Source organism: Zingiber officinale, chromosome 7A (genome assembly GCF_018446385.1).
Source record: "Zingiber officinale cultivar Zhangliang chromosome 7A, Zo_v1.1, whole genome shotgun sequence".
NCBI lineage: Eukaryota > Viridiplantae > Streptophyta > Magnoliopsida > Zingiberales > Zingiberaceae > Zingiber > Zingiber officinale.
The window spans coordinates 7089844-7161932 of record NC_055998.1 but is presented as its reverse complement, the minus strand read 5'-3'; the positions used below and the strand labels follow the sequence as shown (position 1 = coordinate 7161932).

Genomic DNA, 72089 nt, shown 5'->3' with positions numbered 1-72089 from the left:
GTTATGTGTCTGCTCTCACAAAGAACATCATTTCAGTTTCTTGTTTAGACAAAAAAGACTTTTCATTTATAATAAAGAACAAATGTTGTTCTTTTTATTTGAAAGATATGTTCTATTGTAGTGCACCTCTGATGAACGGACTCTACATTCTAGACTTAGAGAACCTCATCTATAACATATGTACCAAAAGGTTCAAGTCAAATGAAATGAACCGAACCTATCTATGGCATTGTCGCTTAGGTCATATAAATGAGAATCGCTTATCCCAGCTCCATAAAGATGGTTTGCTGGAGTCATGCTTACTGGGCAAGATGACCAAGACTCCCTTTAGTGGACACAGTGAAAGAGCAACTGACTTGTTAGGACTTATACATAGTGATGTATGTGGCCCTTTCAATATCACTGCCAGAGGTGGTTATAGGTACTTCATTATATTTATTGATGACTTCAGTAGATATGGTTATGTGTATCTGATGACACATAAGTCACAATCCTTTGAAAAGTTCAAAGAATTCAAGAATGAAGTACAAAACCAGCTAGGCAAGAGTATTAAGATACTTCGATCAGATCGAGGTGGTGAATACCTTAGCCATGAGTTTCGTGACTATCTAGCTGAGTGTGGGATTCTATCCCAACTCACTCCTCTTGGAACACCACAGTGGAATGATGTATCCAAAAGGAGGAATCGTACCCTATTAGATATGGTACGATCTATGATGAGTCACACAGATCTTCCTATATCTTTTTGGGGATATGCTCTAGACACAGCAGCCTTCACACTTAACCGTGTTCCATCCAAAGCTGTGATAAAGACACCATATAGGATATGGACTGGGAGAGATGCCCAGATATCTTTTATGAGGATTTGGGGTTGTGAGATTTACGTTCGACGTCAAGTCTCGGACAAACTGGGACCCCAAATCCGATAAGTGCTATTTTATAGGATATCCCAAGGAAACGAAGGGATATTACTTTTATATTCCCAGTCACCACAAAGTGTTTGTGGCTAAGACTGGGGTATTTCTAGAAAAACTAGTGGGAGTACGTTCGATCTTGAAGAAGTTTAAGATATGGACCATAGCACTGAAGCCTTAATGGAAGTTGAACTGGAACAGCAAAATGTTGTGGATGATGAGATTGTTACACAAGGAGTTGAGGAACAACAGCCAGTTCAAGTAGACCTATCTCTTCGCAGGTCTGACAGGGTACGTCATCAGCCTGAGAGATACTCATTTCTCTTGTCTGACCATAACGACGTTATGCTCATTGAGAATGAGCCTACCTCCTATCAGGAAGCTGTGATGAGATCAGATTCTGAGAAATGGCTAGAGGCCATGAGATCCGAGATAGAATCTATGTGCACCAACCAAGTATGGACTTTAGTTGATCCACCTGAAGGCGTCAAACCCATTGGGTGTAAGTGGGTCTTTAAGAGAATGACTGACATGGATGGACTTATGCATACTTATAAGGGTCGTTTGGTAGGTAAAGGTTTCAAACAAATTCATGGTATTGACTATGATAAAACTTTTTCTCTAGTAGCGATGTTTAAGTCCATTCGGATCATGCTTGCTATTACAGCATACCACGATTATGAGATCTGGCAGATGGATGTCAAAACTGTGTTTTTGAATGAAAACTTGCTCGAGGATGTGTACATGACACAACCTGAGGGTTTTGTAGATCCACTGCATACTGACAGAGTATGCAAGCTACATAAATCCATTTATGGACTAAAGCAAGCTTCTCGGAGCTGGAATCTTCGATTCGATGATGCGATCAAACAGTTTGGTTTCATCAAGAATGAAGATGAACCCTGTGTCTACAAGAAGATTGTTGGGAACACAGTTGTCTTCCTTGTATTGTATGTGGATGACATACTACTCATTGGAAATAACATCTCTTTGCTGCAGTATGTAAAGACTTGGCTGGGGAATTGTTTTTCAATGAAGGACTTAGGTGAAGCAGCCTGTATTCTAGGCATAAAGATCTATAGAGATAGATCTAAGAGATTGCTTGGCCTAAGTCAAAGTACATATATTGACACGACATTACTACGGTTTGCCATGCAAAATTCCAAGAAAGGATTTCTGCTGATGTCACATGGTGCGAGTCTTTCGAAGACTCGAAGTCCCTCTTCTAGAGAGGAGAGAGACCGCATGGATAAGATCCCTTATGCTTCAGCCATAGGATCTATCATGTACGCCATGCTATGTACTCGTCCTGATGTTTCGTATGCTTTGAGCATGACGAGCAGATACCAGTCAGATCCAAGTGAACGTCACTAGATAGCGGTCAAGAATATTCTTAAGTACTTGAGAAGGACTAAAGAATATTTCTTGATATTTGGAGGCGATGGCGAGTTAGCTATAAAGGGTTACAGTGATGCCAGCTTCCAAACTGATCAGGATGATTATAGATCGCAGTCTGGGTTCGTGTTTTGCTCGAATGGTGGTGTTGTGAGCGAGAAGAGTTCGAAGCAGGACACAGTTGCTGATTCTACAACAGAGGTCGAGTATATTGCTGCATCAGATGCAGTAAAGGAGGCGGTTTGGATCTGCAAGTTCATTATTGAGTTTGGGGTGGTTCGTAGCATAGCCGACCTTATAGAGCTCTATTGTGACAACAATGGAGCAATTGCGCAGGCTAAGGAATCTCGCTCACACCAGCGGACCAAACACATACTACGACACTTTCATCTCATTTGAGAGATCATCGATAGAGGAGATGTGAAAATTTGTAGAGTTCCCACAGAGGCTAACATTGTTGATCCCTTGATCAAGGCTTTGGCACAGAGAAAGCATGATGGTCACACTAGGTCATTGGGTGTTAGAGCCTACACTGATTAGCACTAGTGCTAGTAGGAGATTGTTAGTAAGAGCCCTAGAGCCGATCATGTGATGATTGTTGTATGGACTCGATGTATCATATTCCTATATATATTTATAAAGAAATTTCTTTATGATTATTATACTTACTTATATTGGTGCCAAATAACTGAGTATAATAGCATCCTTGAGTAGAAGGTTCTTATCTATATTAATCGATTGGTTGAATTGATAATGATATGATATAGAGAACACTACTCTTAATCATTCATAGTCAAGTATTAACATTAAGGGACAATGTTAATGCGATGAGACTAGCATGTAGGTCAACTCGATGACTTGATCTCACAAGTCATGGATATTAGATATCAAGTTGACACATAGGTATGCATTGAAGAATGTATACTGAATGACCCGCCATGAAAAAGTATCATGGATCGTTATATGAGTGTCATATATTTTCTCATGTGACTATTAATATGACTATCAGTCATTGGACCTGAAATCACCATGGTTCCCTACATAAGGAGTTGCATACTTTGGCTTCGTCAAACGTCACCCGTAAATGGGTAGACTATAAAGGCGACTACTGGGTATGTAACAAATTATGCGGAGTGATGTGAGTGATGTAGATGGGATCTATCCCTCCTATATGACGGGAGTGATATCATGATTCTTGATAGAGTGAGACCACTAAGTGTATGGTCATGCCCAAATAATTCAATATGAGATATTGAGCTCATTTGATTAGAGTGAGTCTACTTGGAGTTCAAGACATAGATTGATTAGAGGATGACATGGTCTGTGCCTCAATTGATCAATTTAGATGTCAAGGATAGAAGGACATTGTCACATATTGTGAGAGTCACAATTAGTAGTCACAATGGTGATGTTAGATCTCAACATTCTTGTAACTTGGGTAGTAATGATGTGTTGCTAGATACCGCTCATTGCTTATGTTTCTAAATGGGTTTAGGAGCATTGTCAACGTTACAAGAACCTATAGGGTCACACACAAAGGGCAGTTAGATGGAGATTAGGTTCATATGATGGACCAAGAGGATTAGGTTCATGTGATGAACCAAATTAGATTAAGAGTAATCCAAATTAGACTAATTGAGTTAGACTCAATTTGATTTGTGTCGAATGAGTCTAATTTAGACTATGATTCATTGAGTCAATTTAAACTAATGAATAAAGATTCATTAAATTAAATTGATTTGAATCAAAGGGTAGATTTGATCAACCATGGGAGATAAGAGGTCAAGTTTGACTTGACTTGAGAGGGAAGATGAAGGGTCAAGTTTGACTTGACCAAATGCCACCTCATTGTGACTTGGCATGGGTCGGCCAATGATGATGTTCCACATCATCAAAGCTACATCATTTTGTGTCACCTCATGAGGAAGACCAAGAGCCATGACTCTTGGTATTACATGGAGGTATAAAACCTCTATTAAGTGGCCGGCCATAGTAATGAAGAATAAGTGTGTGCTTATTCAAGGCTTCTTCTTCTTCCTCTCTTCCTCTCTCTCCTTCTCCTCCATTGCCGAGACCTCTCAAGAGTGCTAGCACACTCTAAGTGGTTCTCTCCACCTTTTGTCCGTGTGGATATGTGTAGAGGAGTGTACACTTGACACTCTACAAGATCCGACAACCATTTGGACGAGCGGGATAAGCGAAGGGCATCGCTACAAGGGTAATACTTCCTTTTCATGTAGATCTAAGGTAGATCTAGTGTAGACAAACATGTACATGAATATTTTTATTTATCTTCGCACGGATCCGTGGCTAGCTTTGAGTTTTCGTAACGCAAAAAGCGGTTTTTGCAGCTCGAAAGTTCTAACAAAAAGGGTGATGTAACCAGCTGGAGGAAGGTTGGGACAATCATGACCAGTCAGGATTATGATATGATGATTAGTAGGGATGTTGTAGGTGAGGCGCATCTAGTCTACTTCACCGCTATTAAAATCGGAGGCGGTGTACCAGAGCCTGTGGATGGCAACAAGGGGAGCAGAGACCATGGAAGAGAAAGAAAGTTGAATGAAGGGTGGAAGAAAACGAACTTACGATGAAGACAAAGAGCTGGGAGAATCACCGACAATAGCAAAAAAGAGAAGATGATTAAGAAAACAATAAAGCTGCATTAAAGGGTAAATCTTAAAAACCCTAGGGATGGCCGCTCACAGTCGTCCAATCAAGGAAATAGAGGAGAGAGGTTTAATCCATATCGTTGAATTTGAATTTCCAATAGTCACCTGTCACATCAGATATTCCTTATCATAGGCATGTAACATTTGGCAACAGGATAAAGGCTGTATTTGTTGGACCCCATGGTAGTTTTGATGTGATCAACTAAGTTGGTTAGGTCCTGCTGTGTTTGATCCCTGTGTCTGAGTGTGCAGGAGCTTAGGAGCACAGGAAGTCGAGCGGAAGACGCAGCTAGCGAGAAGGACGACACGGGAAGGGAGCCCGTCGTCCGAAGGACGAGAGAGCTGCGGAAGAGTACTCCGGTGGGCGTGAAGAGCGTGCACGACGTTCGAGGGACGTTAAGCCGGACGGAAGGCTGCTCGAGGAGAAGGCCGGGAATTGGGTTCGGGTGAGCCCTATTCCGGTTGGCCGCAATCACCCAAAAGAACGGAGCTTCGGAAGCCAAAGCGAAGAAGAAAAGGAGTCAAAAGAGGCTGGAAATTACTATAGCAGGAAGTTACTGTAGCAGAAGTTACTGTAACTTGAAGGCGCCTTAAACAAGCTTGAAGGCGCCCTTGAAGGCACCTTCAAGCCTGTTGAAGGCGCCTTCAACAGATCTGTTTTGATCGTTTGCGCTGCGGATAAAGTTTTATCCGCTGACCGAGCTGGAGGCGCCTTAAACCTTGTTGGAGGCGCCTTGGACCCTTGGGATAGACTTTCCAGGAGCTATAAAAAGACCCCTGGAGCTAGGAATTCAACAACAACTCAAGCATTCAATCTGCAGTGTTTTCTAGCAATAGTTCTGAGCTTTTGAAAGTGTAAAAGGCTTCTCCGCCTTCAGCAAAGGAGATTTTTTTTTACTGCGCTTTTTCTACTACCCTGGATTAACAACCTCCTTGGTTGTAACCAGGTTAATTCTCCTGTGTCTTTCTTTTACTGTTTTATTTAACTATTGCACTAATTTAGTTGAAAGTACGAGGAGGGGATATTTATTTTTTCAGGAGCAATTCACTCCCCCTCTTGCCGGTCTCCGCTGCACCAACATTATTTATGAGGAATGAGAGTCAATAAGCAACCTTATGCCAAAAAGACGTGCTTATTATATCAAACATTAATTAGCAAATGACGTGACTTGTTTCCTAGATGCTAGAGTGATGTCAACTCGAGTTGAGCAACGATACAAAGAATGAGTGTTCGGTTGGTAAACAAGGGATGCTTGAAGCACCAGCAACTAAGTATAACATCAGCTAGTGTCAGGCATCAGAACAAAGAGTGGATGCCCGATCAGGGTATAAATAACACAAGTGTCTAGTCAGTCGAACTTGCAACATTCTTTGACTAGACTTAAAGAGAAGACTTGTGATACAATGAATAAGGTGGGGCCCCCGAGTTGGATCAAAGTCTAGGAGGCCGGATGATATGACGGTCAAAGTCAAGGAAGGGTCAACACTCGGGGACAACATTATCAATTCCTTTGGCTGAGTGGTTATCCAATCAGACTCTTGGGTCGATCAAATCCTGAGTCCCTCTGTATTAGTGAAGCCTCGTGTTGAGTTAGTATCCTCCAGAGCCAAGTCTTCTTCATCACTCAGGGACAATGAGATCAACTATTTTGGCCAAGTAATCTAGTCGATCAAATTTATCGTCCGACTGAACAAACTAGACACTTGGTCCGACCAGAGTGGCTGAGTGAAGGACGGGTCCCTGACAACATTCCTCAAATCCAACCTGGTCGTTCTTGTGAGCGATAGCCGATCAGACTATGAAAGGGGCTCGGTTGATTTACCAGCTAAGTATACTAAGGGCCCCTCAACCCAACGAGTTTACATTCCTTTTTGGCACTTTGTGCCACGGATGAAAGAGAATATTCCATATACAAACTGTACTCCAGAAGCTTCTACTCTGCTAAACACAAAGATTGTGAGTCCATTTTGGGAAAGGTGTCAAAGCATCTTTATGGTTTGTCCATTTTGGGAAACGCTTTGAGATTCATGCATTGACAAACATTAACACTATAAAATGGGGTTTCCATCTACAAACACAGGTACACTTATATTACACAAATGCTATACATAAGCAACATTACGTATCCACTGTTCATCTACTATTTACAACTTTGATCGGTCACTGACTTGAGTGTCAGAGTACCTACGTCGGGGACCCCATTCCTGGCTTGGTTGCCGACATTCTTTTTGACATGCTGGATGGCTCGGAGTCATTTTTGCCAGCTTAGAATCTTCACACGGTCAACATTACAGCCACATATCCGGTGTAAGTATCCCGTTGTGGTTTTGATGTGATCAAACAAGTTAATTTAAGTCCTGTTGTGGTTTGATCCTTTGTGTCTAAGTGTACAGGAACTTAGGAGCACATGAAGTCGAGCGAAAGACGCAGCTAGCTAGAAAGACGACACAAAAGATAGTCGACAGGCTCGATGCGTCCGAGGGATGAGGCACTGCAGAAGAGTATACTGACGGATGAGAAGGAAGCGCGCGACGTTTCCAAGGGACGAAAAGTCAGAGCAAAAGGTTGCTCGAGAAGGCCAAAAAATAGGTTCGGGTGAGCCCTATTTTGGATGGCTTAAATCACCCAAGTAAACGGAGCCGAAGCGGAAGACCTGGACAAAAAGTCAACTTGATGTTGATTGGAGTCCGGGGCTTGGAGCTACTTTAGGCGCCCCGGATTGGTTTGGTCCAGCCGGGGCACCTTGGCGAAGCGCCCCAGTGTAAGGGCGATCAGGACGCCCTGAACCCTTCCAGGCGCCCTGACCAAAAAAATTATCCAGATCGAGCTGTTGCATTCCGTTGCACCGTGGATAAAGTTTTATCCACACTTAGGCGCCTAGAACCCTTCCATGCGCCCGTAACAAGGCTATAAATACATCCTTGATTTTAGTAGTCACAACAACACTTGTAACAACTTCTGTGCATACACTTCTAATTTTGTTCTTTACTTTTTATGCTTTTAACGTTGTAAGATGCTACTCCGCCTGTGGAAGAAGGAGATCTTAGTGAGCTTTATTTGTCTTTGATTAGCAATTATCTAATTGTAAACCAAGTAAATCTTTTTTGTCTTTGTCAATATTTTATTCATTTATTTTCTGTTCTTATACAAGTATTTGCCTAACTTAGTCCGAAGATTGAGAAAGGGTATTAGATTTATTTTTTTAGGGCTATTCACCCCTCATCTAGCCGGACGCTAGGGGACCAACAATAGGTATTAGAGCGAGGATGCTTCAGAAGGAGTAACTGCCGACTGAAGCAAAGAAATCAATGGCCAGACCAAGCCTTATCTTGCTAAAGTTTGAGGGGGAGTTTGTGCATTGAAAACGCCGAATGGAGGTATTCCTAAAACTGACTTTGAAATTCTTTTAATAATCAAGTAGGTTTGTAGTTCCTAAAGATCTGCAAGGTGTAGAGAAAGAAGAGTACCTCTAGACGAAGAAGGAGCAAAGCGATTTCATAGACAATAGTAGAGCGGAATATCACTTATTAAGTGTATTATTGTCTTATGAAGAAAATTGCATCGGAAGCTACACATTGACAAAAGATCTCTAAGAGAAGTTCCGAGAACTCCACGAAGGCACATCTGAAGCAAAGCTTGCACGACGGGACATTTTTTGAAGCAAGCTAACGAACATCCATCTAGAAAAAGGTGAGAAGGTAGCCTAACTACACGCAAAGATTAAGGAGCCGATCACCGGACTGGTCAACCTCGGTGAAACGGTAACCAATCAGGACTCAGTATGCTACACACTCAACGCTTTTCCCAGAACTCCAAAATGGACTTTGATCATAGATGCCTACTGTTGGTACCCCAAGATAGTTTTCATGTGATCAACCAAGTTAGATTAGGTCTTGTTGTGTTAACCCTGTGTTTAAGTGTGCAGAAACTTAGGAGCACAGGACGCCGAGCAAAAGACACGACTAGTAAGAAAGACCGCATAGGAGAGAGCCGATGGGCTCAGTGCGTCTGAGGGACGAGGTTCTACAGAAGAGTACGTGGACAGACGAGAAGAAGGCGCGCGACGTTTCTGAGGGACAAGAAGCCGGAGCGGAAGTTTGCTTGAGAAGGCCGGAAGTTGGGTTCAGGTGAGCCCTATTCCGGATGACATAAATCACCCAAATGAGCAGAACCGGAGTGGAAGACTCGGACTGATGCGAGCGGAACCAAAGTAGGAGACCGGAACCAAAAATCAGCAAAGGGCTGATTTTTGGCCCCGGGGCGCCCGGACCAAGTCGGGGTGCCCGAACCAGTTCGGGGCGCCCGGAACTATTCTGGGCACCCAGAACTTGATTTTTATCTAGTTCAACGTGACATTTGAACGTTGCGTTGGGGATAGATTTCTATCCCATTCCAGGCGCCCCGAGCAGGGCTATATAAGCAGCCCTGCTCCCAGAAACTAAGGAGAACAACTGAACAATTTGAAACAACACTTGTACACTTCCTAGTTCTTATTTAGTTTTGTTTTGTGAGTTTTGAATGTTGTAAGAGGCTTCTCTTCTTGAAGGAGAAATTAGTGCGCTTTAACTTCCTTGGATTAATAGCCTCCCTGGTTGTAACCAAGTAAAATCTCGGTATCTCTTTCTTTTTAGTTTCTTCTTTATTCTTACTTATGCAAGTGTTCTTTTAATCAAGCTGTAAATCTGAGAAAGGCATTTTTATTTGTTTAATTTGTCCATAGGGGTTATTCACCCCCTCTAGCCGGTCGCCAACGGTCCTAACAAGTGGTATCAAAGCGGGTTCGCTTTAGGAGGACTAACCATCGAACGAAGTACACGAGATAGTCGGATCAAGCATCCATCCACCAAAGTTTGAGGGGGAATTCGCGAGCTGGAAAAAGAAAATGGAGGTATTCTTTAAAATTGATTTTGAATTGCTTTTAATAATGAAATTCGATTTTGTAACACTTGAAAGTAAGGAAGAATACCAGTGGACGAAGAAGGAACAATCTACTTCTTGGCAAACGGCAAAGCAAAGTTCCATCTGCTGAGCATCCTACCGCCACAAGAAGTCAACCGGATTGGCGCCTACAACTTAGCAAAGGAGCTTTGGGAGAAGTTCCTTGAGCTACACAAAGGGACGTCCGAAGCTAACCTCACGAGACGGGATCTACTAAGGAACCAGCTGAGTAACATAAAATTGGAAGCAGAAGAAATTGTTGCACATCTTCACTCGAAAATGAAGGAACTAATCACTGGACTCACGAATCTCGGAGAAAAGGCAAGCAACCGAGATTTGTTAAGGTATGCGCTTAATGCATTTCCTAGAACTACCGAGTGGGTGTCATTAGTAGATGCTTACTATATATCTAAAGATTTAGAATCTGTTACCTTAGAAGAAATGTTTTCAATATTTGAAGTCCATGAAACGAGATGTGCAGATTCGAAGAAGGAGCCGAAGCACAATATTGTCCTCAAGGCAAAGATGGATGAACTAGATTCAGAATCCTCTCTTGACGACGAAGAAACAACGATGATGGTAAATCAATTTAAAAGGTTATTCAAATCTAAAAAATCTAACCATCTGCAGGGTAGAAAGAGAAGAAAAATTAGATACTACCACTGCAATGAAGAAGGGCACGTTAAAGACAACTGCCCTAAATTGAAGAATAAGGAAAAGGGAAAGAACAAGAAGCCCATCCAAATGAACAAGCACAAAAACCTGAAGGCGATGTGGGATGAAACATCGTTTGAATCAGAGATTGAGACTTTCTCTGGACTTGCGTTAATGGCAAGCCATCAAGAAGATGAACACGAAGCAAGCTCGTCCGAAATGAGTATCGAGAGCATCGATGAAAGGGGAGCTACATAGGAAGAAGCAACAGCTCAGGGGGAGCTATGGATAATGGAATTGACAAGGTAAGTAAGATACGATCTCTTCCTCTCGAAAAATTATTCAAGTTTGTTAAATTACTATCGAAATATTGTTGCATGTTGGAAAAAGAAAACAATGAATTGAAATTGATTTTAGAAAAATCTTGTTTAGTAAAAGATTTTGATAAATTAAAATTAGAAAATGATAAATTAAAAATATAAGTAGAGGACTTGACAAAACGAGCATGCTTAAATGTTAAAACCCAAAATTATAATAGAATAAGCTGACATTTTAGATTTCATAGGGGCCAAATCAGAAAACTATCTAAAAAATATGTTTCAAAAAAATTTCTGATTAACCCAGTTGGCAGGAGCCTATAGTGGGTTCCAAAAACTTGCATAAATTAAGTTTAAATTGAACTTAGGGCTTTCAGAGAGTAGATTAAATGTTTGATTTCCTTAAAAGGCTTTGTCTAGAAAGTGGTTGTTGCTCCAATAACCAAGAAGGCCTAGTGCCTCGCCACAGCCTGGAAGCTGTTAGGATCGATGATCGCGGCTAGAGAGGGGGGTGTGAATAGCCGACCCCAATTCTTCGCGTTTCTTTCTACAAACTAGAGTTAGCGCAGCGGAAATAAACAATAGAAACGTAAAGGAAAAAAGATAAACCTCAAACTCGATGGATGTAACGAGGTTCGGAGATGAAACTCCTACTCCTCGGCGTGTCCGTAAGGTGGACGAAGCCTATCAATCCGTCGGTGGATGATTCCCCGGAAACCCGGCTAATAATCACTTCTTCTGGGTGGAGAAACCTCGTCACAATGTCTTGCAACAGCAAGATAAACAGGAGTACGAGAATACAGCAAGAAACTAAGTACAATACAAAAATGTAATAACCCTAGCTTGCCTTCTTGTCGACTAGATGAAGCAGCAACTTCAAACGACGCCTACAACAGCAGGAACCCAGCCGATGAAGCTCACACGAAGCTTCAAGCAGGAGCGAGCTCAGCAAAGCTCAGATCACAGCAGTGAAGAGGAACAGCAGCTCAAGAAGAAAGAAGAAGAAGCAGTAAACAGTAGCTCCTCAACCCCTTTTATAACCTGCGAAGAAAACACAACAAAAACTAGTCGTTGCTACGCAACGGCTAGGATGTGGACCGATCAGGCTTCATCCTGATCGGTCCACAGAGCTCCTGATCGGTCATGGGGACCGATCAGGCTAAGCCCTCCTGGACTTAAGCTGTGGACCGATCAGGCATGCTCCTGATCGGTCCAGCTTCATCCTGATCGGTCCTGGGGACCGATCAGATCTTTCTCTGATCGGTCCAGGGACCGATCCCCTTCCTTTTCTCTGAGCTTCTTGCCTTCTGATCGTTGTTTCCTGATCGGTCTACAGACCAATCAGATAACACTCAGTAGGCTACTGTTTGGTTACTGATCGGTCACCAGACCGATCCAGATACCCAGTGTATCACTGGATCGATCCATTGATCGATCCAGAGCTTGGTTTTTGCCCAAACCAAGTCCCAAGCCTTCCAAACCAATATCCGGTCAACCTTGACCTATTGGTACATCATGCTTAGCCTCTGGTCACTCCCTTGACCTGCTAAGACTCCCCACCAAGTGTCCGGTCAATCCCTTTGACCCACTTGGACTTTTCTCTTCGTGTCAAGTATCCGGTCACTCCCTTGACCTACTTGACCTTCTCAACACCAGATGTCCGATCACCCTTGATCCATCTGAATTTTTCCTTGCCCGGCTTCACTCACCAGGACTTTCACCTAGCTTCACTCACTAGGGTTTTTCACCTGGCTTCACTCACCAGGATTTCCAATCTGCCCGGCTTCACTCACCAGGACTTTCCAACTGCCTGGCTTCACTCACCAGGACTTCCCAACTGCCTAGCTTCACTCACTAGGACTTTCCGACTGCCTGGTTTCACTCACCAGGACTTCCACCTAGCTTCACTCACTAGGATTTTCACATGGCTTCACTCACCAGGATTTCCCAACTGCCTGGCTTCACTCACCAGGACTTTTCCACATCCGGTCCAGAGAACGAGCTACCGAGCCCTCTCTGACCACAGTTCGGAGAACGAGCTACCGAGCCCTCTCCGACTACCATCCGGTCCAGAGAACGAGCTCCCGAGCCCTCTCTGACCACAGTCCTGAGAACGAGCTACCGAGCCCTCTCCGACTTCCCATGTGCCAATGTTTCATACTTGGACTTTTCCCGTGCCAAGCTCCCTGCTTGGACTTTTCCGAGTCAGGTCAACTCACCTCGGGTCAACCAGGTCAACCTTGACCACAGGTTGCACCCACAATCTCCCAAGCTTGTATCCTTGTCAAACATCAAGATACAACCATTGTCAAACATAACTCGTCAAACATCAAAACACAACTCGAGTCCAGTCAAATCGAGTCTAGTCAACCTTGTCAACCTTGACCTAAGGTTGCACCAACAATCTCCCCCTTTTTGATGTTTGACAAAACCCATTGAGAAAACCCATAATCAAACTCATAATCAAGTTAGGTTAACTCGATAACCTAACTTAGGTTTTCCAATGTTCTTCCCTGAACATTCTCTAGACATTCTCCATTCTCCTTTCTACTCTCCCCCTTTTTGACACACATCAAAAAGAGTGAATCAAGGTCAAGAGTTTCTTCCTAATGAAAGTCCCATACCTTTCATTGAAACTCTTAATTTCCCCCTTGACACTAGAGTCAATAATTAACTTAGTGATAATCCCATATCACTCATCCTCAAAAATTTCGACGAGTAAAAAACTCCCCCTAAAAGTCAACTCCTCCTTGACTAATAGGTAAAACTCCCCCTAAAGGTCAACTCCCCCTTGACCATTGCACCAACAATGTCTTGGAGAGTTTCAAACCTTTAGAAATCCAAAATACCAACTTCCCGAGCTGCAATTTCAGACAAACAGTCGAAATTCAGCAGGTTGGCACGCCCTGATCCGTCACCAGACCGATCAGGGATTCCTTGGATCGATTCCCAAATCGATCCTCGCTTTCTGGATCGTCACTGATCGGTCACCAGACCGATCAGGACTTCTCTGGATCGGTCCGGTGACCGATCCAGCCTCTGAAATCAGAGATTTCTGATTTTCTCCCCGGGAGAAATTCAGAAACTCACAGAAAATTACAGAAAATTCCAAAAATTGTAAAATTTTGAGGATACATTCCTCATACCATATACTATCATGGAAAAATAATTTTAGATGAAAATAACTTCCATTTTCAAATCTTGATACAAAGTTCAAAAACTTTTGAAATAGTTCAAAGTTTAACTCATCTTTGTATCATCTTGCTCAATGATGAATGCTATCACTAGAAAAGCTTCATCAAGGTTTTTCAAATCAATTTTGAAATGATTTTAAACCCTTTAATTTGGGACCACAATCTTTGGGCTATATGTACATGACTTGTACATAAGCTTTCCCTATGATCCCCAATTAGAATTAGGCTCATCTAGGTACAAGAACTATGCACCTTGATCCTAACTCACAATCCTAATATCTCACACACATCTAAGATGTATCAAACACATCTAAGTCAATTTTGATGTGAGATATGGGTTTAGGTTATCTTAGGCTAAGGTCTCATGCATTTTCTAAACATCAATTTGATCTCCATATCAAATTGTGTTTTTAACCTTAAATCAATTTTATTGATTATAAATGCAAGAAATGATGACATGGCATAAAATGATATCATACATAATAACATGTGTCAATGTCATGATGTCATGGCATAAAGTATGAAACTTAAATAAAGCATGACATATAACTAACCTAAGCATTATCATGACATTTCAAATGATCATAAAATAAATATGATGTCATGACATGGCATATGGCAAACAATATATGGCAAATAGCACATAAAGGTATAGAAAATACCTAATTCTAGCCTTAGTTGCCATTTTTGATAGTTTTGATCATTTCGCCATAGGTTCTATATTCCTAAGTGTGATAGACCTAAAATCACATTCCAAGGATGTTTAGATCACTATGTGCCAATTAAATTGACCTAAGAGAACTCCTCAAATGTGATTGGCACATCCTAATCACCTTAGGAATAATTTTCAATTTCATTTTCAAGGCTTGATTGCACCTTGAAAATTCCTAAAGTGCCACATTTTGCCATGATTAGGTTAACTACCTATTCAAGTAAGGTTGGCACACCCTAACTCATCTAGCGTGATGAAATCACGCTCCTAGGAACCCAATACTTATTGGAGCTCATTGGGTTCACTAAATATTCACTAGGGATGACTTCCCTAGCAACCCTCCTAATGACCCTCCTAGGCTTTAAAGCCTTGGTCATTTGGGACTCATCAAGATCCACTCTAGGGGTGACTCCCCTTGTGACCTTGGTGATGGTCTTTCTAGCCCTAGGTCTTGTTCCATAATCGAATGGAACATTGTGATAAGTGGGCTTGACCACTTGGGACTTAGGTTTGTGACCCAAACCTTTCTTGTCCTTGGACATTGGTTTTTGACCCTTAAACCCTAGAGATGACTTCTCCAATTTCTTAAGAGCTTTTTCCAAAGTATCAAGTCTTGACCTCAAGACTTGATTCTCCTTCTCTAATACCTCAATTTTTAATTTTTCATTTTTCTTGGAGGTATTCCTAGGCATGTGTCTAGTTGATTTGGGATTTCTACCTAGGTTCTCCTTAGCCTTAGATGAGTTAATCCTAGGGTTGACATTTCTAGTATTATCCTTATCTAAGCTAACATGTTTAGCACTTAAGCACACATATGATTTTCTATTGTTAACATGCTCATCATTATTTGCAATAGCAATAAAACTACTAGCATGTTTCTTATTTGAATTGCAATAATGTGCCTTAAAAGGTACCTTAGGGTTTGCCTTAGCTCCCCCTATCAATGTGCATCCCTTGTCCTTGTGAGGTTGCCTCCCCCTTGGACATTTACTCCGATAATGTCCCCTTCGCTTGCATTGGAAGCATACCACGTGCCCCTTGCCTTTGCGTGTCGGAACTCCGGCTCCCTTGACCTTTGGTGCCGGTGGAGTCTTCCTAACCCTCCTTGGACACTTACTCTTGTAGTGCCCAAATTCCCTACACTCAAAGCATATTATATGTAACTTATTTGAAATTACGATGCTTGAGTTACCTAGGGTTGAGGATGGATGAAGGCTCTCTTCCTCATCCCTTCCGGAGGTAGATGCTTCTTCTTGCTCCGATCTTGAAGAAGAGACCTCCTCCTCTTCTTCCTTAGACGTTGAGTGACTCTCAACTTCTAATTCGCTCTCTCCATGATGTGAGCTACTTGGCTCACTTGACTCCTCTTCATGGCTTGAAGTGGAGCTCTCCTCATGAAACTTGGCCAAGTTATTCCACAACTCCTTGGCGTTGTTGTAACCACCTATTCTACACAAAATATCATTAGGTAAAGAAAATTCAATGATTTTCGTTACCTCATCATTGATGGTTGATTGGTGGATTTGCTCCTTGGTCCACTCCTTCTCTAGGGTTTCTCCTTTCTTGTCCATCGGAGACTTGAAACCTAATTGAACACAACTCCAATTTTCAAGGTTAGTCATAAGAAAATACCTCATTCTTACCTTCCAATACACGAAGTCGCAGCACTCGTAGAATGGTGGAAACGTGATGTCTTCTCCGAGTCGATCCATTCTCTAGCTTGTGCTCCCCCGGGTGTTAATCCGACGAAGAGGAACCTGGCTCTGATACCACTTGTTAGGATCGATGATCGCGGCTAGAGAGGGGGGTGTGAATAGCCGACCCTAATTCTTCGCGTTTCTTTCTACAAACTAGGGTTAGCGCAGCGGAAATAAACAATAGAAACGTAAAGGAAAAAGACAAACCTCAAACTCCATGGATGTAACGAGGTTCGGAGATGAAACTCCTACTCCTCGACGTGTCTGTAAGGTGGACGAAGCCTATCAATCCGTCGGTGGATGAGTCCCCGGAAACCCGGCTAATATCACTCCTTCTGGGTGGAGAAACCTCGCCACAATGTCTTGCAACAGCAAGATAAACAGGAGTACGAGAATACAGCAAGAAACTAAGTACAATACAAAAATGTAATAACCCTAGCTTGCCTTCTTGTCGACTGGATGAAGCAGCAACTTCAAACGACGCCTACAACAGCAGGAACCCAGCCGATGAAGCTCACACGAAGCTTCAAGCAGGAGCGAGCTCAGCAAAGCTCAGATCACAGCAGTGAAGAGGAACAGCAGCTCAAGAAGAAAGAAGAAGGAGCAGTAAACAGTAGCTCCTCAACCCCTTTTATAACCTGCAAAGAAGACACAACAGAAACTAGCCGTTGCTACGCAACGGCTAGGATGTGGACCGATCAGGCTTCATCCTGATCGGTCCACAGAGCTCCTGATCGGTCATGGGGACCGATCAGGCTAAGCCCTCCTGGACTTAAGCTGTGGACCGATCAGGCATGCTCCTGATCGGTCCAGCTTCATCCTGATCGGTCCTGGGGACCGATCAGATCTTTCTCTGATCGGTCCAGGGACCGATCCCCTTCCTTTTCTCCGAGCTTCTTGCCTTCTGATCGTTGTTTCCTGATCGGTCTGCAGACCGATCAGATAACACTCAGTAGGTTACTGTTTGGTTACTGATCGGTCATCAGACCGATCCAGATACCCAGTGTATCACTGGATCGATCCACTGATCGATCCAGAGCTTGGTTTTTGCCCAAACCAAGTCCCAAGCCTTCCAAACCAATATCCGGTCAACCTTGACCTATTGGTACATCATGCTTAGCCTCCGGTCACTCCCTTGACCTGCTAAGACTCTCCACCAAGTGTCCGGTCAATCCCTTTGACCCACTTGGACTTTTCTCTTCGTGTCAAGTATCCGGTCACTCCCTTGACCTACTTGACCTTCTCAACACCAGATGTCCGATCACCCTTGATCCATCTAGATTTTTCCTTGCCCGGCTTCACTCACCTGGACTTCCACCTAGCTTCACTCACTAGGATTTTCACATGGCTTCACTCACCAGGATTTCCCAACTGCCTGGCTTCACTCACCAGGACTTTTCCACATCCGGTCCAGAGAACGAGCTACCGAGCCCTCTCTGACCACAGTTCGGAGAACGAGCTACCGAGCCCTCTCCGACTACCATCCGGTCCAGAGAACGAGCTCCCGAGCCCTCTCTGACCACAGTCCGGAGAACGAGCTACCGAGCCCTTTCCGACTTCCCATGTGCCAATGTTTCATACTTGGACTTTTCCCGTGCCAAGCTCCCTGCTTGGACTTTTCCGAGTCAGGTCAACTCACCTCGGGTCAACCAGGTCAACCTTGACCACAGGTTGCACCCACAATCTCCCAAGCTTGTATCCTTGTCAAACATCAAGATACAACCATTGTCAAACATAACTCGTCAAACATCAAAACACAACTCGAGTCCAGTCAACTCGAGTCTAGTCAACCAGGTCAACCTTGACCTAAGGTTGCACCAACAGAAGCCAATTAATGATATAAAATGTTTAATTGACTAATTGATAAAATATTTTATTAAATAATACTTTAAAAAGTTACTCAAACATTTTTTTTTAACTTAACTTAGAAATTTTAACAAAACTTAAAGTTTTTTAAATTTATCTATCTTACAAAGTTTTTTTAATATATAAAAACTTTGCTTTACCAAAATATTTTTTTAAAGTTTTTTTAACTACTCAGAGTTTTTGCTAAAAAAACATAACCCTTAGACTTTTGAGGTACCCCATTTTTTTATGTGATCAAAGGGAGAGAAGGAAAGATTAAGTCTAGGGGAGGTAGCTTAAATTCTTTTACTTTTTGCACTTAATTATAAAATTTATTATTTTTACTTTATGTTGGCTTACCCTAACTTAACTTAAGTTGCTCACATAAAAAAAGGAGAGATTGTTGGTACCCAGGGTAGTTTTAATGTGATCAACCAAGTTAGGTTATGCCATGTTGTGTTTAACCTTGTGTTTAAATGTACATGAACTTAGGAGCACAGGACGTTGAGTAAAAGACACAGTTAGCGAGAAGGACTGCACGAGAGAGAGCCAACAGGTTCGGTGCTACAGAAGAGTACACAACCAGATGAGAAGGAGGCGTGTGGCATTTCTGAGGGACGAGAAGCCGGAGCGGAAGCTTGCTCGAGAAGGCCGGAAGTTGGGTTCGGGTGAGCCCTATTTCGGATGGCAGAAATCACCCAAATGAGTGGAATCGGAGTGGAAGACATGGACCAATGCGAGTGGAACCGAAGCAGGAGACCGGGACCAAAAATCAGCAAAGGGTTGATTTTTGGTCCCGGGGCGCCCGGGACCATTTCGGGCAGTCGAAACCTGATTTTTATCCACTTCAATGTGACATTTGAATGTTGCATTGGGGATAGATTTCTATCCCATTCCAGGCACCTGGAACCCTTCCAGGCGCCCCGAGCAGGGTTATATAAGCAGCCCTGCTCCCAGAAACTAAGGAGAACAATTGAATAGTTTGAAACAACACTTGTACACTTCATAATTCTTGTTTAGCTTTATTTTGTGAGCTTTGAATGTTGTAAGAGGCTTCTCCATCTGAAGGAGAAATTAGTGTGCTTTAACTTCCTTGGATTAACAACCTCCCCGGTTGTAACCAAGTAAAATCTCGATGCCTCTTTCTTTTTAGTTTCTTCTTTATTCTTACTTATGCAAGTGTTCCTTTAATTAAGTTATAAATATGAGAAATATATTTTTGTTTGTTTAATTTGTGCAGGGCCATTCCCCACCCCTCCTCAATCTGGTCACCAACGGTCCTAACACTTACTACATCTCAAATGATTTAGAGGTAAGTATCCTAGAGGAACTTTTTTTAACTTTGAAATTACTTGAAACTCGATGTACAGGTACAACAAAAGAGTTAAGCTAGAATCTGACACTAAAAGCCACTAAGAAGGACGGACCTAAGTCATATTCAGATCTGGAAGGAGATCAAGAATCTTACATGGTAAGAATTTTTTTTTTTAAAAATCTCACAAGTTTAAAGAAATGTAGAACAAATAAAATCCAAGAAATAAAAGAAAGGTTCAATGTTACCAATATAAAAAAGGACACATAAAGGAGGACTGCTTAAAGCTTAAAAAGGAAAAAGGCAAAGGGCCAAAGCAAAACAAGCACAAGAATCTCAAGGCCACTTGACATAAAATCTCATCATCCGAGTCAGAAATAGAAGCATACGTCGGACTAGCACTAATGGCTAGTCATGTAGAACTAAGTTCCTCAGAAGCCAGTATCGATGAAGGGGAAGCACCATCAGATGAATATAGTAAAGCAGGGGGATAATCAAGCTTCAGATTCGACATGGTAAGTGAGATATGCCCCTTATCACCTGATTAACTGTATTTTGGTATTAAATAAATGGCTAAATCAAAAATAAAAAATAAAATTTTAAAAAGGAAAATTTAGAAATAAAAAGAATTTTAGCAAAATCTTATTTAATAGAGGATCTTGATAAATTGAAAATTAAAAATAAAAATTTTAATTTAAAGGAAAAATAGAAAATTTTAAAAATTCTGCATGCTCAAATTTTAGATATTATCAAGGATTAAATTGATATTATAAATTTCATAAGAGTCAAATCAGAAAAGTAACAAAAACATAAATTCCTAGAAAATACTTGATCAATCCAGAATCTATATTGGGTTCTAGAATTATACTTAGCGTGAATTGTGCATATTTCTAATTTTAATTTGATTTAATATTTATCTCTTAATTACCTAATGTGATAAAATAAATTTCTTCATATAATTTTTGTTCAAAATTAATTAGGTATTAATTTTTCTAAAATATAGAATTTTATTTCCCACCTGTAGAAAAATTTTTAAATTATTTTGGCCATTGTATTATTTTTTTATGATTTTTTAGCAAATATTATATTTTTCAATTTAAAAATATTTTTTAAAGTTATTTTTACAAAATTTATTTTTTGGTAAATAATTATAATATTCTCCTTCCAAATAAATATTTTTGAAATTTTTTGACTAATATTTAATTTTCTATGAATTATTTATCTAAATACTAATTTTTAATATTAAAAAGTTTTGAACACTTAATTTTTGAAAATTTAATTTTTATATAAACATACTTATTCTATTACAGTCTTATAAATTTTCTCAAGATTTTTTGAACCTTAAAATTATTTTAAAGAATTTTTTTTTAAATTTATCTTTCTATAGTACGTAATTCTTTTTACTACTTAAATTGATTTTATTTATTCATGAAAATTTTATTACTATTTTGGATATGTCTTCTTAACCTTTATAAATTTTTTTTTAGAATTTTTAAACAAATAAAATATTTTTTAAAAATAATTTTTGTTTAAATTGATTTTTAAAATCATAAAAATCTTTTGAGAATAAACTCCATTTTTTTTCCTTTTCCTAAATGTTAGTCACTATTTGTGTATTCCTTAGACTTTACTTTCAATTTAATCTAGCAAAACCCCTATTTTTAAGGTGATTAAAGGGGGAGAGTTTGAAGTTAATTTTGAGGGGGGATGTACATTTTTTCATATCTAATGTCTTAAATGCATATTTATTTAATTTCATATATTATTTTACCCTAACATAACTGGGTTGATCTACATCAAAAATGGAGAAATTATAAATACCCCGTGGTGGTTTTGATGTGATCAAATAAGTCAAGTTAGGTCATGTTGTGGTTTGATCCCTTGTGTCTAAATGTGCAGGAACTTAGGAGCACAGGAAGTTGAGCGAAAGATGTAGCTAGCGAGAAGGACGACACAAAAGAGAGTCGATGGACTCGGTGCATCCGAGAGATGAAGCGCTGTGAAAGAGTAAGTTGGTGGACGAGAAGGAAGCGAGCGGTGTTTCCAAGGGACGAGAAGCTAGAGCGGAAGGTTGCTCAAGAAGACTGAAAAATGAGTTCTAGTGAGCCTTATTTCGGATGACTGAAATCACCTAAGTGAACGGAACTGGAGCGGAAGACTCGTACAAAAAGTCAACTCGATGTTGATTGGAGTACGGGCGCTCGGACCTACTCTGGGTGCCCGGATCGGTTTGGTCTAGCCGGGGCGCCTTGGCGAGGCACCCTTGTGCAAAGGCGGTCAAGGCGCCTGGAACCCTTTCAGGCGCCCTGACCAGAAAAATTTATCCAGATCGATCTGTTGCATTCCGTTACGTCGTGGATAAAATTTTATCCACACCTAGGCGTCCGGAACTCTTCCAGGCGTCCGAAGCAAGGTTATAAATACATCCCTGATTTTAATAGTCACAAAAACACTTGTAACAATTTCTATGTTTACATTTCTAGTTTTGTTCTATACTTTTTACGTTTTTAACGTTGTAAGAGGCTACTCCGCCTTTAAAAGAAGGAGATCTTAGTGAGCTTTATTTGTCTTGGATTAGCAATTATCTGATTGCAAACTAAGTCAATATTTTTTTGTACCTCTGTCAATATTTTATTCATTTATTTTCTGTTTTTATATAAATGTTTGCCTAACTTAGTCCGAAGATTGAGAAAGGTTATTAGATTTTTTTTTTTTCAAGATTATTCACCCTCCTCTAGTCAACGGCTAGGGGACCAACATCCAGTACACCGTCTCCACCGATTTTAGACCGGATCAAACATATATGTTCAAATTTCATAAAATTTAAAGTTTTATATTTTAAATTAAATCGAGTTGAATAATATTATAATAGTTTCAAAATTTCAGGTAGTGATAGAGTATGCTATGTTTGTATTTAATATTGTCAAATCGGCGAGAGAGGTTTGCTTCGGCAGAGAGCTCGTCGGGCGTCGGCGATCAGTGACGAATCCAGAAATTCAAGTATGGAGAGGTGATCACGATGAACAAGAAACGATATCCTCCATCTCCATCGGTGAAACATCATAATACTAAGGGTCCCCCCCCACACACTGGATCCGCCCCTGTCGGCGATAGAGGGAGGCGGCAAGCTTCGGGGGAGAGAGATCTTGGTAGATCTTGGCGAGACAGGTATGCTTCGGTGGAGAGGGTGTCGCGCGTCGCCGATAGAGGGGAAGGGGGAAGAGAAGGTAGAAACATGATATTTGTTAACTTAGCTGATGTGTTTTTTTATTTTTTTTTTTGTTTTCTTCCGCCGCACAAAAATTACAGGAGATCCATTTTATATATATATATATATATATATATATATATATATATATATATATATATATATATATATATATATTTTTTTTTTTTTTTTTTGAGAGAGAGAGAGAAATTACCTTGCGGAACGCGCTGTGAGGTTTGATGCGGCGTGCATCAAAATTAGTGCTGGATCGATCCATTGATCGATTCAGCTCCGCTTCGTCTTCTCGCGCCTACTGGATCGATCCAGCAGGGCTGAATCAATCAGTGGATCGATTCAGCCCCGCTTGTTTTCTCGCGCTCGTCGTGCCAGTCTCGCCCTCCCACCGTCGACGGCCTCTGGTCACTTGCCCCCGAACTTTACTATAACCGGAGGGGAAGGTGAACCCAAAGGGTTCTGGCATCCAGTGGGCCTGAAGCCCCGCTTCGTCTTCTCGCGCCTGCTGGATCGATCCACTGATCTATCCAACGAGGCTGAAACCACACTTCGTCTTCTCGCGCCTGCTGGATCGATCCACTAATCTATCCAACGAAGTTGAAACCCCGCTTCGTCTTCTCGCGCATGCTGGATCGATCCACTGATCGATCTAGCGGGGGTGAATCAATCCACCGTACCGATCCGTACGGATATGTACCGCAGGATAATATTTTCATGTAATAAATTTGGCATCAGTTAATTAATTAGACATCCGGATATAAAATTATAATTATTGAAATATATATATATATATATTTCAATAATTATAATTTTATATCCGGATGTCTAATTAATTAGCTGATGTCAAATTTATTACTATATAGAAAAACTCTTCCTACTTTTTTTAACTATCATTTATCTTATTTCCCATAATCAGAAGACTCCATTAAATTTTAAATTTCTTCATTAAATTATTTCTAAAGTGAGCAATATTTTTATAAATTATTTTAATAAACAGATAAATATGATTTTAAAATGATCTTATCTAAATAATAGATAATGTTAAGTTATGCAAATAGGAAATTTTAATGAATGTTTTGTTTCATCCTCGTTACAATTGAGCTTTTATGTTCAAGAAAGATTAGATCAACCTCCGGTGTGGACAATAAAATTGTTTTTATTTTTCTTTTAAACTTCTCTAGGATGTTTAACATTAATAAGGAGGTTAGCTCTAGTTGTATTTTCGGGCGGAGGAGAAGCGGATAAATCTTTACAGAATGTTACATTCTCATCTAAGACTAAAAAAAATCTAATCAGATCAAGATTTTCTAATTTCCAACTAGTCGAAATTGACCGAATTTGTCAGTGATTGGTAAATTAGGCAGTTAATTTTTTTCCTTAATATCTCATCTTAGATTAAGGTAATGCTAGAGTTAACAAGCAATGCTAACCAACTTTATCGCTCAAGGGTGATCAATATTAACTGAATGAACACAAAGCAGAAAAGAGAAGCCACAAAAATTAGAAGTATAAACTGAAAAAAAATTGGGGCTACTTTATCCCAAAGTTGGATCCAGCCTGACATAGAATATATAGGTTGAAGCTCCACCCAAAATAAAAAAAAAAAAAAAAGAAGGGAAATGGGCTACTTTTGTAATGCACAAGTCAAGATTAGAGCCAGCAGTATATATACCAGCCTATAAAAAAAAACTTGTAGAAGCCATGCGATAGGTATATCCTGCTCTGCAAAACATGATTCAGATATACAAGTTTTGTGCATCACCATACAACAAGAAAAGGGAGTGGATGTTGCCTCTCCTCACCTTAATGATAGAAATTGTCAGTTTTGGCATCCTTCTAAGTTTCTGAAGAACTAAGAACACCCATGTTCAAATCCCAATAGGAAAAACTACTAGAGATCGACTTCTAAACATGTATAAGCTATGTTCGGATTTACCTGATAGGCATATCAGAAGAAGGCCGTCTATCTATTATAAAAAAAAAATTACAATTAGAGGAAAGGGAATACCCTGAAATAATTTAGAATTCAATTGGCTTCTCAACTATGTATGTACAAATGGTTGAAAATATTGCATCCAAATAATTTGAGAAGAAAGTATTCACATCCACTGCAGGAATAATCCAACATTGTACTCTAAGGCTAAGCAATCACAATACGACAGCATTACAAGAGAGCAAAGGTGTCAGAAAATCTGATACAGGTGGCAAATGGCAGATTACCTCTCTATATATCACCAATCTAGGAAGCATATTTATGATCCAAAAAACATAACGCAGGCATCATATACAGGAGAAAAAGAATTACTACAAAGCATTATGACACTTTGAGTTTCCACCACAGAAGATACCCACAGAAAATTAGGCCGATAGTAATTTCCTTCCGGTTGGAGCTGGAGGTGCTAATCCAGGTATATCTGGAATACTCTTGTTGTTCGGATGCACAACCTATCAATTCCATAACAAAACAAGTAAAAGATTAGTGAGCTGTTTAATAAATTAATCAGGGGTATGAGTGGATCAAAATGTTGGGAATTATGCGGGTGCCAACTAGCACAGTAGGTGAGGAGTTTGAAAGTTGTTGCCAAGGTCTCAGGTTCAAAGTCTATAAGTCTTCCATAGTATTCAATAAAAGGATTTAACTCATGCAGCCAACCATAAAATATCTGACATGGTTTGATGCTGACAAAATTAATGTGGTAAATGTTCACTTGAACTCTGTAAGCAGATATGCAACGCTTCACAAAATTTTAGCTGTTTAGTTGAAAAGATGCAATGATCTAGTTTAATTGTAATCATAATTTTCTGTGAAGTTTTATTATTAACTAATATGCTCAAAAGAGAAAAATCTAGTAACTAGATAAAGAAAATATGGTTCAGATGATGCTTGAGATTGCTATGAGTAAAGGTGAGATGGTAGTACCTTTACAATGATTACTGCAATTACACCACAAACTATAAGAAATAGGAAGAACATGATGCACTTATCAGTAGCAACCTGAAAATAGAAGAATTTTCAATCAAGATAGAATCTGAATTACATGGAAACTAGTGTTGAGAAAAAACAAACAGAGCTTGCAATTATAATAGGCAAGCAGAAAATATATGAAAGACAAGGGGAAAAGCTAGTGCATGGAACTTAAGAGACAAACCTGCCTACCAATCTCTTTCACCAACTGAGAAGCCTTCTTGATTGAGAATTGGATAGTGTCCAGCTCATTAACAATTCGACCCATTTGTTCTGTCTAAAAATAACAGGATTAAATGTACAACATACAAGATAAAAAGAAGATTTCAACATGCTCCAACTTTTAAATCCTATGTTGCCAAATCCTTAGAGATTAAGACCCAACCTAAGATTCACTTGTTTGTGTTTAAAGACATATCCTGTACTCACCTTCATGATCACCACATATAAAACCGTGGGAAAATTATCCATCAGTAGAAAGTGTAATCATAGGCGGAGACAAGTTCATTAATTAAGACAATTACATTGGTCTATCAGAAATGCTTGATAAATTCATTTTTCACTCATGCTTCAAGAAAAGATTGTGATTTCATTAGGTCTTGACACAACTATATGCAAATATTTTGTAATTAGCTATTGATTTTTTTTTCCCAATAGGTTCTCCATTATTTTGAATCAACCAATCTAACTCAATGTCGACATCGTTATGATATCCTAAATATAAGAAAACATTTTAGAGCGGAAATGAAAATAATTCAAAACATATAAACATTAGAAAGAATACTTTAAACTCAATAAAATTGTAGTATATTTAAATTAAGAATACAAAAAAAGAAATGGACCCAAATTGACCATGAGTAATATTAGTTAATGATAGGTAACTTACTTGGCCTTTAATATTCGCAGCAGTTTGGGTACCTACTTCAATAGTTTGCTCAACGACCTGTGAGAACAAATTATGTATCAAAAATGATTGCAAAAGTTAAGAAAAGTTTAATGAAGGTTAGTGTTTCACCATCTTTGAACGTTCAATAACTTGATCAGTCTCATCCATCTGTTTCCTTCCAGCATATATGAGTTCTTGATTAGACATATCTGTAAGAACCAATATATCATCAAAGAATAGCACAGGAATTCACAATATTTGATAAAACCATTCAAGCAATGTTAGTTTAGCAATTAGCAGTGAATTTGAAATTTAAAAAAAAAAAGAAGGTAATTTCATTTTTCAACAAAGATTAAAATACAATTTCCATCTCACCCGAACTGTGCAAGTGTCAAGATGTGAGATACTTGCCCCAATTAGAGGCATTACTGGAAGGTCATCGTTGGATGACTGTAGGCAATATATGTGCATAAAAGGGTGGTCAACAAAGCTCAACATGCAAGCTCGGTGGCCAGAAGCAACAGGTAGAGGAATTGTTAAGGGAAACAACAATACCTAGCTTCAAAACCTGGCATCAGAAAAAATTTTATAACCTAGCTTCAGTGATCAATCTGTAGATTGTGTTTATTCTCTTAGTTCACTAGCTATTGGCTTCTAGTTCATTCTCTCTTCTTCTCTGCACTCGGACTTATCACTCAGACTTATCCAAGTTGCATGCTAGAGGAATTAATGGGCATTAATCTTCCATTTCCTTGTTCCTCAAATCTCAGCCAACCTCTGTTCTGTTTTCTATGGGAATTTGTGTTCATTTCATTCTTCCTCAAATCTCAATCAGCCTTTATTCTGTTGTTGCCTTATTTTCCCTCTTCTTCCCTACTCTTATATTTGTGTGCGGTTGATGGACCATGTCAACAATAGGAACCACGTCGAGTGGTTGTTTTCTCTTTTCTTTATTCTATCCACTGGTGTGCTACAAGGAGGAATCCCACTCGAAAAATTTTCACCTGCGTTCTCATCCTATTATATCCTGTTTGTATGTTGCATGACCTATGCAGAGAAGATATCTTGTTCTCATCTTCCTAAAGTCAAGAAAAGGATCAAGCAATGTACACCGCCTAAGCCAGCGGAGACTGAACAGAAAAGATATTCTGTTCTTATCTAGCTAATGTCTAGCAAAGACCAAGCTACGTTTTCCTCTTTCTTTACTCCAAGACTCAAGAGCATTTCTTTTCTCTCGAGCTTTTCTATTTTCTCTCAGTTATTGTGAATTGCTGTAATTGCTGCTTCAGGTAGAAGCCTACTTGTGAGATTAGTTGCCAAGATCTCTTTTCATCATTTTTCTCTTTCTCCTTCTTTATCAACGTGTTACGGTCAAGGACAGTTGTGCATTGGTTTGAAGTTGAAGGAATTGATCATTAGCTAGATGCTCCATTAACTACATTTGTTTGTTTCACCTACCAGCAATAATGATGGGATCAGTGATAACAAAACTGGATCATACAGAATTTGAAGACACTAAAAAAGATTATAGCAATATAATGTTGATGTACCCTTGATGCTTCACAGGAAGAAACTGATTACCTGATGCCATCTTAACATTCTCATCAGCCACAGGATCACTGGTTCCAGTGCCCATATCAAAAAGTTCAACTCTTTTATTACCAAGGCTACTTTGGTACCTAAAAATTCATTAACAAAGAGAAATCAAATCAAGAAATAATGGAAACAATTAGTCACTCAAGAGACGTTTTACTGATTAGTGATTACATGTAATATTTTATTACATTGTGTTTACATTTCTCTCAAAGATCAATTTTTTCTCATTTCTTCTCAACATCAAAATCTCTGGTTAAATTAAAACTCAATCATCTCATATCAAAGCCTTTGTGAAATTTCTCTAGTTGTCATTACTTCATGTCCAATTTCAGAAATGCCCTGCCCAAAATAACCATTAAGTTTCTCATGCACGTACAATAATTGTTTCTAGTATATCTATGGCCTGATGCCAAAGGCTTCTTTATTTATTATTTACATCACTAAGCAGCTACAAGTACAACACTGTCCATACTGTGACACTGAATAAAAATCAAGCAGTAACATCCTTGACATCAAACAAGGTGAGACTATTTATTCAATTTAAACTAAGACAGCAAAACAATACATATATTTTTTCTCGAAGCAATAAACTTGAGAGGAAATTAAAGACATGGGAATTAGGAAGAACAAAAACACGAACAAGAAAAGCCTTCCAAAACATACGTTTTCCTCAAGGCCACATATGAATTGAGTTCCTTGATCTGGAATAAACGAGCACAATTAGTTACAATTAGAAAAAAGAAAATAAATAGAAAATGCAAAACAAGAAGTAGATTACTGACCATGGTCTGCTTCTTCTCATTGAGTTTTTTATTAACTTCTGGAGGATTCCGATTCTCTTGATCCTTAAGTTCTTGATCAAATTCTTTAATTAACCTAAAAAAATTAATATGTTAAATTCTAAAAAGACTATTGGTGATAAAAACAGAAGTAAGTCATGAACATGACAAGATATAGGGCATTAACATTAAACAACATATATAAGGTGAGATCTTAAAGTCGAAACAAGGTAAGTCACCTACCGCTTGCATTCCTTCATCTTCCCAGTAAGCTCCTCCAACTGTTTAGACTGTCTGTTAGGATCTTTAATCTTATCCAATTTCTGGAATCCATTCCTGCAAAAAAAAAAAATCAAGAGGAAAATAAATTGTTTACACCGATCATTTCTCGAAAAGGATCTTCTCAGATTATGTCTATAGTATGGATAAGCTATATGCACCAAATGAAGTTGTTAGCTTAAAGAAGCTACAAAGAAAATGTAGGTAAAAGTGGTCTAGATGATAATCATAATGAAGTATGGAAGAGTTTAGGAGATCGAGATATAATTTGATAAACTAAGTTATTCAATAAAATTTTGAGAATTAAGAAAATGCTCAAAGCATGAAGGAAACTTTTTCTAGTTCTTATCTATGAGAATAAAAAGGTGTTATTTGAGATAAAAAACTGATAATCTTTATTGAAGAGTAAGACATATTTATATACAAACTAGGAATCTATCTTAGGAAATTATAATTAGGCTAATTGACAGATATATTAACTAACATATATAAATAATACTCTCTCTCAAGTTGGACCATAGATATTAATCATACCCAACTTGTTACAAAGATAATCAATCCAAATCTCATTTAAAGCTTTTGTAAAGATGTCACCTAGTTATTCTTCAGTCTTCACATATCTTGTGGAAATCGAGCTTTGTTGAATTTTCTCATGAACAAAATGACAATCAATTTCAATGTGCTTAGTTCGCTCATGAAATACAGGATTCGATGCAATATGAAAAATAACTCGATTATCACACCACAGGTTTGCTGGTATTAAAATTTTAAGTCCTACTTTAGTCAAAAGTTAATATATCCACATTATCTTACACATGTGTCATAGCCCTATATTCTGACTCATTGGATCGTAACACAACGTTTTGCCTCTTGCGCTTCCTTGAGACTAAATTTCCTCTAACAAATATATAAGTAAATCTTCTATCCATTTTGGAACTTACCCCATCTGCATCTGAAAAATATTCAATATGAGTGTGCTCATGATTTGCATATACGATACCTGCAAAATTTGCTCTAACGCTATCCAATGATGAACAATTGGAGATGACATAAACAGACAACACTAACAGAATATGTAATATCTAGACCAGTCACAGTAAGGTAATTCAACTTTCCAACCAACCTTCAATATCTCACAAAATGTTCAAATAGTTCCCCATATTATGTGAGGTGTCATTGAAGCACTACAAAGCTACTCAATTTTCCTGTCTTAGTTAATAGAAATATACCTTTTTTACTCCTCGTAACTTCAACACCCAAGAAATACTTTAGCACCCCAAGTCTTTCATGTGAAACTAAGTATGAATGAAAGATTTAAGAGATGAGATTCTCGTAGTATCACTTCCAATGGTAACAATATCATCCACATACACAATTAACAAAATGATACCAGTTCTTGTAGAACACAGAATGGTCAGACTCATTAAATTTTCCAACAACCTGACTACATTTTTCAAACCAAGCACGAGGACTTTGTTTCAAACCATACAATGATTTTCAAAAATGACAAACTCGCCCTAACTCCCCTAGCAACAAAACCAAGAGGTTCCTCCAAATACACCTCCTCGAAGAAAAGCATTCTTGATATCAATTTGATGTAAAAGCATTTGCAAATCTCATATATGCAGGAGAGATTTCCTTTTCTACAGCAATTCCAAGTAATCCATTAGTTCTTTAACAAATTCACAATGATTGATCAAACCAATTATCTTACTATAATACAATTCCGAATATGAAGGAACAAATGAGCATCATCTCTATGCCATGTCTACTTCGAGTAATATTAAGGAGGGTCATTAGTCAAATAACCATCTTTATCAATACTTCGTAGATAAAGACGAACAGTCTTACTCTAATCCAAATAGTTTGAACCATTTAGCTTATATTCCGTGATTTTAGACATCATATGCACCACATTCGTCACAATAGAAGACTTATTTTCAGCCATAAAACTTTATTCCTAAGGAAGTCAAATAAGAGATTCTCCGAAGGAAGATCCAAACTAACAAGTACAAATAAACCCACGTGCGCTTAGGTGCTACTCACATTGAGGAAAGCAAGGCGACAGGTTCAGGCTGGAGGCAAGGATCGCTGGCGGCTGAGATTGAGCGACATCAGCGCTGCTTTTGATGACACATATCAGGAGAGCGACGATGACGATCGTTGGGGATAGGGCTGACACAGTGGTTGCTTGGCAATCGAAATCTTAGACAATGGTGTTGTGAAAGGAGAGCCAACGCCTGGTGCGATGCGTTGTGCCGAGGAAGGGGAGGCGCAACAACAATCGGTGCAACAACGAGCAGTAACTGACTTTGTGTGCAGATAGAGGAGGGAAGGAAAGAGTGTCGGCGAGGAGGTCATGGTCAGCCGATGGAGGCGCATGGGCGATGGTGAGGCAATGACGTGCCACAAAGATGAAAGTACGTGAAAGGTAGAAGAGGAGGAGATGAAACTCTAATTTTGAATCTTTAATTTCGAAGTTGCTTTGATACCATGTTATTTGAGATAAAAAGAAATGATAATTTTTATTGAAGAGTGAGACATTTATATACAAACTAAGAATCTATCTTAGGAAACTGTAATTAGGCTAATTGACAGATATATTAACATATAATATGGAAACTATACAGATAATAAAAGGTAATATATAATGTCGCTACAATTAGAGTGGCCTCAAGTTCACAAGGCATGCTATGAAATTTTGAAAAAGAGTTACGGGAGAATAATAAGAGATGAGAAAATTATTTCCAAAAATCAATGAGGCTTCATGTCTACAAGATCAACCATAGCTATTATTTATTTAATAAGATAATTAAAGGAAAAAGTATAGAGAAACGAAGATTAATTTGCATATTATTTTCGTTGATTTTGGGAAAAAAAACTTATAATAGAATTTCCAGCCGGCTATTGCAATAAGTTTTAGAAGGAGAAAAGAATATCCAATAATGTTGTTATAGTGTTAGAGCTATTTTCAAGTGCAATAAATAAATTTTTACTGTAGGTTTACATTAAGGGTTCATATTATATCCATATCTTTTCATATTAATACTAGATAAACTAATGAATCATATTCAAAACAAACAAGCTAGACATAAGTTATTTGTAGACAACAAAATTGTTATCAGATTAAATTCAAAACTTGAATTGCAGAGAAAACTTAAAAAATTAAAGGCTTTAAAATAAGTAGAATAAAAGCTATGTGAAATGTAGCTTCAATAGCAACAAAAGAATTGATGGAATTCTTAAGATAAATAGAAATAGAATCCCTATAAATAAGAATTTTTAGGAATCTGATAAATAAAAAATAAGAAAAATAAGTTAAGATGGTTTAGATATACTTAAGAAAAATAAACAAATTCTATAGTTCGAAGAGTTAAATCTATTCAAGTGGAAAGTGTAAAGGTTGAGGAAGACCAGACAAATATTCATCAATGTAATAAAAACAATTTAATTAATTTGAATACTAATGATATAACCTTGCATAGAGGCCAGTGAGGGATGAGAGCCATATAGAATATCTTAACAGACAGGCAAACACAAATAAAAGATAATAATAACAATGACTTCAATATAATCCTTAGTTCCTTACATTGAATTAAGCATGAAAAGGAAAGGAGTTCCATGGAAAAGGGAATGGGGATTATTCCAACCTCAATCAATTAAAATCTCAAAGCGACAACCTAAAAATGTGGGGAAGGCCAAAGGACATATGTGCACCCCTAAGAACAAGATAAAATCATAGATGAAAAGAATATTATACAAATATAAAGTGGTAAAGTTAATTGACTAACCAAAATTTATTTATATCCTTAGCAGTTAGCACTCCTTGTTAGCATATGAGTGGGTTTAATTCTATCAAATAGTCCAACCACAACACATGAAATAATAGATAATTTTTTTCTTTTCAGCATAGGTAAGTTTTGAAATTTGAACCTCCTACTCTAATAACATTGCTCCTTTACCAAGTTTTGAACTTAGCTAACCACTAATCCTAAAAACATAATTCTTGGGAAAGGAATCAATTACATTTATATTTTTAATATTAAGCATGAAAAATAATGCAGAAAAATGAGAATACAAGATGATATAAAGATATTTAAATTTGAAATTAACATTCAAAAGAAGGAAGCTGTTATTGGGTATCAAGCTTTACTTAAGACTAGCATACATGCGATAGCAGTTTACATAGTAATGGCATAGATTTTATCCACTACCATCAGCATCACTTTTTAAACAAACTTTTTCACCAAGAGAAGATTTCTTCCCATGTATGATCTGATTTGAGATGTAAATAGACAAAAACTGTAGGCAGCTTTCAAACCTTTCTAAACATATTGCTATAAGACTGGAGATTTTTTTCCCACAATCTACAAATTTTTTTTAGATAATTATACATTAAAACATCAACGGCTATAATGAAGAAACAAGAAAAAAATCAAATAAACAAGGGGAGTTCACGTCCTCAAACAATTTTAAGAGGGGAAAAAAATCCTACATATCAGAACTGCCTCAATCTTATACTTTTGGATAAATCATGAAATTATAAGGGAAAATATATTGGAATGTTCAATGCTATAAATGAGCCGAGCCGAGCTTTGGGGTGTTCAAGTTTATTTGATAAGGTAACCGAGCCAAGCGGAGTTTAAAATGAACCAAGCTTTTGAAATGATTGTTCAAGCTTGGTTTGGTTTATTTTGTATGAGCTTGAACTTGTTTGAAGCTTGGCTTGGTTCATTTAGATGTTATCAAGTTCTCAATTCAAGCTTGTTTGATTGTTTGAAACTTTTAGTTGTTTGATTGGTTATTGAGTTTGATAATTCAAACTTATTTGTTTATTTTATTTTATTATTTATTTAATATATTTAAAAGAGTTTTATTAATGAATATGGTTCGTGAACATTGTTCGAACGTTATGCACGAACATTGTTCACGAACGTTAACAAATTGAACACATATGTGTTCAAGCTTGTTTGTTTAGTTTAACGAGCTATTCAAGCTTGATTGTTTAATTAATCTTGTGTATATTGAACGAACATAAACAAGCTCTTACCAAGTCAAACTCTAAGCTTGTTCAAGAACGTTTGGTTCATTTACAGCCCTAGGCACACTTTTTTTTTTTCAAGATTAATATACACATGTTGAACACATAAACTATAATCATTGAATTGAATGTTTATAAAGAACAGCTACTTCTGGTAGAACCACAATTTGGAACCAAAAGGGGGAAGACTTGAAAGATTAATATCTCAGGCATGAGTTTGAGCCTGTTTTGGCACAAAACTACTTAATCATTCCCCCTACCCAAAGGGTAATTGGCTACGTGGATATATGTATAAGTGGCTGTAAATATAAGAGGATGAGAATGATGTATATAATTTGGGAGGAAAGCACTAGGTTTGGTTCATCTCTTGTCTCCCTCTTCCCTTCGTCTCCTACTTTTCCATATCTTCTTCCACTTAGGAGAACAAAAATCTTGATATTATCAAGTATATTGCTGTTTTTGAAGAAGGTTCAGTTGGTGATAGGAGGACTATCACTAGATATTTCAACTTTGTTGGGGCAATTTAGTAAGGTGGAAGAGTAAGAAGAATATAACAGTAGAAGTGAAGTAAAGGATCATGTTATGGATCATACTGTCAGTGAGTTTATGTGGTTACATTCTCTTACACATGGACTACTCTTCTCCTCAATTGATCCTACACAATTATACTGCGAGTAATATGAAAGAATAATCATATTGAGGTGGATTATGATTTTATTTGACTATGTTTGACATGCATCACAAATGGAAAAGTTCCTACCTTAAATGGAACAAACCCATCTTGTCCCAAACTTTGCTCCCCATCTTGTGCAGGAAGTGTATGTTAAGACTAGTAACGTAAATTTGAGACTATTTATCTAGAAAATTGGTTAGGAGGAACCAGAATTCTCCACTGGGATATATATATAGGTATAAATGGTGTGTGTACAATATAAACTTGGGAGTAAACTCTAGGTTTAACACACCTCTTATATTCCACTTCCCATCTGCCTCCCATTCCTCTCCATCGCTTGCCCTTTCTATGTTATAAATTGAATTCTATGATAGACAACTTTATGATAAAGTTTGTGCATATACTTCTTTATTGAACTTTCTGTAAGAAGATCTGTGTCACACTATATTCTCAACAACATTGAGCTATTGTTTGCTTTAATTGTCATCCTATACTATTGGCCCTAATTTTGAATCATGATGAAATCTATCTCCAAGGTGAGGAGCTACTCAAGAAATCACCCATTCTAAAATTGTTCCACACTGAGAGTGCTTAAGAGTTCATGTGGAAAATCAAGCCCACTCTATCAAAAGGTGTCTCATTATTGAGGGTACATACTTAATTCATTTAAGATAAGTTACAGCTATGGTCCAACCATACTTTCCTCGTTTCATTGTGTGTTTCAGTTATTCTTACTCCATGCATCCTAAAAGTCAGCAAGAAGATGCACCTTGTCTGTGTTGTTTGCTCACTCCCTGCCCACCTCAAACTGAGTTGCTATAGTTCCACTAGCTTTTATTGTTATATCCTTAACCCATATACTTACTAGCTTTTGTTGGTATGTTTCATGGTGAAATTTGACTCCAAGGGGAGGCTCATCATCCATCTCGAAATCGCTTCACTCGGAACATGATTAACTAAGGTTTCTTACAAGAATTGGACTGATTCCACCAAAAGGTGTCATGTTATTGAGAGTATATATTTATCCATTTAAAGGCAAGTAACACATATGACCCAATTATACTTCTCTGCTTTGATTTCTATTTCAATTCATGCTTGCCCATACATCTAAGAAGCTTGATAGAAGTTGCACCTCCCTGTGCTCCTGTGCTCCTCAGACAAGGTCATTACAAGATTTTAGCCAATCTTGATATTTGTACGAATGAATGCAAATTTAATTTGAAGTTTCCCAAAGAAGTTTCTAAGATATGATATCATGCTTGTTTTGGAATGTTAAGGAGACAATTTCTTCCCTTGGGTTTGACAAACACATTATCAGAATAAGGAAAATCCTGAATTGAAGAGAATGAGGTTCATTCCTTTACAATAACCATTTGCGTATAATTTCCTGTGAAGAGTGCAACAAATAGGTCAATCATGAAATATAACTTACATATGCTTGTTATCTGTTTACTTATATGTTGACCTTGCTGGCACCATATTGTTTTACTCTATCCGCAAAACTTTCTAAACTATCTCAATTAAATCCACTAACAGTAAGTCCCCTCCATACAAATTCTAGTTAACTTACTGTTTGTTAGATATATTACATTTTATATAACAAGATTCACTTAACTTCCACAAACTTTTACTATACTGTGAACATATTTTAACACCAACCAAATTTAGGTTATTTGTCAAATGAAATATCATAATGCTTTTCTTTGTTAAGTGATTAGGTTTTGCCTATTACATAGTTTGAATTATGGTGTTCTTTCATAGTTCTAGTAGTAATATAGAAGAACCTGTGATGGAACTTTACCCCAATTCCACAGATATTGTCTATGTCAATCTCTGTTATAGAACCAGCAGGCTATACACTCACTCCTGATTTTAGATCTCAGTACCCCTATATAAAACTAGAGTCTGCAGAGGATCAGAAACAGATCATCGCCCAGCCAGATAAAACTAATTCCTCAATGTGCCTTAAATTCTAACCAACGTAAGTTATGAACAACCAGAGATCTTTCTCAATTATAAGAGTGAAGAAGATTCCCATAAGATATAATCTCATCCATTGACATGGCATCTGCAGTTCAAAGATGGAGCAAAAGAAGAAAGGCGAATCAACATATGAACGCGAAGGAGCACCGAGGTAATCAAATCTTACTGGAGTGCTCGGAATATGTCTTGGATTTTGCCATCGATCTCCTCAAGCTCCGGACTCATCGGTAGGTCGCTCGTCATTGCTCTCCACAAGTAATCAAAATCCCAGTGGCGAAGAGCTGATCAAGATCCCAACTACTCGGACTTGACTCGAGAGATCTCTTCCTCAGATCCAAACCGCCTCCAACAAAAAGCGAGAAGAGCTTCAATTTCAAACAACATGCGAAGATCGCCAATCCGAGAGCGATAGAGAGAGAGAGAGACGAGGAGGAAAAGAAGAGGGTTGCTAGGGCTCGCTCACTTCCTAATTCCCTCAAACTCCGACTCGAATCAAATCCGATGCATTCGTGGCACGGATACGGAAAGAGTCAGTGCTACGTAGACATTTTTTTCTCTTTAATTGCAGCGAACCAAATGCGAGATATTCGTATAATGATCGTAAGACGAGGACAGGAAAATGAATAATACTAAACGCGGAATCAAGTGGCAGTCTGGCAGAGGTGGGCGTCCGGTTGACAGGGTGGATGAGTTGGACGTGAGCTGTTTGATGGGGCCCGTCCGATCGGAGTTAGGTGAGCACCCGCTATTGGTGGGCTCGCCCCCTCCACTAGAGTCGTCTCCGGTGGAAAATGTACGGTGCGACTATTGGATCCGCCTTTTGTGTTTGCCGCAGCTTACCTCAGCTTACCTGAGGGACGAAATGCCGGGAAACAAATTTCAAATTTTATAAAATAACACTGAATTATATATATATATATATTTTTTTTCGACATTAGTTTGTCTTTAGCAAACTAACTAGCAAATGATTGTTATAATGTTAAAATTGTGAAAACTTCACTCCTATTGATGAGATTCCATTTGACAGATTTATCTTTAAAAAAAGGATTTATTTGAAATGACAAAAGAAACCTTCCTAATCTTTGTCCCCAATTAACATCTAAAATCAAATTGGGAAAAGTCTGTCCCACGTCTTCATGAGCTCCGCGTTGCTAGTAAACTATTCAAAATTCAACATTTTGGTAATTTATAGGATCAGTATCTATCTTCAATATCATCCAGCCTCTTCTAATCAAGCAGCCTGTTAGTTGTCTACACAACATTGGCCGCACCCTTCATCAGTTGTCGGCACATTAATGTGATGATTTTAAGATTTGGCATGCATTTTTATTGCATCCTTCCTCCTTCACGGATCAGCTTGTCTACTTTTAGCCAACACGGATCGCAGTTCTCAAAATCCGACCATGGCAACGGCAGCGCGAAACGCTTATCAATCAGTTAGTTCAAGGGCCTGGTGGGCACGATCTAATGTAAACTACTCAAAGTAGCACCACGCATGGGGCAACAGGGTCAAGTGGTGCGGCTACCCAAAATATTCATTCACTCTCCCGGAGCACGTGCTAACCCCTTCGTGATGAGAGTCGCGTCACCGCCTGGGCCCCGCCATTGCCATGCATCCGACGGTGGACCGTCGTTCGAAGCACCAAATCCCCAGGGATTAGTAGATAATATCTTAATTATTCAACGTTACCGCTCTGCTGTCGCACGCAGTTCCGTACCTTTTCGGTTAAAGAGCTCCCACTTGGGCATCCAATGGCACAGCCGGTAGTGGTGGGGCGCGTACATAAATGCATCACCCTCCTCCCACTTCGTCATCGTCTCCTCCACTTTTGATTTCCGCTGCGCTTACTGCTTCCCCCCTTTCGTCGTCCACGGGTGACGTTGCCTTCCTCCGTGCCCATTTAACCAGGAAAACGAGCAACCGATTAAAAGGAGGAGGAGATCGAATCAGGGATTCAGCACACCCGTCGCCTGCCGCTAGCTACAATCGGGAGGACGAACAGGCCGGATTTAGGGATCAAATTGAGAAGGACAATAGCACCAATTGAAGAAGGAGCAGGTTAGGGATGAGAGGAGTCGTGCCTTGCGTACGATGAAAAGCCTCCTCAAGAAGCTACATATCGTGCCGAGTCACTCGGAAGACGGGGAAGCATCGCTCTCGCCCTCCTCCTCCACGATCGGAGTGTGCCCCGTTGCAACCGACGCCAAGGCAACCCAGTCACATCCCGAGCAGAAGCCCTTGTCCGGTTTCGGCAACTGGTTGAATTCGGTCTCTGGTAGGCAAGCCATTACCCCTCCCTCCTCCTCGTCTTCCTCGTCTTCGTCCTGCTCGTTTACTGTCGAGCAGAGATCGGACCAGAGGGATTTGCCGAGTACGACTTCCTCGGTCGTTTCCGAGATGGTATCTAATGCACCTACTGGAGATTCCGAGTTGAGCAAGCCTACGAACCAGGACATGGACGAGGAATACCAAATCCAGCTCGCCCTTGAGCTTAGCGCAATGGAGGATCCGGAGGCAGCCCAGATCGAGGCTGTGAAGCAGATTAGTCTGGGCTCTTGCCCACCGGAGAACTCCCCAGCTGAAATCCTTGCTTATCGATACTGGGTTAACATCCTCGATCTCTCTTGTCTCATTATGTTATTTCTAATTAATCGTTCACATCTGTTTGTGCATCATTTCAATTCTTAGTATTATTTTTCTGTAGGAAGTGTTTCAGAATGACATGCTACTATTATACTAATTTATTTTTTGTTTGTTAGAAAACCTTTTTTATGCTTCTAAGCTCATCTGATTTGTATTTGAGAACTGTTCATAGTTGATTACCCAGCCTAAGGTCAGTTAATCAATTTGTTTTATTCTGTTTAGTCAATGCCACTGTTATTCAAGTTAAACTGTTTTACTTAATCTTACTCTAGCAATGCTTTGTTCCTTGATCATTAGTATGAATTCCTTTCCCACTAATGATTTTGATCCATATTGATCAGCTTGTGATGGTTAATGATTTTTTTTAGAAGGAAACTATGTCAGTCAATTGAGAATCCAAATTCTTCCCATATAGGATGTTCCAGCGTCAGTTCCAAGCTTTTAGGCTTCAAGTGTGACAATTATTGTGGCAATGAATTTCTAACAGAAGAGGTAAATAACATGCCCTGCTGGATTTCCAATCATCAGCATAAGATATTGTTAGGATGTTATTGCAAAATTACCTAACCCAAAAGTTTAATTGTATAAATTTAAGTTTATAGTTTTATAGTTTAACATGCCTTACAATTGTGTTGGACTAAGCTTAAATCATGAACAATATTGAAGGACATTTCGAACTAAAGTCATATGGGCTTTGTGGAATGGGTTCATCAATTGTGCTGCGAACAATATTAAGATTTGATTGAAGCATTTATACCAAAAAGTTTAAGTGCTAGCAATGGCTATATATTTATCCTTTAACAGTAGGATTCAAGGAAGTGGTGCAAAGTATCCTAATTTGCTAATCTAGGCTAGGAGCCTAATTTTTTCCAAATTTTTCATATTTGTTGGTTGATTTGAAGATCTTAGATGCTTTGCTAGCATGGTGGAGCTTGCAAACAGAAATTAGATAGGAGCAATGAGGGTAGATGAGCAATTTAAGAAAATGCATGGATGCTGAGGACCAGAGGTATGGTTTAACAGTGTACCTTACTGCCCAGTACTGCTGAAATTTACCAGTCCTAGGGACCAGTACGAGAACCATCCAATTGTTGGTGATTCCTAGTTAACATAATCTTTGTGTTGGTATTGGTGGTATATCATTGTATGACATGATAGAAGCAAGATGGGTAATGCACTATAAAAATGATTATTCTAATCATAAAAATTTAGTCATTCTTTATTATCATAAACATATTGGTAGGATCCACAGAATTTATTAATCAATAGATCCCAAAAATTAACATTGACCAATATTTCAATCCTACTTTATGCATATGGGCTCATGTGGATGTCTGATTGTCTTCTTTGATGCAACATTTAGCTTCTTTCGCTTCAGATTTATCTACCCTAGGACCTGCAAGCCATGTTCAATCATAATCTTCATGTTTGCTGCCATTAAAGTGCTACATCTTTACTAGCATTTCAAAATTCCTAAGTGTTTTCTATTGAAATTTTTTGTTGTCGATTGGTCAGAATGATGGATTGTTGACTTGTAGCAGTCACCAATCTTTAAATGTGTAGTTTCTTTCCGTAAGACTTAATTTGCCGCCACCAATAGTATTTAATTGAGATTTGGCAAATTTCCTCCAAGATATGACAAGATCGTCTATTCTTCTACAACTTATATTGTCAAAGAAGAGCTTGTGGCCCACTTGACTCAAAGACGAGGTCACCATAATTCATCCACTAGAGTGTGCAAATCCGGTTGCTGGAGCTTCGTAGGCAAGGAGGAAGAAGACTGCTTCTTGGAGGGAAGAGGATATTTGCTACTGGTGGTGATTCACAAGTTTCAAGTGATTCTGTCCTACCTAGTCCTGCTCCTTATATATATCAATTCTCATTCTTTGGTTGGATTCTTTCTCTTGGGCTGCACCCCATCCATGTTATGTCATTGAATTGGTTTGAATGATCTACATTGTTACAGTTTGAAATACTAGTTCACCTAGATCCGTTGGGTCAAGTAGTCCCACAACTTATCAAAATTGGATCCATTGGCACATGTAGCTTGTTGGCAGATTGGTTATCCCTATAGTGGATGAGGTGGAAGGCAACTTCTGATATGATAAAAAATCAAAATCCACTTCTTAGTACGATGATGCAAAGAAGAAAAATGCGCCAACAAAGATCTACATTCGCTTCATGTGCACCATGAGTCTTGTTTGCCACTAGGGCTGTAAATGAACCAAGCGTTCGTGAACAAGCTTGGTGTTCGGCTTGGTAAGAGCTTGTTTATGTTCGTTCAATATACATTAGATTAATTAAACAAACAAGTTTGAACAACTCGTTAAGCTAAATAAACAAGCTTGAATACATATGTGTTCAGCTCGTTAACGTTTGTGAACAACGTTCGTGAACAATCGAACAATATTTATTAATAAAATTCTTTTCAATATGCTAAATAAATAATAAAATAAATAAATAAATAAATTTAAATTATCAATCTTAATAACCAATCAAACAATTAAAAGTTTCAAACAATCAAACAAGCTTGAATTGAGAGGTTGATAACATCTAAATGAACCAAGCTCAAGCCAAGCTTGAATTGAGAGATTGATAACATCTAAACGAACCAAGCTCAAACCAAGCTCGAACCAAGCTCAAGCCAAGCTTGAATTGAGAGCTTGATAACATCTAAACGAACCAAGCTCAAGCCAAGTTTCAAACAAGCTCAAGCTCATAAAAAAAAGCCAAACTTGAACACTCATTTCAAAAGCTTAGTTCATTTTAAGCTCGGCTCGGCTCGACTCGGTTATCTTATTAAACAAGCTTGAATACCCCAAAGCTCGGCTCGACTCGGCTTGTTTACAACCCTATTTGCCACATGTGGATATCATAAAATGCTTGACTCTTGCTTTATGTGTTTTGCACATGACTTCATCAGAAAGGCGCCTTCATTAAATCTACCTTTTACTAAAAATTTTATATAAATTTATATTTAAATGATTAAATGCCTCAATCTCCCTCTAGATTATAGGTGTAGATTAAACTTTCTTATGAGAATCCTAAGAACTTTCTTTCTTTTTATTCTTCTTCCTTTTGCTACATTTTGAAAACAAGATTTGAAAACACTTTTATTTTGAAAATTTAAAATTTTCTCTATGTATTCCCAATTTTCTTTCTCATTTAACAATTTATATATTAAAGGGGAGTCTTAGTGCAACAGTAAAATTGATACAGTGCGACCTAGTGGTCATGGGTTTGAGTCACGGAAATAGCCTCTTGTAATGCAGGTAAGACTGCATACAATAGACCCTTCCCCGAGGCCCCGCATTTGGTGAGAGCTTCGTACACCGGGTTGCCTTTTTAGTTAACAATTGATATATTAATTGCAATATGAAAAGAAAACTAGTTTCTCTCTCTCAACATATTGTCTTTCTTTTCTCTTCTCTTCTAAGGAGTAAATGTTGAATCTAACTCTTTTTTTCCCCAAATTCTTGCCTTTTATGCTCTCTTTTATGTTTTAACCTAGTTGACACCAGATTTTACCCTTTATCTTTTCCAACATTTGTTTTTTTTCTCTTTCAATGAAATCAATGCCAGAATGCTATTCCCTTTTGGCTTTTTCTCCCTTTCTTTCTTCTGCCAATTTACCTTGTCTCACTTTTAGAGTCAATACTAGAATTATAATCTTTCTTTCCACCATAATGGTCAATTCTTTCCACCATAAGGAGGGAATATTTAATAAATCAATTTCCCCCTCTTTAATTTTCTTTCAATTAAGTCATTATTTGAATGATACTCCCTTTTGGCATTTCTGCCTTTCTCTCTTTCTCTAATTTTTCCTTTTTAGAGTCAATACTACAACTATAATCTTTCTTTCCTCAATAATCTATCAAATTTTCTACCATATAGAAGGGGAGCCTTGGCGTAATGGTAAAGTGGAGGTCATGAGTTTGAATCTCGGAAACAACCTCTTGCAAAGCAGGTAAGGCCGCATACAATAGACCCTTCATCCCATTTCTTTCTATATGAAAGGACTATTTAATACATCAAATTGTTGATATATCTTCACCTGATATGACTCATGTTTTAAAATTTATGTTTGGCATATCTATACTCTAGCTTGAGGAGAGTAGAAATTTGTGCAATCATGTTATACAATGTTTATAGAAGGGGAGCCTTAGCGCAAGGATAAAGCTTTTGTCATGTGACTTAGAGGTCACAGATTTGGAAACAGCATCTTGCAAAGCAAGATAAAGCTGCGTATAATAGACCCTTTACCAGGATTCTGCATTGGTGGGAGTTTTGTGCACCAAGATGCCTCATATATTATAAAATGTTTATACCCTAATTTCACTTTTGTATTACCTGGTGCTATTTGTTTGGTGCTCATATGATGTAGAATCTTGTTTGTGTTTTGTGTGATACTTGTAAACTAATGAACTTTGTACCACTGTTTCTAACTATTTAATTTTTTTCATGGACCTTTTTATCATATGTTTATTCTTTCTGATCGTTGCAAACAAATTCACTTCATCTGTACTGATTTCTTGCTAGTGTTTATACGTGTCTGTTGATGAAACCGATATCATTCATTTTCAACTTTTACTGACTCAGTGACATTTATTATTTCTTTATCCTTGACAGAGTTATAATGTTCTTGGTTATGATGATAAGATCTTGGATGGTTTCTATGATCTTTATGGTGTTTCAATTGAATCAACATTTTCAGAAATGCCTTCCCTTATGGATTTACAGCAAATACCAATCTCTGACAATATTGGCTGGGAAGTTGCCTTGGTAAACAGGAAAGAAGATGCTAACCTTTCCATACTTGAACAGAAGGCACTACTAATGGCTAAAAAGCTAGAGGCTGAATCTTTGGATTCATCAGGGAGTCTCTTAGTGCAGAAGGTTGCCTTTTTAGTTGCTGACTATATGGGCGGAAAAGTTTCTGATCCTGAAAGCATGTTGAATTCATATCAGAACCTTAGAAACCATCTGATGGCAAATATTGGAAGCATTGTGCTACTGCTTGGACATTTGACAGTTGGTTTAGCCCGTCATCGTGCTTTAATGTTTAAGGTTAGCAGCTCTTTGCCTTTTAATGATTGTAAGAAATTGTTTTGGCTCGATGATATGTACTTCAAAGCCATTTATCTTACTTTTGCAATAGAATATAAAATCAAAGTACAACTAAAACTGTTATGTGAATACTACATTTAGTTCTCTAGGAAGGTACAATATAGTTGGACTCAGTTTGAGACATGACCTATTCCACTGAAGTTAACCAGGTTCAACCACATTCAAGAAGGAAGCATGAGCTTGACCCGTGCCGAAATATATCCAGTCTTAAGCTCAAACCTAGGTCGAAATATAAGGTCTATCTCAACCTAGATAAAGCGTTGTCTGATGGTCAACCAGACCTAGATCTTCCAGACTACTCTAGCTCAAGGGCAATCAATCTCATTTGGAATTGGTAAACAATAATAAATCTAAACCCCAACTTGCATGCAACCAAAAGAGCAATGTTGTGAGTTGAATGATTCTAGATGAAGAAGCCAAATGGAAGGTGAAGAGCTGTCCTCACTCCTCACTATGATGTTTGATATCCATGTATCTAGATATTATCGGGGAAACATTTTTTTCACCACATGCTTATTTATTGTGAACCTCTTTTGCACTCAGTGGTTAAAGTTAAACTCCATGTTTTCGACTTTATCCTCATCAAATTAACAAATTGTCTTTTCTTTACTATTGCAGCTTTTTAGTTGTTTATGCTTTATTTATGCTCTTGGATCAGTATGTGACAAACTTATCCCTAGAGTCACTTATTGCATCTTCCTTAAATATCCTCATATCCAAAAGGTTAAAGGTATCACAACACCATTTTTACTGATATTAGATTCTTTGAGACAGCATCTTATTTCTTGAACTATTCACCATATCGCTCAAGTCCATACAACTTCTCTACCAACTATATACACCTCCCCACATTATATCTATACTAATACTCGACTACAATTGTATCATTGGCACAAAGATATATCTTTATCAGATTCTTAGCCTCTCCAACCGACTTTGTCAATAAATACTTTGACATAAATTCTTCTTGCATCTTTCATCTGATATAGGCGTATTGCTCTTTGAAATGGTAAACCTATTTTTCTTTTGCCAATTTCGCATTGTTCAAAAATTAAGGCCCTTTTTGTGAATTTGTCCTGTCGTTATTTATGGTAATTCCTAGGTCATTCTAGAAAGTCATCTGGTCTCCTGCTAAAAATAGACAATGGATGATGTGATTTATGATCTGCTATCACAAAGATTGAGGAACTTGTTTCTCTTTCTTGTGGTGAACAACTTGTGGCTGTTGGGTGTTAATTGATTGACAAGGCAAAATTAGTTGCCAAAAGTTGCATGCAGATTTATGATGATGATTATTTTGAGCATTCTCTTATATTACTCTTCTCAATTCAGTTTGAGTTATTTTTCTTTGTGATAGTTAATCAGAGTTAATGTATGTTTTAGAGATGTCAAAAATGTTTTTCAGTTTGACATTCTTTCTGGAGAAGCACATATGGAGAAATCTCCAAGTTAGTTGATTCCCAAAAATTCAGGCTAGCTTGATACAAACTCAAAAACGCAGGCTATGACTCTAACAAAGTCCTTGTGGATTCAAATGTTTTGTGAAGTGGTCACTCATGTTGGTTTCACGTGCAACAAACCATATACTTTAGTGTTTGTTTGGTGGCACTATCAGGGATTCAGAATTGTAATTTGGCAATTTATGTTGATGCCATTTTTAATAGGAATTGATGGACATCACGAATATTTTAAAGCATCTAGAAGCCAAATTTGTTATTAAAGTCATGGGAAGATATTATTATTTTTTTGGATTGGAAGTTACTTATAGCTTCAAAGACTAGTAGATATTCCTATTATCCCAAATCATAATCCTTGGCAACTGGTGTGGTTAGTCAGTTCATACAAAAGACTAAAAGCTATTGGGATGCAATGTTATGAATTTTGTAGTATATTAAAAGATGTCCAATGAAGATTTTGTTTATAGGAGTATGATAATCTAAATATTGAAATATTTTTGCTGTTAATTATGTTGAATCTATTAATTCACATAAGTTTTTTTTTACATATTTGGAGGCAATCTAGCATGCATGGATCCGAGAATTAGAGTTAGGAGGGGCTTGAACTTAATGTAATAAATTATATATTACTATCAAGAAAGAAAACAAACCTACTTATAGGAAGACTGGATAAAATAAAAGTTGGGACTTCCTGTTATGGGCTGGAAAACTACTATGGTGACTTGTTCTTCCCACTATTGGCATTTGGTTGAAGACAAAAAACAAAGTAAACCAAAAGATAAATCAAAAAGAACAGCAGGAACTACTGATAGTTTGTTTGAATTGGCCAAGGGAAAAGAAAAATAAACAACAAAACAACTACAAGGATGAAAGGAAAAGAGAATGGAAAGTCTTTCCCTCTTTTCCAATGGTCTTGGCTAGCTTTGACGACAAAAAAAAAAGGCAAAACAAAGGGTACTCTTGTTGGAGAGGAAGAAAGACTAAGGTTGCTGTTGGTTGGCTGGAAAACAATAAAAGGAATGGAAGAAGGAGGGCTTCTGCTCTTGAGAAGAGTAAGAAGAAAAAAAAGAGTTGTTGTTGGATAAGTAGAAGAGAAAAACAACTAAGCTACGATTAGGAAGAAAAAAAAACAGAGAGAAGGAAGGAGAAGAAGAAGAAGAAGAAGAAGGCACGTGGAGGCTAGTGCGTGAGGTGGTGGGAGCGAGACTGTGTAAAGAATAAAAAGAAAAGAGAGGAGAGAATAGGTTTTCTCAAATATTCAAACTGGTTTAATCCAATTAAACTTGATTTGGCCATAACTTGGCCAAATCAATCTCGGTTTGGACCAACATACTCCTTTTCTCCGCACCTACTCAATGGATTTTGTTAGACCCCAATCCAATTTTAATTCAGCACTTTGACTTCGTATTTGTAATTCGATTCATTTATTTATTTATTTAGTTAAAAAAAATCCATTACTTAAGAAAACTTATAGAGATGATAAATAAATAAAAAATGAGCTGATGCTTGAAAAAAATTGGATGGATCCAGGAAGGGCTGGCCTATAGCCTAGGACTGCCCTTACCTGGATCCGTTGCTGCAATATAGTAACATGACAAATGGCAACAAAGTGTTATAACTCAATTTAGTGAGAATAAGAACATGGAGAAATGACATACAAAATCTGTGAAATGATGTGGATCAAGGTTGAAAATTTCTACCTGTGCCAAGGCACGTTTTGGTTCTGGACCGGAATAATATAGTTTTGGTACCGTATCGTGTCGTACCGATATAGTTTCGGTGTTTTTTAAATATAAAATATATTAATTAAAAAATAAAATATTTAACATAAATATTTAAAAAATAATCTTTAAAAAAAGGAAAAGATATGAAAATAGATAATAAATAAATAAAAATTTTATGAGGGTTTAATAAAGCCTATTTAGATTATCTCCATCATAACTAGGAGTTGATTAAAATAATTAACTTAAGTTTAATTAAAAAAAATTCAAAATCCGACACCACTTGCGAGCTCGCGCTACTTCGGCGGTGCCGCGGGGTTGTGCGCCCACTCAACCATGGCCGCGAGGATCGTGTGACTCCTCCGAGGCGACCACGGTGGTCGTGTGACCCCTCTGTGGCGGTCACAAGGTCGCACAACGTCTCCATGGTGGCAGCGAAAGGGTTATGCGACCCCTCTGCTGCTGTTGCGAGGTCGACCGACCCCTTCGCTGCTGCCACGGGGTCGCGCAACACATCGCAACTGTCGTGGGTCTAGTGCCGGGGCCGTGTTGACCCCTCCGCTGCGGTCACAGGGTCTCGCAACACGTCGCAGCTGTCGTGGGTCTGGTGTCGGTGTCATGCCGGTGTCGGTCGCCGAGCGGAATGAGATGTTTCGCCCATTTCGACCATCTTGACACAGACACTTTAAACCATGATGTGAATAACTCTTTACTTGTTGATCTCAAATTTTCAAGCATTAAACCATTGAATATTCGTTTGATAATTAACTAGTCTTATGGTTCATGAATGACTAAACACATTGAAGTTGATCGCCATTTCACTTGAGATGTCATATCCAAAATGATCAGCATGCTGCATACACTTCATTTGAATTATAGATTGTCATAATTTTTACTTAGCCACTTGGTTTTGATTTGTGTTTTGTAACAAACAGAGAGCATAGATATCTATGCTCTAGCTTGAGCGGGAGTGTTAGAATAATAGACTGAATGCCTTACCTATTATGTTTCTTGTTAATTCGGCTTAGAGGCTCTATTTTTATGGGTTTTGTGATTGCCTTTCTATACCAATAACAAAATACTTTTTCTCTAATGTTTTGTTCTTGTCCTTGAATTTGTTCTTTTAGTTACCTCACAATTTAGCTCTTAGGATGAACCACAAATTTGAGTAGGAATCTTACTCTTTTAGATACAATTTTAATGTGACAAATCTGATGTTGACTTTTAGATCTTCACGTTTGTATTAACACTTCTTACATGGATAAAATGAAAATGTATTGACTGTTCCGTGAAAAAAAAGACATGTATGTATCCTATGACATTGTAGATTTCTTGTGGAACATATCTGATGATTTTAATGCGTTGGATTACTATAGTTCCTTTTGTTTCCTTTTTTTTTTTTTAAATATCTTGCCCTAGAAATGAATGCTAAGCAAGCAGAAGTTAAATTGAGATTAAAATGCATAACTTGCTAAAGTGGATAATTACTCTCTGATATTTTGATACCTCAGTTTGTGAAATCTAGTAGTTATGTGCTGTTGTAGGTTTTGGCTGATAGTCTGGGCATATCTTGCCGGTTAGTGAAAGGGAAGCAATATACAGGTTCTGATGATAGTGCTCTAGCCACCGTGAAACTTAATGATGGAAGGTAACACTTGCATGTACAAAGACTGACTTCCATTTTATTAATTCTTCAACTCATGTGGAGATTTGAAGTCTGTGAAGTAACAAATGGCTTAGTTAATATGCCTGATAGATTTTTTGGAGAGGAAAGGAAAACTAGGGGAAATTCACCTCCTGATATGCTTGACAGCTGGTAGAATTTGATACTGCTTAGTTTGAAAATTCAAAATGTCGATTGGCAACCAATTTTCTAGCAAAGATTTTAACTGCATGTCATGCTCCTAGCAAACTCCCTTCTCATAGTTGAGAATGGTCACTCCAATGAGTGTTCAAGTCAATCCACATGAACCTCATACTAGCCAAGGCATTGTGCTCCGGAATGCTAGATATTGTTCGCATCTCATTTGCATTCAACAACACAGGATAACAAAGCAGTCATATGCATGAAAAACACCAATATTTCAAATATGATCCATTAACAAAAGGAAATGCATAATATAAAATTTTATGTCTCGTAGTTGCAAAAATAAATGTAGCATGTTCAAATATGAAAAAGTCACAAAACATAGTAGAAACAACAAAAGAAAATAGAAAAAGGGACACTTTAAAGCTTCAACTCTAGTATACATGGTATCTCAGAGCAACAAAGTAGCAATGTGCCTAATAGCCTGATTCTAAGAGCCTACTAACTTCAGGCTGATCTGCAGAAAAAATGTGTGAATACGATTATCACTAAAATTGATAGAAGAGCCTCCTAATGGAATCAAACAAAGGTAAACAAGTATATAAATAAGTAGGCAAAATGCAAATATATCATATCTCATATATATCTGTCTATAAAATGAGCCAAACTCCATCTTAGACTTATTATCCATTCTTTGATGGGGAAGCCTAATGATTTATAACAAAAGGCTTGTGCTTCACTTGCATCAATTGAGGGATTGCTTCAACTCTTTAACCATATTATCTCTAGTCAGCCTCAATTAGGCCCAACTGCCATAGACTCACAATATCTCTAGTCATGCGATTTCTGATTGGGCAACACCCTTTTATCACTGATCCACAATATCTTCAAGGTCATGTGAACTTGAGTTAGGTGGGAATCGCAACACCGCATGCCACAGCGTAACAATAATATGATCCATAGTTAGCTATAGCAAGAGCTAATTGGCACCCACCCACCAGTTTATATGGGTCTCTCAACCATATCTAATCCCACAAGCAAGACTCAGCTGAAAACTGAAATTCCTTTCTGTTTATTCCTCATTTTGTGGACTCCAACAAATTTGGTGACAGTAAGAAGTTATTTATTTTATGCTGTGTTTTCTTCTGAAAATTGATTGTTCATAATGTATACGGAAATTAATACATAAAAAGAAAATCAACTGAATTATATTTTCAAGATTAAGTTTTTTTCTAAATGATTGTGAGAATATTAAATTATCGAGGTGAGGAAGTTTTGAGTCTGTTCTAGACAATACTAGCTAAATCTGCACAGAGTCGAAGATATATTAACTTATTCTAGGACAAGCATCATTCCTGGTCTGGGTATTTAGACACCAATTAGCTTAACTCTGTAGCAGCTCGTGGATTCAACTAGATGGTACCAGATCCTGATAAGATTAATGAAAACCTGCCACTTTATAACACTAGAATGTAATGAACAAAGTATGAACCTACTATTAAGTATAAATCATTATGATACCAAAATGAGGATGCTATGATGTTAATACTAGAATTGACATTTCTTATTCTTTAATGGAATCCATTAATGTTTGTTTTGATATGAGGGAATTTTCATTTTGACTCTATCTCATCTTCATTTCACATGATTTGCATCCAAGATAAGAAGGGATGTCTTCAATTCCTTTGTTTATATTTTAATGCAAAATTTCACAAGTTTCACTTTCAACATAACAGGGACTATATTGTTGATTTAATGTCGGAGCCTGGTACTCTTATCCCATCAGATGGTGTAGGATTGATTAATGAGCCGGAAGAAGCTACCATCATGATTCAATCTTTCACAAGAGTATCAAATGATACTCGTATGGCTATATCAAGTAGCAAGGTAGCAGACTCTACTGCCTGTAGTACTGATAATGAGTCATTCACCAAACACGGTGCAATGTTTACTTACCAAAAAGGTACAAATTCTGCTGGGGTAAACCCATGTGACGTAAATCATCAAAACAGTAGGTACATGCCTACTGACAAGAATAACCCTACCAAATCTCCAACTACTTCGAATGATGTCATGCCAAAAACTCCAAATGCATCTGGTAAGTCAAAGCACCCACGGTCACCATCTTGGACTGAGGGTATTAGTTCTTCAACTGTCCAAAGCATGAAATTGAAGAATGTATCAGAATACATGATTAATGCTGCTAAAGAAAATCCAAAATTAGCTCAAAAGTTACAGGATGTGTTGTTAGAAAGTGGTGTGGCTGCACCCCCTAATTTGTTCACTGAGATTTGTACTCCAGAAATAGAAGATCCACTGACTGAAGAGATGCATTCAATTGAAGATAAATACAGGAGGAAGATAAATAAGCCTGAGTTAAAACAGAAAACTGAAACTGGTGGTAGTCATGGGCCCTTCCTGCCTCAGCTTCCTACCCACATGCTCCATCAGAAAGTAAATCTCTCTAGGTCGCAAATGGATGCTACTAAATCTGCAGCTGGATTGAGTGTTTGTCACAATCAAGATTCCAGAGAAGCCATTAAAAATCCTGTATATGAAATATCTGATGAACCATTGGTGCAGGAGTCTCGGTTGCAGGTGGTTAGACATATGCCTGTTGCTGCTGCTGCTGCAACAGCTGCTGTTGTTGCATCTTCAATGGTAGTTGCAGCAGTAAAATCGAATGCAGACCTGAATTTGGAAGTTCCTGTGGCTGCGGCAGCCACTGCAACTGCTGCAGCAGTTGTAGCTACAACTGCTGCTGTCAGCAGACAATATGAGCATTTGGAACCTTGTTGTAGAGAACCAAATCTAATAGAGAAAAATGAAATTATTTCTGTCAATGAGCAGCAAGTTAGCTTTCATGGTAATGATGAAATTAATACAAAAGTAAGGTTTGGTGATTCTCATCAAGAAATGGATCGTACTTCGGAAAAATCCACTGGAACAGAAAGTACAAAATCTGAAAATGCACTGCAGGATGTTGTAGAATTTGAAATAGCATGGGAAGATATCATTCTTGGTGAGCGGATAGGGCTTGGTATGTTTCTCAAGAGCCCTTAATTAAATGTCAAGTTACATCATGTTCCTAGTTTTCTCTGAATTTTTAGTAAGAAAAGAAACATAAATATTTTTTTTATATTGCTTTTAGTAATTCATGTATTTTTCCTACTTAGGTTCTTTTGGAGAGGTGTATCATGGAGATTGGCATGGAACAGTGAGTACTTTTATTGACAAATGTTTTTGTTTTTCTACAAATTACCTTGATGTTGGTGTGTGCGTGTGCTTGAATATCTATAGGAGAAGATATCTGATTCCAAGCTTCAGAGTTCATCGATGACTTTCATGTGATCTTACTTGCTGACATTGTAGTGTTCCATTTGGGACCTAAACTTCAACATGGAATGATACTTTAACCCTTGCTAAGGCTACTAATTTAGTCTCCTCTAGAAATAATAATTGTTTTTCCCCCCCAAATTCATCAACATGATGTTGATGTAAACAAAAAAATAGATGAGTATTGGTAATAATTTCAATATTCAAAACTACTCATGCCTCATCAGATAGTTGAAAAGATCTGAACATGGGACTTTGCATTCTTGAATAAGAAGATTCTTTGTTACATTGTTAGAATAGACAATGGATTTCCTAACTTTTTAGTGGAAATATTTGCCTATATTCACATCTTTCTATATGAAAAAACATTTATCTAACATTCCTTTTTAATGTACTTGTTTATTTGTGTATCTGCTGATGTGTTATTCTTGTTCTGACAAAGGAAGTTGCCGTCAAAAGGTTTTTGCATCAAGATATCTCTAGTGATGCACTCGAAGAATTTATAAGTGAGGTAGCTATCTCAAATTTCTGTTGCAGTGTTGTTTATTATTGAATAGACCTAGACTCCCTATTCTCATTACTATTAAATAGCAGGTGTTCCTCTATTGCTAGTATCATGTTTTAACATGATTCAAATAATCTTACTCAGGGCCGGTCCTAGATTTTGAAGGGTCCGGTGCAAAAAAAAAAATAGGCCCTTTGTATTCATATAAAAAATAATAAAATCAATTCTATAAAAATAATTTTATTAATAGAACACATAAACTAAATTTATGTTTAGGAATTTTAAGGTTTAGGGAGATAGAAATAGGAAAAGGCCAGTGAAGGAGGAAGAAAAGGTTTGCTAACTAGTTAAGCACTGTGCGTTTGGGAGCTTCTCCTTCTGTTTAGCTAACTAGTTAGGCATGAGGCATCTTTTGAATGCCTGTAAAAGTCCTCTGATATTATTGTTCCAGCATGAGGAAAGTGTTAGAATAGGTTTCTATCAATGACTGCTAGTCTAAGTTAGGTTGTGTTTGTGGTGCACCAGACCTAACCTCTATTCTATATAAAGATAGGGTTTATTCATGGTAAGAAAAAAAGGATTTGTATTCTGGTTTCATTTTCTTACATGTATGTTGATGATTTTTTTTTTCAGGTGCGAATAATGAAACGGTTGCGACATCCAAATGTCGTTCTCTTCATGGGTGCGGTAACTTGTGTACCTAATCTGTCAATTGTTACTGAATTTCTACATAGGTGACCTTTTTCTCCTTCAGGATTATAGTTTTCTTCTTTCCATTGTCACCTTGAGCATTTTCCATGACCTACTAAGGTGTAATGTTATGTAAGATTTCAGACAGTAGGTGTTTTCTACATGTCTTATTCACTGTATTTAGGATTATGCTTGATGACCAGTGAACTTTTCTATACTTCGCTTCATATGGCTCATTCCAAACTGGGTTCGTTGGACAAGTTTATATGGCAGCAGCTAAAGCTTCATATTCAGTAAATTTCAATTTTACACTTTAAGCAAATAAGAATTAGTATAGGCAACATGATCAACATAAATCTTCTTCTTTCCATTGTCACCTTCAGTAATTTGCACGACCTACTAAGGTGTAATTTTATGCAAGATTACTGAAAGTGGTTTCTACATGTCTTTATTCACTCTATTTGGGATTATATTAAATGACCAATGGAATTTCTATATTTCCCTTCATATGACTCGTTCTAAGCTGGGTTCATTGGACAAATTTATATGGCAACAGCTCAGGCTTCATATTCAGTAAATTTCAACACTAAGAAAATAAGAATCAACAGGAGATACGGCATAAATTTTAGCATGCAAATCCTCCTGTTTACCAATTATTCCACGAGCTGTGTATGTATCCTACCGACAGTTCTAGTTTCTATATCAAAGATTAACCTTGCAAACTTATTTTCTTTATGACAAATACGTTGAATTCTAGCCAAAAAAAGAAAAAAGATGCAGCCAATTTCAAAATATTGTCCTTACTCCATTACTAAACCAGCATTGAAATGCACAGACTTGTGTGATGATAACCAGAAAGGAAAGGAGTTAGTTCCCAACAACCTAGTGTGGTTACTTAAGAGTGATTCATAAATGCCATGGTGGTATCTTGGATTCCTAAAAGTCGACTGAGTTTAATTTAGGATGAGTAGAAGGATTAATAGAATGGGACCATGCCTAAATTTAGGAATTTAGCTATTGTAGAAGCAATTTCTATTGCAGAATTGGAAAACCTAGCATATGATGTACATGGCAATATGGGATATGGGAATGGCAAATATCTTTATGTTGCACTGTTTTCTTGACTTTTTTTTTGTTGCTTTGCACAATATCTAGATCTCAGATAGAAAAAGGATTTCTTGAATCCTCAATATATTCAAAGTGTGGTTTCTTTGAGTCGGATATCTATAGTTAATGAGAGGAACTGGACTTTATGAAATATTCTTGAATAAGGGGTTGCTCCAGTTCCTTTTTCTCATTTCTGCCTGCCGCATAGGTTCTTTTTGCACCTAATATATGAAGAGCATCTCTCCCCTCAAACAGTTCCAAATTTTCAAGGATGTTTTACTTCCTTTTGTCTCTTTAACATCTTTCTGGTTTAGGAAAATAGGGAATACATACCTTGGCACCCCAGTGACATTTTGGTTCTAAAACACTAGTCTAGAAGCACTGATTGCTAGTCTAAAATTGGCTGGAGTTCTTCACTGCTCTGGAATTGCTAGTGTTTTGCAGACATGATAATCTCATATGTATAGCCTAGAGGAGTATACTCAGGTGCTACACTGTGTGATACATGCTGCATGTTGTCTTGTGGTGAAAATTCATTCTTTGACATACCAAAACAAGGTTAAATTTTCAAGGACATCTGCTTAACTCGTAGTTGGTTGAACTAAATTATACTCATAGTAAATATTATGTTTATGCTAAAATTGACTCACTAATAATATTTGGTAGATTGTGACATGACCATTATTTCTTTGGATTATGTGTGGCAAAATTTTGAGGGTGCTTACTGTCCATAATGGTAGCCATGTAAACATGAACTGTCAGACTTTTTCTTCACAATTTTTTTTTATACATTTGTGTTTCCTTTGGTTATTGTACTCATAATAGCAAATCTTTGTCCAATATAGCTGCTGTATTTAACAAGCTTTAACTGTGTTGATGTCTACTAGTGTTTTGAAGCATGTAATCTGCATTGCAGAGGCAGTTTGTTCCGCTTAATTCACCGACCCAATAATCAACTTGATGAAAGGAGACGTTTGAGGATGTCTCTTGATATTGTATGATTATGCGACTCATTCTCAGTATATTTGTTGTCTGCATATAGTTAGATTTTGATGTGTTGTAAATTTGGTATCTTGTCCTAGTAATTTTTTATATTATATTTGAATTACAAGGCTCGGGGAATGAATTATCTGCACAATTGCACTCCTATTATAGTCCACCGTGATCTCAAGTCTCCAAACCTTCTCGTGGACAAGAATTGGGTTGTGAAGGTAATCTAGCTTTCAGTGTATATATATATATATATATGTGTGTGTGTGTGTGTGCGCGCGCGCGCACACACACACACGTGGGTAAATTGTGAATTTGTTATTTTCTTGTTATTCACATTTTATTTTTCAATTAATTTTGTCACCCATGTACTCATGATATAGGTCTGTGACTTTGGTTTATCTCGTATAAAGCACAACACCTTCCTTTCTTCGAGGTCAACGGCTGGAACAGTGAGCAAACAACCAGCCATTCTTTTTTCCATGATCATTATTTATTTTTCATAATCTGGCAGATTCATTTAAGTATTCTTGCAACTTTCTTCTCTTTTCCTTTCTAAACAATTCTTCAGCATGCTTATTTCTTGTAAGTCATTCCCTATTTTTTTTAGGCAGTTTACCAAGTGCAGTGTGAATTATTATAACTGTCAAAACTTCAGAATGTAATCATCTAGTTTCTTTATATACCATCTCAAATTTATATGGAGTTCAGCTCATGAAACTGCAGACATTTTCAACTAATTTAAATCGTGTATGGTGTGACATGTTATTGTCGTGTATTATATATACACGTGAATTATATATGTTGAAGCTAGAAAGTCCTAAATCTATGCCGTAGATGATAAGACAACTTAAATAATTAATAGCAATTACAACTAATCACACTGTTCTATGCAATGCTCAGTAGTAGATTATGGTCAATACACCTTTTCTCAGAGAGGCTATCTGAGCACATTTGCTCCTACTTAAAAACCAGTTTGTATGTAAAGAAACTGAACCTATTCAAATCATAATCACAGATATTTTTTTGAAGTATTAGGTTCATCTTGTTTGTGCTTTCTGTTCAGCTGTAACTTGTACCACATTGACAGTTACACTGATAGTACTTTGCTTCAGGCTGAGTGGATGGCACCAGAAGTTCTACGGAATGAACCTTCAGATGAGAAGTATGTTCAACTCCTGTGTAAGACTGCGATTTTTGACATTTTATGACCTCACACAGTGCTTTTGGCTCTCTTTTCTTTTCCACAATCTAGATGTGATGTCTTTAGCTTTGGAGTTATACTATGGGAGCTCTGTACCTTGCAGCAGCCTTGGGAAGGAATGAATCCCATGCAGGTTGTTGGGGCTGTTGGATTCCAGGATCGTCGTCTAGATATTCCAGATGACATGGATCCAATCATAGCTGGGATTATAAGGAAGTGCTGGCAAATGTGAGTTTAAAGAACAATTATTTGTATGTGATTATGCTAACAAGTTGCTGATTCTTAGAACGTAGGCAGCTTGATTTGATTGAATCACTAAAAACACTTGAAATCGTATGGTTTCACTTCTTTTAACTAGGATACCTTTCCCAGCATGCTTTCCTTCAAACCGTCCTGCAAAGACCATGAACAAACGGTTTTCAGACTTAATGCAGTTTATTTGAACTATAAATTTAGTTTTTCTTTTCTTTTGAGAATAAATATAGTAATGCCTCTTGAACCTATAGTAATGTAATCTTCATACTTGTTTTGGCAAAGACAAAATCCTTCTTTGGTATTCCCGTCATATTGTACTTTGTTCCGCTTTAAGATAATTTCCTCCAAGTCCCTTTACTCGTTCATTTTGCAGAAACCCGAAGCTGCGGCCCTCATTTGCAGAGATCATGGCTGTGTTAAAACCTTTGCAGAAACCTATATCCAGCAACCAAGGTCTTAGACAAAAAAGGCCAGTCCAAAGCTCGGAGAAAGCAGGATTATAGGGAAAACAAGGTCAGAAATTCTAAAATTCAGTTCATAAGAAATTGTATGGCTTGAGGGAAGTTGTTCAAATGTTAGTTGTCCAGCAGTCACTCAAGGACTGAGAAGTTCAGACAGTGAAGCCCTTCAATAATCAAGTATATTTTAAATCCAACACGGTTAATTTATCACAAACAGTAATATGTGTGAAGTAAGAACAACAAAACATGAAAAGACATTGTGCACCTAGGGAAGTTGAATCTCATTATGAAAAAATCATGATGGAGTAATTGGTTGAACTTGATTGGAGTCTGGAGTTATGGTAATTCGCTGAGCTGCTTGACCCACTTGGTTGCAATGTAACATGGATGTGTTATTCTCAGTTATTTTCTAATTTTTCATGTTGTATATTTTGTTTGGTTGAACAAAATCCAACTTAAATTGCTGTACATATATTTGTAATGTATCTATGCGTTATTCTTTTAGACATGGAATTTATGTGAACACATGAGTGATACAAACACTGAAATCGATGGAAAGGAATTTCTTATGGTAAATGAAATTTGGTTCACATGGTTTCTTGATTCTTACCATTGCCCTATCGGAACATCTTTAAAGTTTGTTCAAAGTATAATTTTGTTATTTTCTTACAAAACAATGAAGACCATTTTTAGAGGTAGTTAAGCGTCGGGTGAAATAAATTTTCTCGTTAATTTGCGGAAAACAAATACTAAATATGAACCCAAACCAAATCAAAGTCGATGCGATGCGACGCTGTCATGCGGACCATGCAGCAAGGATCAAGACCTGAGAGTGTATAAGGAGGATTCTCCTGCTGCGGCTAATCGATGGCGACGTATGACCACGACACACCCCCGCCCTCCAACATCTTTACTTCACTAGTACACTCTTTTATTCATTTCACTATTCACGATAAAATTATCCACCATGATTAATTTGATATTATCTTGCTAATATTAAAATTTGTACTGGGAAGAAGAGTTTTGATGTAATGATAAAATTATTACCACGTGATCAAAAGATCACGAATTCGAATCTTGAAAATAATCTTTACTTCACCTCCAACCTCTCCGCCTTTCCGGAGGTTCAGCAGCCGAAGAGCCCACAAATAACAAAAATGGCCCTCGCCCAAACTTGATTACTATTCTTGGTCTACATAGATATATTAATACACTCTTCTATTCATTTCACTATTCACGATAAAATTCTCCACCATGATTAATTTGATATTATCTGCTAATATTAAAATTTGTACTGTGACTCTAGCTAGGAGAGAATACAGTCTAGAAGTTTGAGTGCTTGTATGACTATGACCTCTCAAGGTAGTCTCTATCAATCATGTGTTTAAACACCTGAGTCGAACGAAGAGTTCGAAATCGTTTGCACGCTCCTTAGTCATATATTCTCCCTTCCTACAAAATTTCTGGGACCAAACAAGGAATGCTGTGATGCTCCTTAGTTTAGGATGACTGGTACACTAAATGGAAAAAGTTCAAAACTATGTATGATGTGCTCCTCTGAAATAACCAAACTGTATTATTTTTATCATGAAAGTTACCGAGATCAATCTCTTGTATCTTTGATCCGTATATATATGTTCTGAGTTCACACAACATTATTGTAGCATCAATTAGTGCTAACAACTATCCGAATTATGGCCTCGTACAAGGAAGAACAACATTACTAGCTAGATTAATGTGGTCCTAAAAGGTCTCTGATTTTTTTTTCCCCAAATCAGTATCATTCATATATGATAACTGAGTCCATTACAAGGCAATGTGGACAATTTTCTTCCACATCAGTATACAAGACGTTGGAAGAGTCTGCGTTTCTTTTCCTTTCATTTCCTTTCCTAAGAAGAGCAAGTTGTAGGAGGAAAAAAGGTAAGTAGGAAGGGCACGAGGACTTCAATGCGACGCAGGGAAATGGCAGTGGGGTTGAAGAAGGTGGGGTCAACTCCAGTGACGGAATTATAAAAAGAAGTGCAGAAGAAGAAGAGAACAAGGTGATGAGCATGTGATGGCAACAGCCTTTGTGCCCCCCTCTCTCGGCATTAGAGCTCACATCACACTCCTCTCAACTCTTTTCTCTCTTTATTATCAGCCTGCAATGCCATCTCCCTCTTATTTAGTGTTGGATCTGACACCATACTGATCGCCCAACTCCCCCTCTCCCCGTTTGATTTTCTTATGTTTATAATAACTTCATTCCTTAAATTAATTATTAAACGCATCAGGTTGGAAAGGTTCGATATATAGTGTATTTGTACGGTGACAATTTTTTACCGTGTGTACAATATACGATCTTTTTTCTAAAAATAAAAGACGAGAAGCATCGGCGGGAGCAGAATCTATCACGCAAGCCATTCTTTTATCTCGTGAACCATCCATCCAATAACAATTATTGAGATAAGAACACTGTCACAGAGGATAGGCATCTCGCAGCAAAAACACAAGCAGAACTATAGAAAACTGCCGCAGTTCTCGTGTACCTCGCACAGGCAAAGAGCAGGGAAAGCGACAGAAGACAGTAAAGCAAGACGACACCGATGAGAACATTTCCCTCTCACTATAACACTGCCTTTGTTAGCCGATGGGATTCCAAAGTCCCCACTTGCTAATTTTAATAATTACTTCAGTATACACACACGCAGAGACTACCTTTTCAGAGCAATAGATGTGTATGTATACTAACCATCCTCCTTGATCATCACCTTGCTCAAGTAACTTTGCAATACTTAATTGCTTTGTTGAAATAAAACATCCAGTTAGTACTTGTGTCAAAGAGTTGTGGCATGGAAGACTGGTAGGATTCTAGAATTTAGCAAGATGGTGTACATGTGGACCTTCTTTCACAATAGATGCTACTAGATCTTGAAGTCCTTGTTTTATTTTATCTCACAAATGGACGAAAGTTATTAAGAAGAAAGATTAGAATTTTGTCACAGCATACTGTCACGGAAAGAGGATTTGTGCTGTAATAAATAGCAAAATACTTTAGATGGAAAACATGGTGGTCGGATTTATTTGATGCTTGTCTCCATCTTGTGCTTCTGAAGTATGTTAACTAGTTATGAATGTCCTTATGCTTGATGCAAAAATTGAAGACGAGTAGGAAATAAAGTTGCCGGAATCCTAGCTAGATATATGGATTGAAATAAGCTCCCCTATTTCATGCTTGACTGCAAAAGCAAACGTATATTAAAACCTTAAGTAGTGATATAAATAAACAGTTATTAGCTGAAATAACTCTTCTATCTGTTTTATTTAATTTCAAAGAAATTTAATTTTCTTTTTTCTACTATGTTTATAATTGATCCTGTCTTAAATTGGAGGAGATGATGCGTTGAACAGGTGGTGATGCTGTTGACCAGGAGTAGACTTTGCAAGGGAGAAAAAGATGATAAACTGAAGCAGAAAAGCGCTTCAAGTACCTCCCTCCTCTATGCGCACACAGAAAAGCAAGCCCACTGAATGTTTGGATAAAAATTAGGGAAAGAGTCCTTGGGATAGGCCCTTCGATGCTCAAGTCAGCAGATGACCGAGCGAAAAGTAGAGAAGAATTATAGTAAGACTGAGTGGGCATAGTAAGGAGTAATGTTGCGTAATAATTTGTAAAGTGTACCCCTTTTATATCACCTCTCGTAACTCCGCAATAATGAAGTAACAGAGAATATTCGGTATCAGAAAATGTTGGACAATAGAAAGTGAACAGTCTGAAATTTATACAGTTATCCTCCGACGAATCTTCTGTTATATGTATATGAACAGTCTCGTATAATCTCCATAATAATGATAGAAGTTGTATAGTCACCTTTGTAAGAAGGTTTCATTGAATGCATATATTATAATTGAAGAATATTCTCTAATGGTTAGCTATTATTCTGATAATTTGTTGCAATTCCTTAACAATAAAATGTTATCTCCTGGAATATAGTCCAGACGGATACTTGGACGAATGGGGTATCCCCATTGTCTCTATGTCTGACTGGTTTTGTAATGAGAATGTTGGGTTTTTCGGGTCACGAAAACCGCTTTTTCGCGTCGCGGAAACCCCGAAACCCCCATGCCACCGGATCCGTGCGAAGTAAAACTTTCAAAAACATTACGAGTACGAGTTTTATGCTAGTTCTAAATTAGGAGAAGGAATTACCCTTGATGCGAAGCCCTTCGCGTGTCCCGCTCTTCCAAGTGATGTCAGATCTCGAGGTTGTCAAGTGTACAACCCTCTAGAAGTATCCACACGAACAAATAGGTGGAGAAAACCTTAACACAAAGGTGTGCTAGCACCTTGGTAAGGTTCGGCCAAGAGAGGAGAGGGAGAGCTTGAGGAAGAAGATGAAATGAATGAGCCTGGAATGAAAAATCAAATTTCATTCATCACAAAAGTGGTCGGCCACTAAAGGAATTGTAACCTCCATTCATATTTAATGTGATCATTAAAGAGGGGATTTGTAACCTCCATTAGGTGACACACACATGTGCTAACTATGATGATGTGGCACATCGTCATTGGCCACTTAATGCCAACTCACAAATGATGTGGCATAAAGTCAAGTTAAACTTGACTTTTCCTCTTCCTCTCAAGTCAAGTCAAACTTGACATTATAACTCCCATGGTTGATCTAATCCAACCATTTGATTCAAGCTAATTTAATATAATGAATCTAATTCATTTAATTAAATTGATTCAATGAGTCATAATCTAAATTAGACTCATTGAACACATGAATCAACTTGAGTCCAACTCAATTAGTACAATTAGGATTACTCTTAATCCAATTTGATTCATCACATGAATCTAATCCTCTTGGTTCATCATATGAACCTAATCTCCATTTAATTGTCCTTTGTGTGTGACCCTATAGGTTCTTAAAACGTTGGTAATGCTCCTAAACCCATTTAGAAGCATAAGTAATGAGCGGTATCTAACAACACATCATTACTACCCAAGTTATAAGAATGTTGAGATCCAACATCACCTTGTGACTACTAATTGTGACTCCTCACAAAATATATGACAAGTGTCCTTCTATCATAGACATCTAGATTGATCAATGTGAGTCATAGTGTAACACCCCTAGAAAGCCTAGATAAGAAAGTAAGGATAATGAGAGTACGAATGAAAAGAAGGTGTAAATATTCTAAGTTAAATATTAAGATGGATTTAGATGATTAAAACTTTATGAAAGAAAAATAAAGTTGAGAGTATAAATCATCTATGCATGATTTAAAATGTATGGAATTAATATGGACAAAAGGAAGAAATATGAGATAATATATATATGTATGAAATATTTATGCATAATGCATAATATAGTAATATACGAATTATTATGTACAAAAGAAAATAAAATGTTAGAAGAGAGATTGAACCTTGGATCTCTTGTAAGAAACATGTATAGGATACCAAAGGGGATAGGAGAATTATTGATAAGGAGAGAAAGGATTAAGTAGTTAAGAATAAGAAAGGATTCTTTCTACTTAAAAGGAAAAAGAAGTAAAAAGAAATAAAAATATACATAAACAAGTTTTGATCCTTGGTTCTCTTGTGGATGCATGCATGTGTTAACCAAGTGGGATAGGAGAGGATATTATAAGAGGAGAGATAGGAATTTTAATTAAAGGAGAGAAAAGAGAGAAATTAAGGGAAAGAAAAGAGAGAACTCAAAAGGCATTTCTCTAGAATATTCTTGTCATTTAAGGGGAGAAATGAATAGGGAGGATGGATCAAGTCAAGTTTCCTCCCCTCATTTTAGTATAAATAGGCATGGAGGGGTGACTTCAACTTCATCCCCCACTCATTCTCCTCCTCTCCTCCCTTTTGTGCCGAGACTCACCTCTCCCTCTCTTCTTCTTCTTGTTGCCGAGCAACACAAGAGGAAGAAACCTCTTCTTCCTCCTCACTCCCTCCCTCTTTTCTTTCTTGTTGTTGCCGAGCAACACAAGAGGAAGAGGTCTCTTCTCCCTCCTCCTCTCCACCAAAAGACCTAGCCACTCTTCTCCTCCATTGGTGCCGAGCAAGCAAGCAAGGAAGAAAGGTCCCCAAGCAAGTTCTCAAATCTAGGAAACTTAAGCGAAGAAGGTAAGCTTCCCCTCACCTGTGGTACAAGGCTTTTTATATATTTTTCAGATTTTATGAGGATTTTAAAACCTAGAAACAAGTTTGAGAAAATTCGGTTAAGAAGAGCTTTCGAAATCTAGTGAGGTTTAACTAAGTCTACACTACATGATAGATTTTCTATGCCATATAAAAGGGATATTCTTCATGTTTTTACACCTATATGATGCTTGATCAAAGGAGTACTTAACCCTAGAATTTCGGCCAAAAATATTTTTAAGAGGCTAGGGAAATTATTGTTTTACCCAACTAGTACGAGGTTCTCCCTATGAAATGTTAAGGATCATGTATTTGTTTTCTTGTTTAGAAGATAATTGAAAATAAAAGGAAAAAAAAAGGAAAGGAACCTAGGAAGTGTTATACATAATGAGAAAGAATGAAATTTATGCTATGTATATGCTATGATATGTGATAGCATAGGAAATGCTATACATAATGAGAAAAGAATGAAATTTATGTTATGTATATGTCATGATATGTGATAGCATAGGAAATGCTATACATAATGAGAAAAGAATGAAATTTATGTTATGTATATGCCATGATATGTGTTAGCATAGGAAATGCTATACATAATGAGAAAAGAATGAAATTTATGTTATGTAAATGCCATGATATGTAATAGCATAGGAAATGCTATACATAATGAAAAGAAATGAAAAAATGAAATGCATGAAAGATTGTTAGAGATATGATATGATAGTTATGCATGATAAATTATTTTTGTATGGTTTGTACCAAGGGTGGGCTCCGTAAACGCCCCGGGGTCGATGGAATAAGACTCGGGCCTCGTTAGAAATGGGCTTCTGAATGCCCTAGGTCGATGGAGTAAGACTCGGACCTAGTATGTATGTATGGTAGGGTTCAAGACTTGCTACCTTGGACCTACTTAAGAAGCGCGCGCATTATGTATGTGGTACAAACCGGGATCCCCTTAATGATGATATTAATTTCAAGTACTTATTAGTATAAGTTTTCAAATTCATGATGCATTGCCTACATATGTACTTGAATTATCTGATGATTAGATATAATGTCATGTGATAATATGGTATGAATATGATACCCTTGTATGTTGTATGCTTATGATATTACGCATGATATTGATATACGATGATTTTCGGTTTCAGTGAGTAGGAAAGGAACTTACTGAGCCATGAGTGCTCATAGCTTACTTTCCTTGTACCGCAGATATGGGGGACGGATATTCGGAACAACGGAGCAGCAGGAGGAGCAGATAGTGATGTGTGTGGTGGTGGCTCGGCAAAGAACGATTCGGACAAATTAATATGATTAGTTATAGAATCAATATTTGAACAAATCAAAATATGTGATATTATGCTTAATAAATTAAATTCTTTAAAGTTTTTATTCTTCCGCTGTTATAGTAAAACATGTACGTAAGTAGTATAAGAACGTAGCGCCGCCTTTGGTTGGGTAAGAAGGGTGGGGCGTTACAGGTGGTATCAGAGCCAAGTTTTGCCAGCTCACTACACACACATCAAGCTCCTTCCTGTCGCTCCAAGTAAGTACAGTTGCATAATTTATTTGTATGCAAAAATAGTATGATACTCTAGGATGCATGAATGGTAGCCTAGGAAGGATACCTTAAGCTATACCCTAGAGAATGGTGCATGATGATAAGTAGGATGCATGAATGGTAGCCTAGATACAAGAACCTTAGGCTATAACATAAGAGGAATAATGAATCTTTAAAATCTTGTAGAAATGAACTATATCCCGTTCGAATATGATCCCGAGGATGTGGAATATTCTGGCGAATACCTCGAGTTCGCGGATGAACCCGATATGCTGGAATACTTCAACAACTATGTGAGCGACTCGGAACCTCCGGAACACGGCGAGTTCGGAGAGGAAGATCTCGAGGAAATCGAGGAATGGAATTCGGACGATAATGAAGATGAAGATGCAGAAATTATGGAATATTATGAAGGAGAGAATGAGTTTCCTGAGATGGTCGAGGATGAATTTAACCTTGCTGAATACATGGAAATGGGTTTCAACCCCAACGATATAATAGACTTCGAGTGGGGACTGAACAACCTCGAGGGAGAACTAAATGAAGACCCGATGGAACTGGACGAACATGTTGAAGAAGACGAGGGAATGGATGAAGAGACAATAATCGACCCGGAAGAGGCATCGGAGATTCAACCTCCGATAATGCCTGATCCACCCCAGGATGATCTGGGCAAGTCGATACAGGTTGGGTTGATAATGAATTTAACCTTGCTGAATACATGGAAATGGGTTTCAACCCCAACGATATAATAGACTTCGAGTGGGGACTGAACAACCTCGAGGGAGAACTAAATGAAGACCCGATGGAACTGGACGAACATGTTGAAGAAGACGAGGGAATGGATGAAGAGACAATAATCGACCCGGAAGAGGCATCGGAGATTCAACCTCCGATAATGCCTGATCCACCCCAGGATGATCTGGGCAAGTCGATACAGGTTGGGTTGATAATGACTACTGCTCTCATGTCCTTTATGGCAGGAGTAGTCGCAACCTACCTGGTCTTTTAAGAGAAGAAGTTATGTAATAAAAGTTTTTTTTTGATCAATAAAAAGAGTAGAAATGGTATCAATTTAAGCATAAGAATGATAATACCATCGGCTAGATCTTGACGCGTATGAATGGTAAGGTAACCTAAAGATGATATGACAACCTAAGAAAGAATACCTCAAACTCAAACATGGCATGAAACCTAGACATGATATGTTAGGATATTCATGCATAAATGATAACTTAGACTAATCTTGTTATCATTTAGGAAAATAAGTATGACTAGAAGACGAAATGCCAGAACGGAGGAGACCGTACCTCCACCTGATTGGGCACAAGTAGTTACTGAGCTACAACGACAGCTTACGGAACAGCAACAGATTGTTGGGGTTGGAAGGTTGCAAACATAGTCCCACATTGAAAAAACATGGAAAAGATCATGGGTTTATAAGAGAAAGATATCTCCATTGGCATGAGGCCTTTTGGGTAGAGCCCAAGAGCAAAACCATGAGGGCTTAGGCCCAAAGTGGACAATATCATGTCATTGTGGAGATATCTAAATTCTTTTCGATCCTACAATTGGTATCAGAGCCCGGACTGCCAGAAGGTCTAACCACCGACTGTGCACAAGAGCTATGGTCTGATTGAACCATGTGAGTACAATATTGACCTCGAACAAAGAAAGTGGGGGCTCCTATGTTCGGATCAAGAGGACCAGACACCAGGCAGGAAGTCCTAGTAGGTCGGGTGGACCGAGGGGCAGGAAGTCCTAGTTGCGGCTAGGCAAGGAAGTCCTAGTAGGTCGGGTAGACCAAGGGGCAGGAAGACCTGGTGGGTCGAGGATCGAACGTGGAAAGCCCGTGGTCCTTTGTTTGAGGGGGGATTGTTGGGGTTGGAAGGTTGCAAACATAGTCCCACATTGAAAAAACATGAAAAAGATCATGGGTTTATAAGAGAAAGATATCTCCATTGGCATGAGGCCTTTTGGGTAGAGCCCAAGAGCAAAACCATGAGGGCTTAGGCCCAAAGTGGACAATATCATGTCATTGTGGAGATATCTAAATTCTTTTCGATCCTACACAGATGATTGCTGCCATGATGAATCAACAAGGGAATCCTGCTACCCCAAATCAGAATAATACGACAACCATACCAGTAGTTGAACCGGAGCCGGTAGCAGCACCGGTACCATCAGTGAATCTGGCACCGGTAGTTCGTCAAGAAGCGTATCTGATACAGTGGCAAAGGCTGAGGCCAGAGAAATTCTCTGGAAATTGTGAAGCATGGGACGCACAAGCTTGGTTTAAGACAATGGAGAGCATGATAGAACTATTGGACTGGCCTGAGTATGAAAAGGTCAAATGCGTATCCTTCTGTCTCACAGGAGACGCCCGAATGTGGTGGGACAGAGTGAAAGTGAAAAGACCAGTGAACCAAATGAGTTGGGCAGATTTTGAGACGGAATTCTTCGAAGAATTCTTCCACACTCGGGTGACAAGTAGGCACTATGATGAATTCACCGAATTTCGGCAAGGTGACCTAACGGTGGAAGAAGCGATGAAAAGATTCAACCGCCTGGCACGATTATGCCCGGAATTAGTTAGGACGGAGGGAGAAAGGGTCAGGCTTATGCTAAAGATGCTCAGACCCGAGATAGCACTTAATGTGGCCGGCGGAGTTAACAGACCGCGGACCACAGAAGAGTTAATTAGCAGTGCCCTAAATACCGAACACTACCTGAAGGCACTAGGCAAGGACAAGAAGCAAGCTCAGATGGAAGAACTAGAAAATATTAAGGTCAACTGGAAAGGGAACCACGGCGGAAAGGGAAAACGACGGAATGACACTGAGATTGGTCCGTCCAACAAGCAGCTCAAGTTTTCTCAGTGCAATACATGTGGGAAGAAACATCCAGGGACATGTCGTACGGGCACTAATAAGTGCTACAACTGTGGGATAGAGGGTCATAAAGCAAAAGACTGTCGTAAGGGCAAAATTAAATGCTACGACTGTGGACTGGAAGGACATCTATCTAGAGACTGCCCTACCAAAACTAAAGCACCACAATATGTTCTGAATCAAGGTGGTCCCGCAAGGTTACACCAACTGCAGACTTCAATTGAGGGACCTTCAATGAGTCAAGGGAGATTAGAAGCTCCACCAACGTCTAAGGGAATCTGAGCAGAAATTGTCATTCTAAGTTCGGGGACGAACTTTCAATAAGTAGGGGAGATTGTAACACCCCTAGAAAGCCTAGATAAGAAAGTAAGGATAATGAGAGTACGAATGAAAAGAAGGTGTAAATATTCTAAGTTAAATATTAAGATGGATTTAGATGATTAAAACTTTATGAAAGAAAAATAAAGTTGAGAGTATAAATCATCTATGCATGATTTAAAATGTATGGAATTAATATGGACAAAAGGAAGAAATATGAGATAATATATATATGTATGAAATATTTATGCATAATGCATAATATAGTAATATACGAATTATTATGTACAAAAGAAAATAAAATGTTAGAAGAGAGATTGAACCTTGGATCTCTTGTAAGAAACATGTATAGGATACCAAAGGGGATAGGAGAATTATTGATAAGGAGAGAAAGGATTAAGTAGTTAAGAATAAGAAAGGATTCTTTCTACTTAAAAGGAAAAGGAAGTAAAAAGAAATAAAAATATACATAAACAAGTTTTGATCCTTGGTTCTCTTGTGGATGCATGCATGTGTTAACCAAGTGGGATAGGAGAGGATATTGTAAGAGGAGAGATAGGAATTTTAATTAAAGGAGAGAAAAGAGAGAAATTAAGGGAAAGAAAAGAGAGAACTCAAAAGGCATTTCTCTAGAATATTCTTGTCATTTAAGGGGAGAAATGAATAGGGAGGATGGATCAAGTCAAGTTTCCTCCCCTCATTTTAGTATAAATAGGCATGGAGGGGTGACTTCAACTTCATCCCCCACTCATTCTCCTCCTCTCCTCCCTTTTGTGCCGAGACTCACCTCTCCCTCTCTTCTTCTTCTTGTTGCCGAGCAACACAAGAGGAAGAAACCTCTTCTTCCTCCTCACTCCCTCCCTCTTTTCTTTCTTGTTGTTGCCGAGCAACACAAGAGGAAGAGGTCTCTTCTCCCTCCTCCTCTCCACCAAAAGACCTAGCCACTCTTCTCCTCCATTGGTGCCGAGCAAGCAAGCAAGGAAGAAAGGTCCCCAAGCAAGTTCTCAAATCTAGGAAACTTAAGCGAAGAAGGTAAGCTTCCCCTCACCTGTGGTACAAGGCTTTTTATATATTTTTCAGATTTTATGAGGATTTTAAAACCTAGAAACAAGTTTGAGAAAATTCGGTTAAGAAGAGCTTTCGAAATCTAGTGAGGTTTAACTAAGTCTACACTACATGATAGATTTTCTATGCCATATAAAAGGGATATTCTTCATGTTTTTACACCTATATGATGCTTGATCAAAGGAGTACTTAACCCTAGAATTTCGGCCAAAAATATTTTTAAGAGGCTAGGGAAATTATTGTTTTACCCAACTAGTACGAGGTTCTCCCTATGAAATGTTAAGGATCATGTATTTGTTTTCTTGTTTAGAAGATAATTGAAAATAAAAGGAAAAAAAAAAGGGAAAGGAACCTAGGAAGTGTTATACATAATGAGAAAGAATGAAATTTATGCTATGTATATGCCATGATATGTGATAGCATAGGAAATGCTATACATAATGAGAAAAGAATGAAATTTATGTTATGTATATGTCATGATATGTGATAGCATAGGAAATGCTATACATAATGAGAAAAGAATGAAATTTATGTTATGTATATGCCATGATATGTGTTAACATAGGAAATGCTATACATAATGAGAAAAGAATGAAATTTATGTTATGTAAATGCCATGATATGTAATAGCATAGGAAATGCTATACATAATGAAAAGAAATGAAAAAATGAAATGCATGAAAGATTGTTAGAGATATGATATGATAGTTATGCATGATAAATTATTTTTGTATGGTTTGTACCAAGGGTGGGCTCCGTAAACGCCCCGGGGTCGATGGAATAAGACTCGGGCCTCGTTAGAAATGGGCTTCTGAATGCCCTAGGTCGATGGAGTAAGACTCGGACCTAGTATGTATGTATGGTAGGGTTCAAGACTTGCTACCTTGGACCTACTTAAGAAGCGCGCGCATTATGTATGTGGTACAAACCGGGATCCCCTTAATGATGATATTAATTTCAAGTACTTATTAGTATAAGTTTTCAAATTCATGATGCATTGCCTACATATGTACTTGAATTATCTGATGATTAGATATAATGTCATGTGATAATATGGTATGAATATGATACCCTTGTATGTTATATGCTTATGATATTACGCATGATATTGATATACGATGATTTTCGGTTTCAGTGAGTAGGAAAGGAACTTACTGAGCCATGAGTGCTCATAGCTTACTTTCCTTGTACCGCAGATATGGGGGACGGATATTCGGAACAACGGAGCAGCAGGAGGAGCAGATAGTGATGTGTGTGGTGGTGGCTCGGCAAAGAACGATTCGGACAAATTAATATGATTAGTTATAGAATCAATATTTGAACAAATCAGAATATGTGATATTATGCTTAATAAATTAAATTCTTTAAAGTTTTTATTCTTCCGCTGTTATAGTAAAACATGTACGTAAGTAGTATAAGAACGTAGCGCCGCCTTTGGTTGGGTAAGAAGGGTGGGCGTTACACATAGACCGTGTCATCCTCTGACCAATCTAAATCTTGAACTCCAAGTAGACTCACTAAATCAAATGAGCTCAATATCTCATATTGACTCATTTAGGCATGGTCATGTACTTCGTGGTCTCACTCTATCAAGAATATCGATGTCACTCCCGTCATATAGGAGGGATAGATCCTATCTACATCACTCACATCCCTCCGTATAATTTGTTACATACTCAGTAAATCGCCTTTATAGTCCACCCAGTTACGGGTGACGTTTGACGAAACCAAAATA

General features: G+C 37.9%; 2 protein-coding genes across 7 annotated transcripts; one reads left to right on the top strand and one right to left on the bottom strand.

The window, feature by feature from the left end:
- Positions 1-24922: 24922 nt before the first annotated feature.
- LOC122000861 (novel plant SNARE 13-like) lies at positions 24923-37665 on the bottom strand. Of its 2 annotated transcripts, none has more exons than XM_042555338.1 (10): positions 37243-37665; positions 29344-29436; positions 29104-29197; positions 28985-29022; positions 28307-28404; positions 26855-26934; positions 26726-26782; positions 26024-26116; positions 25795-25869; positions 24923-25319 (listed from the first exon to the last, which is right to left on the bottom strand). In XM_042555338.1, the coding sequence occupies exons 1-10, from the start codon at positions 37317-37319 to the stop codon at positions 25233-25235; spliced, it is 792 nt and encodes a 263-aa protein (XP_042411272.1). In that variant the 5' UTR covers positions 37320-37665; the 3' UTR covers positions 24923-25232. The 2 variants fall into 2 exon arrangements, 1 of the variants encoding a protein (XP_042411272.1); XR_006117234.1 differs by having other exon boundaries at positions 25244-25319; positions 26032-26116.
- A 1207-nt stretch (positions 37666-38872) lies between these two features.
- LOC122000860 (probable serine/threonine-protein kinase SIS8) lies at positions 38873-58884 on the top strand. 5 transcript variants are annotated; one of them, XM_042555336.1, is made up of 15 exons: positions 39545-39681; positions 40136-40212; positions 44350-44787; positions 49570-49673; positions 51569-52872; positions 53009-53049; positions 53611-53679; positions 54307-54407; positions 54567-54656; positions 56387-56465; positions 56583-56681; positions 56844-56912; positions 57576-57625; positions 57716-57892; positions 58293-58884. In XM_042555336.1, the coding sequence occupies exons 3-15, from the start codon at positions 44437-44439 to the stop codon at positions 58420-58422; spliced, it is 2664 nt and encodes an 887-aa protein (XP_042411270.1). In that variant the 5' UTR covers positions 39545-39681; positions 40136-40212; positions 44350-44436; the 3' UTR covers positions 58423-58884. The 5 variants fall into 5 exon arrangements, 3 of the variants coding, with proteins under 3 accessions (XP_042411268.1, XP_042411269.1, XP_042411270.1); XM_042555334.1 differs by lacking the exon at positions 40136-40212 and having other exon boundaries at positions 38874-39681; XM_042555335.1 differs by lacking the exons at positions 40136-40212; positions 54567-54656 and having other exon boundaries at positions 38875-39681.
- Positions 58885-72089: the final 13205 nt, after the last annotated feature.

Coding starts and splice junctions, on each gene's coding strand:
- LOC122000861 (XM_042555338.1), bottom strand. CDS start 37,319: ATGACGAGCGACCTACCGATGAGTCCGGAGCTTGAGGAGATCGATGGC. Junction 26,783..26,854: donor TTATTGAACGTTCAAAGATG/GTGAAACACTAA, acceptor TTGTTCTCACAG/GTCGTTGAGCAAACTATTGA. Junction 25,870..26,023: donor TGAAAGAGATTGGTAGGCAG/GTTTGTCTCTTA, acceptor TTCTATTTTCAG/GTTGCTACTGATAAGTGCAT.
- LOC122000860 (XM_042555334.1), top strand. CDS start 39,169: ATGAAAAGCCTCCTCAAGAAGCTACATATCGTGCCGAGTCACTCGGAA. Junction 56,682..56,843: donor ACAAGAATTGGGTTGTGAAG/GTAATCTAGCTT, acceptor CTCATGATATAG/GTCTGTGACTTTGGTTTATC. Junction 57,626..57,715: donor AATGAACCTTCAGATGAGAA/GTATGTTCAACT, acceptor TCCACAATCTAG/ATGTGATGTCTTTAGCTTTG.